Source organism: Vigna umbellata, chromosome 1 (genome assembly GCF_029865625.1).
Source record: "Vigna umbellata cultivar VRB3 chromosome 1, Vumbellata_1.0, whole genome shotgun sequence".
In the NCBI taxonomy this organism is placed as follows: domain Eukaryota; kingdom Viridiplantae; phylum Streptophyta; class Magnoliopsida; order Fabales; family Fabaceae; genus Vigna; species Vigna umbellata.
Genome location: NC_142165.1, coordinates 17,234,146 through 17,305,655, shown reverse-complemented (window position 1 = coordinate 17,305,655; position 71,510 = coordinate 17,234,146). Strand labels below are relative to the sequence as shown.

General features: G+C 31.8%; 7 protein-coding genes across 9 annotated transcripts in view; 4 read left to right on the top strand and 3 right to left on the bottom strand.

The window, feature by feature from the left end:
- The window catches only part of LOC124844620 (uncharacterized), a 7,276-nt gene extending 1,660 nt beyond the window's left edge, over positions 1–5,616 (bottom strand). Inside the window, exons 1-9 of one of the 2 annotated variants that reach the window (XM_088098464.1) lie at positions 5,461–5,616; positions 5,021–5,344; positions 3,896–4,014; positions 3,273–3,807; positions 3,087–3,174; positions 670–732; positions 389–552; positions 205–280; positions 1–14 (exon numbers count right to left, since the gene is read on the bottom strand). The exon at positions 1–14 is cut by the window's left edge and continues 46 nt beyond it. In XM_088098464.1, coding sequence (XP_087954590.1) covers positions 1–14; positions 205–280; positions 389–552; positions 670–732; positions 3,087–3,174; positions 3,273–3,807; positions 3,896–4,014; positions 5,021–5,344; positions 5,461–5,498 — 1,421 coding nt within the window. In that variant the 5' untranslated portion in view covers positions 5,499–5,616. Of the gene's footprint in view, positions 15–204; positions 281–388; positions 553–669; positions 733–3,086; positions 3,175–3,272; positions 3,808–3,895; positions 4,015–5,020; positions 5,345–5,456 lie in introns of both variants that reach the window. The other variant, XM_088098461.1, reaches the window with a different exon arrangement.
- An 8,066-nt stretch (positions 5,617–13,682) lies between these two features.
- LOC124820320 (protein OSB1, mitochondrial-like) lies at positions 13,683–16,833 on the top strand. 2 transcript variants are annotated; one of them, XM_047291991.2, is made up of 4 exons: positions 13,683–14,128; positions 14,247–14,385; positions 15,427–15,496; positions 16,091–16,833. In XM_047291991.2, the coding sequence occupies exons 1-4, from the start codon at positions 13,815–13,817 to the stop codon at positions 16,348–16,350; spliced, it is 783 nt and encodes a 260-aa protein (XP_047147947.2). In that variant the 5' UTR covers positions 13,683–13,814; the 3' UTR covers positions 16,351–16,833. The 2 variants fall into 2 exon arrangements, with proteins under 2 accessions (XP_047147947.2, XP_047147945.2); XM_047291989.2 differs by having other exon boundaries at positions 15,427–15,502.
- A 7,006-nt stretch (positions 16,834–23,839) lies between these two features.
- On the top strand, positions 23,840–27,470 carry LOC124826096 (putative disease resistance protein At4g33300). Its single transcript, XM_047298853.2, has 5 exons — positions 23,840–24,639; positions 25,168–25,559; positions 25,798–26,153; positions 26,242–26,447; positions 26,543–27,470. The coding sequence occupies exons 1-5, from the start codon at positions 23,964–23,966 to the stop codon at positions 27,367–27,369; spliced, it is 2,457 nt and encodes an 818-aa protein (XP_047154809.2). The 5' UTR covers positions 23,840–23,963; the 3' UTR covers positions 27,370–27,470.
- Positions 27,471–29,834: 2,364 nt separating this feature from the next.
- Positions 29,835–33,276, top strand: LOC124826097 (putative disease resistance protein At4g33300). The gene is made up of 5 exons (XM_047298854.2): positions 29,835–30,578; positions 31,098–31,492; positions 31,626–31,981; positions 32,099–32,310; positions 32,396–33,276. Exons 1-5 carry the CDS (start codon positions 29,879–29,881, stop codon positions 33,205–33,207), a joined length of 2,475 nt encoding a protein of 824 aa, XP_047154810.2. The 5' UTR covers positions 29,835–29,878; the 3' UTR covers positions 33,208–33,276.
- Positions 33,277–35,754: 2,478 nt separating this feature from the next.
- LOC148204831 (nucleobase-ascorbate transporter 3-like) lies at positions 35,755–46,188 on the bottom strand. The gene is made up of 14 exons (XM_088098437.1): positions 45,881–46,188; positions 45,393–45,490; positions 45,124–45,300; positions 39,111–39,211; positions 38,914–38,989; positions 38,751–38,810; positions 38,487–38,671; positions 38,295–38,391; positions 37,995–38,081; positions 37,828–37,886; positions 37,229–37,320; positions 37,062–37,139; positions 36,806–36,966; positions 35,755–36,261 (listed from the first exon to the last, which is right to left on the bottom strand). Exons 1-14 carry the CDS (start codon positions 46,029–46,031, stop codon positions 36,043–36,045), a joined length of 1,641 nt encoding a protein of 546 aa, XP_087954563.1. The 5' UTR covers positions 46,032–46,188; the 3' UTR covers positions 35,755–36,042.
- Positions 46,189–52,818: 6,630 nt separating this feature from the next.
- Positions 52,819–55,391, bottom strand: LOC124824373 (signal peptidase I). Its single transcript, XM_047296802.2, has 3 exons — positions 55,144–55,391; positions 54,759–55,070; positions 52,819–53,760 (listed from the first exon to the last, which is right to left on the bottom strand). Exons 1-3 carry the CDS (start codon positions 55,237–55,239, stop codon positions 53,011–53,013), a joined length of 1,158 nt encoding a protein of 385 aa, XP_047152758.1. The 5' UTR covers positions 55,240–55,391; the 3' UTR covers positions 52,819–53,010.
- Positions 55,392–59,175: 3,784 nt separating this feature from the next.
- On the top strand, positions 59,176–63,096 carry LOC124824372 (B3 domain-containing protein Os01g0723500-like). The gene is made up of 7 exons (XM_047296801.2): positions 59,176–59,336; positions 59,426–59,677; positions 60,186–60,729; positions 60,972–61,147; positions 61,577–62,069; positions 62,341–62,510; positions 62,673–63,096. The coding sequence occupies exons 2-7, from the start codon at positions 59,591–59,593 to the stop codon at positions 62,985–62,987; spliced, it is 1,785 nt and encodes a 594-aa protein (XP_047152757.1). The 5' UTR covers positions 59,176–59,336; positions 59,426–59,590; the 3' UTR covers positions 62,988–63,096.
- The last annotated feature ends 8,414 nt before the right edge of the window (positions 63,097–71,510 follow it).

Sequence of the window (71,510 nt, the reverse complement as noted above, 5' to 3'; positions counted from 1 at the left end):
GAATTCCCCGTCAGCTGGAAAAAGCAGATTGGTCAGATTGCAAATCACCAGAAACAAAAGCGGAAGACCCAAGCTTCAATAATAATGCAAACCATAAAAGACAAATAACATGAATGAGGTGATTATAACCAGATCAGTAGAACAGCTATACCAAAGCAAAAGTATATGTATATCTAATTAAAAGTATAGAATTTAGTAACTTACAATTTTCGCTAGCCCAAAATCTGCAAGTTTCACAATGCCGGATTCATTGACCAGCAAGTTTGCACCTTTAATATCTCTAAAGAACCATAGCAATCATTTAAAAAAAAAAAACTTCAATTTGCAAGGCCTGTCAGATTTAATTAGCACAACAGAATGGTTTTTTTCATCAAACAATCCTTGTTACCTGTGGATGGTTTTGTTACTGTGTAAGTAAGCTAAACCAGAGAGAATATGCCTGGTAAAATTGCGAACTACAGATTCTGTCATAGCTCCACAATGCTCACGCATAAATTTACTGATTGATCCCGGATGGACATATTCCATATATATGTACAAATGATTGCCAACCTGAAAGTACAAATGCCTCAAAAGTCAAAACGTGAATCTAATTTACTATCGCAAATACAATTACTTAGCATAGATTATACTTGAAACAAGAAGTTAACAAATCAACAATTAACTCACTATTTCACTTCCGTAATACCGCACAATGTTGGGGTGGTTTAGTTGATGAAGAATTTTGATTTCCTGTAGCAATAAACTTTTAATGATTGCAGTCTATGTACCATCCATTTGAAGAATGTGTGCAAAAGTATAATATAATCACAATAGAAAAGGAAATATTAAGATCTAGAGAAGCATAACTATATTATCATCCTAGTCTTGAACTCTAGGCTTCTCTTTACCCTACTTCTCTTTTCTGTACAGAAAACATTGTTGGCTTACTTATACTAGTTATCAGAACAATGCATTGAAAAACACAATGTAGTAAAAGAAGAAACCAAGTCAAGTAGACAGGAGGGAAAGATGGAAACAAGTCAGAGCCGTTTCCAATATTACATACGATTAAGGATGAAAATAATATTCTTTCGATGTTCCACTATATGTAAGACCCTCAAAAATCGAGTAATTGATATAGTAAAGTGTTTTAAATAATGATACTCCATTATTTTAATTCAAAAATATCAAAAGTATAAATAAAATTTTCTATTAAGGAGTTTCATTATCTAAAAAGCTCTATCTCTCTAAAACTCTTTTCTTTAAGATTCCTTTGCATTTTCTCTAAAAATTCTAATTCCCTACTCATCTATCTGAAGATCCGAGACCACTTGAAGTATCCTTAAGGCAAGATCTTCAATTCTAACCGATCAATTTCAACTTATGAGCAAGTTAATTTCTACCTTTTCTTTAAATTAGGATTTTTTCCATGTTGGCATTTTCTCCATTAATCTAAGGTCTGAGTCTTCTCTAAGACTCTTTGTTGATAAGTGGTACCGAGGGTATACCCTGATCAAATTGTTGTGGTTTGTTAGAGCAAATAGAGATTTGGGAGTTGTGGGAGAGGTTCTAGAGTCGTTAGTATCTTTCGAACGTCAAATAGGTAAGGGAAGCTAGTATTATTAATTTTAACTAGTAGACAAGTCTAAAATGATGTTTGCATGATGTCATGGTAGTTGATTTGTGAAATTTAATTGAATTGTGAAATTTGGTATGTTGAGTTGCTTCTGAAAGCGGTTTGTTGAACTAAAATTCATGAATGTTTGTGTGTAGTTGGTTTTCTAATGTTAGAATTGATTCTTGATGAATTTGAGAATGTTTGACTGGTTATTATGACTTGTAAATTGTTGTAGAACCTTGATGTGATAAAAAGATAGAAAAATGGTGAGTGTTTGGTCAAAAATGGAGGTTTTAACAAGTCAAGTTCTAAATGAATGATTTCGGGGAAAATATGAAACTTTGAGAACTGTTTTTGGGTCAATCAGGACTTAGTTGACTTCTTACTTTGCAAAAATCTGGTTTCTATAGATTGAAAAATGTTATATGAGTTGTTGGGTAGTTGGTTTGGTTGAATGAACTCAATTCATGTTCAAATGAGCAAATTTGTATTCAATCTGAGTTATAAACGTGTTTTCTAATCAATTTCAGTGCTAAGAATACCAATTTGATTATTTTAATAGGTTTAAAGTGCATTTAAGTCAATTTTTAGAGTTATTGTCATATGATACAGCGTTGAGCGGCCTTGTAGGGCGTTGAACGCTATAAAACCCGAGAGCTACTGAGTTCCAGGTCGCTGAGCGCCACTCTGGACGCTGAGCGCCATGAAGTCAGAGAGATCTCTAACTTGTGGGTGTTGAATGCTACTTTTCCATTGCAGGTCTAGACCTCTTTTCCTTTTAATTAAGTGGGCAAGATACCCTCTCGTTGGGTGCGAAAGTTAGGCGCCAGAACCTAGTGCTAGGAACTAGCATTCTTATAGTTTGTTAATTCATTTAAAAGCTTTATGATGGATGTTTTGTTTGAATTGGTTTAAAGTGCACAGATTTTGATATCTATTAATGCTTTTTGGATGGTATAATTATGTTTATAAGAATGAAAGATATGTGTTGTGAGAAGAATCTCAAGGAGAGATTCTATGTTTGAGTAAAAATATGAGAGGGTTATTAGTCTCAAGGAAAAATATGTATATAGAGACGTTTTGTTCAGTAGCCTTACTCTTATGAGAGTTAGTAGATAGGAGCATTTGTACATATGTTTTATTGATATAGTTATTACTTTAGATAACCGTGACAATATATGTTTTTCTTATCTATCTGTTATGTTTAATTAGAACATATAATGTTTTATTTAGTAGATTATTTTATTAAATGGGATGTTACACTATACATTCCAACTTTTCCTGAACAGATGAATTTTTCTTGTGTAACATTTACATTAGAAATTAACTTCTAGTTGTAGGTGTTTAACTTCAAGAGAAACTGCAGAGCAATAGTTAAGATCAATAGTTGACTCTAATAAATTCTTACCACAAGATGAAAACTAATTTCTTGTACCCATGTTTTTCGACAGATTACTATTCATATATATATAACTAAGGAAAGAACCTGGTCCAGTTGTTTCATGCACTCAGCAGATGTAGGATCATCAGGAATTAAATTAACCTCCTTCATTGCACACGAGGCTCCATTTTCCCTGTTAGATAAAGTAGTAATGCACATGAGTAACTGTACAAAAAGGTAGATGATGTAAACTAGTAAATATTGGAAAAACAGTAAGAATTAAATAGTTACAGGTTGGTTGCATGAAAAACACTTCCAAAGGTTCCTCGTCCGATAAGTTTTCCTTTCTGCCATTGACCTTTGACTGAAGGCATAGTTTCAGTAGCGTGATGGATGGAACTTGATTGATGCAGCACAGATAATTGTGCAGGAGATGAAGCTCTAGGAGGAAGAGGCAAGGGATGTGCATCAACATGGTTATTTTCAGGGCACACCTTGGACAAAAATTTATGGTTCTGAGATCCCTCCTCAATTTTAGGATTGAAGTAACGAGTGAGGCCTAGAGGACAATGAATAAGGGAATGGTCTGGACTATGTACACTTTTAGCTGATAACATTTTCAATTTGTCATTAACTTCTGAAGAGAAGTTGAAGGTAGAATCAAAGAAGTCTATGTTATTTGATCTATATGGACTAGTATCAGGACTAGTGACCACACTTGTTGGAGCACTCTTGGGCTTGGCAACAACACCCAAATTCAAGTGGGGATTAACTTCAGAGTCATTACCATGAGATGCTGCTCTTCGATTTTTCAGTGAACTATGGCCTGTATTTACAACAGCAACATAGGAAGACATAGCATGTTCAATATTCAACTCTTGAGGCATAGAACAACAATGGAGAAAAAACAATACCTGTCAAGAAACTTGCTGCAGGAATATGCTCTCTCAGATTGTATTTTGCATTTGCAGGAGTAGAATCCAAATGGAGTGTAGGTTTTTCACGTGTCACTGCATCATGAGCCAACGCCTTCCTGATAAATCATTGCAACAAATCAACATGTGGCATAAACATAAAGAACAGTTGCAGACTCTATTAAAGGTTAATTACTGAAGCAGATCCCAATTGTTACTTATATATACAATACTAGTAATACATTCTCCTTGCTCATAGCAAAGCAAGTTCTAGAGATCAACTTCCATATAAAAACCAGTATTAAAAACCAAAGGGTCACCAACTCCTCAGAAAACATTAATGTAATTTGACAGCATACACATTCTTACATTGCCTTAAAACATTATTTCACAATAACTTTTCCTTGATTAATCACTCCACCCATTTTCACAGCATTTCTTATCAAAGACTCAATTAATCTACAGACTGATTATTATATAAGCAATAAAATTGGTATACAGATGGTACCCTGGCAGTAAAAAGGAAACAGTTTTTCAAACTCTAGCCGATTGTGGGATCCATTAGGATAGGAAAAATAAAAGTAAAAGGAATTACGAACATTCTTTTCCTTTTGCTTATGATATTAATATACGAAAGTTCTCACAATACACATACTTAATTGAAACTGTTTTTTTTCTTTATCACATAAAACTACCTATGAAGTTTACAGTTTTTTTCTCTCTTTATCTCTAGGCAAAGATTGGCACATGCTATGCAGGAATCATTCTTCTAACCAACAAAAATACACTGGTTTGATTTCTGTCCTTCTTATAAGGTATGCATGTTTTATTAAAGTGAAATGTCTACCAACTTTGTAACTAATCTATCTTATCCTTTTATCTCCAGGAATATATTAGCACGAGCCACGCAAGAATCATATAACCTACAAAACATAAACTAATTTTATTTCTTTATGTCTTTTTTTCCCAAGTAATATTCAATTTTGCACTTCTTTTCAACCATATTATATAGTGTGAATATCTTCTGAATTTACTGTTGCAGGCTTTTGAATTCAAAGCCGTTACTGCACTTGCATGCTTGTTTTCAATTTTGTACATTGAATTAGAGTACAAAGCAAAGTTTACCCGGAAGAAGAAAAATTAGGATGTTCTACGGAAGCAGAGAGGGTAGGATGTACGGAACCGGAGCTGACTGACTTGGCTCGACGGGTCAACGGCGCTTCAGGGAGAGGAAGCGGTTGTGGCAGACTAGAGAGGGAGCGGAGTTCAGAAGCGCAGTGGTAGCGGGGCTCCGGCGAGGCAGAAAAAGAGTCGGTGGAGTGGAAGAAGGAGAAGCCAATGTCATGGTCGCTAAGGTGGCGGAGCTTCCTCTGCCTGGTCAACCGCCGCGGTGGAGTGCAGTCGTCGGGTCCGGCATCGTTGGGGTGGGCTCCGGTGGAAAGAGATTTTCTGGAAAGAGGCATCGGAGAGAGTGGTGATTGTTGGTGAAAAAGGGTTGTGTATTTAACATTTGTGGTTGCAACGGAACTATAACATTGCGAAGCAAAACTATGGAAACAACCTACGCTGTTTTGTGTGGACTTTGGTTGCTAATAATTTCCATGTTCCAACGAGGATTGTCTTGTGTCTGGAATAATACATACTGCACTGTCCTCGCCTTGACTTTCTGTTGACGATGGTTTTTCTCTTCTTGGACGGAGATACAAACTCTAACAGTAACTACCTTCTACACTGTCTAATTACCAGAAACATACTAATAAATTTTTACACTGGTTTTACACTTATTATATTTATTTTATAAGATATTACTAATACGAAAAAAATATAAACTTTTATATTTGTAAAATGAATTAAAATAATGTAAAATAAGTATAATAATTTTCTGTGTGAAAGTATCCGTTCTCTTTGATACAGAGAGAATTGTTCACCTAGAGTGAAAATTTATATAATATTAACATGTTTTAAATATAAATATATTGTAGATCGTATCGGTAATATATATTTTAGCACTCAAAATAATATATTTAATAGTGTTATTAGTATAATAAAAATAATACATAATTTAATATAATTACAAGTAATTGTCTTTCATTATTTTAAAATCTTAGTTTCATTAATAGTTAAATATAAAAACATAAAGAATTAAAATAAGACTGGGTCAATTAAGTAAAATGATTTTGTTTTCTTATTTTCCGTCATAGTTAACGATATTTTTAAATGTGATGATTATGAGCATTAACAATTAAATGTTAAAGTTGATTTAAATTAATAAGAAATAAAATTCATTTTTAAGTATTAAAAGAAATATTATGAACAATTGATTTTGTATTAAGAAAAGAAAAATTAAATACTAATAAACGTAATTATTAAAAAGTAAATTTGTTAAGATTAAACCACTATAAGAAAATTATTATGAGAAAGTACGTAACAATTAAATTTTCTTTCTATACTCTTAAAAATAATTATTATACAAAGTATTCTTAAGATAAAATATAATATATTATAAATTAATATTCCAGTATTGAGTGAGACAAGAAAAATATTTTTTTAAGAATAAATATAAATATGAAAAATGAAAATAAAAAAATTATCCTTTTTATAGTAAAAAAAATTATGCGAAGGTGAGATTTTTTATTCTTTATAATAATTAATTTTATATTTCATTATTTATGAACCATGTTTTATATAAAAAAGTTATTTAATTTAATTCTAGTAAATTTTTAATACATATACAAATTTTTAAAATTTAAGGATCACAACATTTTCAATTTCATAATTTTTTTTATATATTGTATATACAATTTGACATGTGGAATATTATTTTAAAATATTTTTTTGAAACATACAAAATATTAAAATTCTTAAATTAAAATAATTATCTTTATTTATTTTTAAAATTTTGAAATCAAAATATATAATAAAAACAAATTTCAATTTTTACAAGTGATAGAAACAACAAGAACAAAATATATTTGTTTATGTGGGAGAGAAAATAGAAGTGACGTATTTCCTGTGCTGTGGAAAAGGCAACCGACATCTTGACACGGAATTGTGGAAAACGCCTCTCCAAATCAAATACAAGTAAAACGTTTATTACTTTAAAATATATGATATATATATATATATATATATATATATATATATATATATATATATCAATTCAAATTCAATTTTAATATATGTACTCTTAACATGTAAAAAAATATAAATATTCCCTAATTAGACGTGTTATATGTCTTAAATAAAAACTGATAGATGAAAAATAGGTCAAGAAATTTACTAAATATCAGTTGCTACATTTTTTTTAGCAAAAATATCTATAACTATGCTTGTTTGAGAAACTAAATAAATTAGGAAGATTTGATGAATATTTACAAAAACAAAAAACAAAAAAACAGAGGATAGAATGATCATCATTACTTACTTACGTATTTTAAATAAAGTTCTGTGTTGAACCATATAAATAATAATTTGTGATTTACAATAATTTTGATTTTGGTTCTCTTATATTTTTAAAAACTTTATTTTAGTTCTTAAAATTGTTTTAATTATTAAATGTTAAATTTGTTGGACAAAAGTAACTTTTTTAAAGTTATTTTATTTCTTAAAGTGAGAACTAGAATAATACCTTACAAAAGTTGAGGAAGTATCATAATCTTTTTGTACTTGAGGAATTAAAAAATTATTTACTATAAATTTTAAGAATTAAAATGCAATTTAATAATAAGCATAGAAGTAAAACAAACATCAAAGATTAATTACTTATGTGAAAAACCGTTGAGAGAAGTTATAGCTTTTTCACTGATGGATTATAAACACAATATAAGTTAGTTTTTGAAGGAGTATTGAATAAGGTTCAAAATTATTTTTGAAAATTTTTCCTAATTTGATAGTTTGGAAATTGTTTTAAAAAGATCATATATAGTTTTAAGACAATATTCACAATCAACCAACGTATAAAAAACAGTCCAAATGGAAACTAATATAATAAATTAAATAATTAATAAAACAGTTAAATTATATTGATAACAAAATTACCAAATGGTAATAGTTAAAGTTTTTATTCCAACGGACTAAATGGAAAATAGAACATAACAATATAATATAACATTCTCAACTCATTCTCAAAGGTTCTGCATGAAAAAAATGAAAAGATGAGGTAAGGTAATAAAATTAAGAAGGAATAAGAAGATTAATCAACAGAGAGAGAAAAAGAGCAGAGAAAAGGTTCATACAATAAATCTTGTCTCTCAATAATCAAAATTCCTTAAAAGCACATTCTCCTTGCGTGGTTTCTAGCTTCTCCTCGTGTCTTTCTTTTACGAATCCTCTCCACTTCTCCAATCCTTTCAACCGAATTTTTCGTGCAATCTAATTTCTCCATTCTACTTGTTGCAATACATTTCCCTTTAACAACAACATTGTTCTCAAGGTTGAATTGAGGATAAGCTTGTTGAAAAACATCAAGATCTTCTCAAGTAGCTTCATTAGGTTCAGTAAATTGCCATTGCACAATACTTATTGCATTTTAGTGGAATTACGTCTCAACTCTTTTATCCAACACTTTTATTGGACTTGTGACAGGTCCAAACTTAATAGTGGTCAAGGGTAAAGGTAAGTGTTGTTTGGACTGGTTTCCCACAAACTTTTTGAGCAAGGAAATGTGAAAAATAGGATGAATTCAAGTTGTATCAAGGAGCCTTACCTTGTAAGCAATTGTACATATCTTTTCCACTACTTTAAATGGTCCAAAGAACCTCATGTTTAGTTTTTAATTCGTTCTAAGAGTCACATAATGTTGTTTGTATGGCTACAATTTCACTAATGTCAATCACCAATTTGCAGTTAAAATTCTATATTTTTCTTACCTGCTTGTAGTTTCATATAGTTATGAGCTCTCATCAAGTTGCTCTTGAGTTTTTGCAACACTTTGTCTCTATTGGTTAAGGACTCTTGAATAGTAGGAGGATCTTTTTAGAATTGACTTCATAAGGAATAATCGAGGGAGGTTCCCTACCAAATATAGCTTTAAAGGGACTCATTTCTATGTTGTGATGATAGGAAGAGTTGTACCAGTACTGTGCCCAAGGAAGCCTAGAGTACCAAAGCTTTGGGCTTTCGAAAACATAACACCTCAAATACACCTCTAATGTCGTGTTAAGTAACTCAAATTGTCTATCACTTTGGAGATGATATGTTGAGCTCATCGCCAAAGTTGTGCTTTGAGCTTTGAATACATGTTGCCAAAATGAACTGATAAAGACTCTATCTCTATCAAATACAATGGTTCTGGAAAACCATTGACCTTAAACATTGGAGCTAGTTATATGGCCAACTTAAGGAACTTAGCAATCCTTGGCTGTAAGAAATTATTTGAGTTGTATCCGTCCACTAATAATGTGACTAGGAAGGTATTGATATGAGCAATAAAATGAACAATGCCAACTCCTAAGCCTCCTTTCATAAATTTAAGGACATGTGATGATTACCTTTTAATCTTTCTTCATTGTTTGTATGAGTGATAGAGTGCACATTTTCAGTATGATTATCAAGATCAAAATCCTCTTTTTCCGTTTGTAACATCAACAATTATTTGTTGGGACATCGATGATTATAGGTGATTTTTTCATCACAAAAATAGCATAATTTTTTTTTCTCTCCTGAATTTCATCTCAGCAAGTGTAATTTTTTTTTTCATTTAAATTTCTGATTGGAGGAGTGGTAGGTGTGGGTAGAAGCGGTGGTAAGGACTGTTTAGGTGTAATTTTTGCTAAATTAAGATTAGTACTGATAGATGAAAGTGGAGAGTATTTGTGATTATAATTGGTAGAACGTTGGTGAATAACAGGAGTATACTTTTCTTCATACAACTTGGCTAAGGAAATTGCTCTAGTAGGTCAGTAGGACATTGAGCCACAACATCCCTTCTGACACCATGATTTAAGCCACTTAAAAAGCAATTCAACACAACTGCATCACTAAGACCTTCAAATCTATTTGCTAGCACCATGAATTTCAAGTAATATTCTAAAACAGTACCTGACTAATACAATTTGAAAAGTTCTGCCATGGGAGAATCAAAAGGAAATAGTCTAAAATGGCTCTCCAAAGTTCGAGTCAGATCTGACCAAGTCTGAACTACTGACACGCATTGCAACATTTGGAACCCAGAATCACGTCTTTCTCAAAATGGATTGAAGCTATATCTACTCTCTCTTGGTCAGGAGTATAGTGATAATTGAAAAACTTCTTAGCCTTAAAGATCCATTATAAAATAAGAGTTGTGCCATCAAAGTGAGGGAATTCAAGGGAGATATCGCGTACCGGCAACACACTACACAATGTCACTATCAACGGTGAACTATTTGAGTTCGAATCATCATTGTGTCAAGTCTTTCCTTGATTCAACAAATTTAACGATTTTTGCATTTGGTTAATTCAATCACTGTTTGTTGTTTGGAATTGGATGATCATATCCCAATTATTCGATTGTTTCTCGATCCAATTCAAAATTTCAGTGAGTAAGGTTTGCATATCTTTCATACAAGTGTTCTTAGCCATTGATGACAATGAAAACACCAATGAAACAATAAAATTATATTGATAACAAAATTACCACAAATGAAAATAATCTGAGTGTTTTTTACAACGGATTGAAAAAAATAAATATAATATAACACTCCTAGGTGAATCTCGAAGGTTCTACCTAGATGAGATAAGGTAACAAAATTTCACAAGGAATAAAATGATTAGTCAACAAAGAGAGAAAGAGAAGAGAGAAAAGGTTCATACCAAAAACTTCATCTCTCAATTATAAAAATCCTTTAAAAGCTCATTCTTCTTGTGTGGTCTCGTGCTTCTCTTTGTATCCTTCTTTTGCGGATCCTCTTCCACTTATCCAATTCTTTCAACCGAATTTCCGATACAATCTGATTTCTCCATTCTATTTGTCACAATTAAACATTTAAATTTATATTATTTTTTTATATTATATTATGTAAGTTTTTTTAATTGTAAAAAACTTCATTAATTAAATAATATATTATAAATACTTTATGTCACTTATTAATTACAGGTACAAAATCGTATAGTTATCTTTTATTTTTTAATGTGATAAAGAATATAATTTTTTTACTAAGTCATTTTTGTCCTTTTTTTTTTAGTATGTTATTACTAGTGACAATGAAAGAAGTCATTTTGAAATGCATATAAAACTCTTATAATGTCTAGACTAACACTTGTTGGAAAACTTTCTCACACGTGTTTTATAAGTTGTAAAAAGAAGACAACCCAACATGGTTTTATAATTTTGTGATGAATATACTTGCAATATATATATATATATATATATATATATATATGGGTTTGCTAACGCGCGTACGCCTGTTTTTCAGTTGGTACATTTTAGCAATGTGTACCGGGTTTTAGTAGACAAAAATATCCTTATATACCATGGATTTTAAGTTCTAAGGTTAAGGGTATTTTAATAATTTTCATTCTCAAAACTAAAAAAAAAAAAAAGAAACCCCCAAACCCTTACTCACCTCTCTCATTCCTGTAAACCCTTTCTCTTTCATCTTTCTCACTCCAATCTTTTCTCTGTCATCCCTACTGTAGTCCCAATTGAAAAAAATCAGAAACACCCTACTGTAGCCCCAATTGAAAGTTAAACAATTTTACCAAAAAAATAATTTTATAATGAGTTTTGATCTTATAATTTTTGTCTTATCTAATTTTATCCAATTTTCACAAGCATAAAGGAATTGGTAATTGACCTGGAAAAAATCAGAAATACTTGTTGTTAAACAATTTCTTACAAAAAATGACTTTATAATAAGTTTTTATTTTATAATTTTTGTCTTATCTAATTTGATCTAATTTTCACAAGCATACTGACATCCGAAAGAATTGGTAATTGGCCTGGAGGGTTTTTTTAGAGATGATGATTCAACAGATGATGAAATTAGAGAAATTAGTGAAAATGGTGAAATTGAAGAGATCTTGAATGAACCTTTACAAATTGTTTAAAGGCAAGTGTTTCTGATTTTTTCAATTGGGGCTACAGTAGGGATGACAGAGAAAAGACTGGAGTGAGAGAGATGAAAGAGAAATGATTGAGAGGAATGAGAGAGGTGAGTAAGGGTTTGGGGGGTTTCTTTTTTTTTTTTAAGTTTTGAGAATGAAAATTATTAAAATACCCTTAACCTTAAAACTTAGAATCCATGATATATAAGGGTATTTTTGTCTACTAAAATCCGGTACACATTGCTAAAATGTACCAACTGAAAAACAGGCGTACGCGCGTTAGCAAACCCCTATATATATATATATAAAGGGGTTTGCTAACTTTGCGTATGTTCTTTTTTCAATTCGTATATTTTAGCAATGTTTACCCGATTTTAGTTGACAAAAATACCTTCATATATTATGAATTTTAAGCTTAAGTTCAAGGATATTTGAATAATTTTCATTCTCAAAACTAAAAAAAACAAGAAACCTCCAAACCCTTACTCACCTCCCTCATTCCTCTTAACCACTTCTCTTTCATCTCTCTCACTCTAACATTTTCTCCTTTATCCCTACTTAGTCTCAACTGAAAAAAATCAGAAACACTTGCGGTTAAATAATTTGTTTTTGTAAAAAGTTAAGTCATTGACATATTTGCCTTCAGGCAAATGTTCATTTAAGATCTCTTCAATTTCATCATCTTCACTAACCTCTCTAATTTCATCATCTGTAGATGTTGAATCATCATTTCTAAAAAAATTCCCTTCAAGCCAATTACCAATTCCTTCGGATGTCATTATGCTTGTAAAAATTAGATAAAATTAGATAAGACAAAAATTATAAAATGAAAACTCATTATAAAATCATTTTTTTGGTAAGAAATTGTTTAACCGCGAGTGTTTCTGGGCCAATTAACAATTTCTTCGGATGTCATTATGCTTGTGAAAATTAGATAAGAAAAAATTATAAAATGAAAACTTATTATAAAATCATTTTTTGTAAGGAATTGTTTAAAATGTACCAATTGAAAACCCGGTACACATTGTTAAAATGTACCAATTGAAAAAAGTTTAACAAACTTCACGCCACACGTGTGTGTATATATATATATATATATATATATACACATATATTTTATATTTCAAAAGAAAATTATATATTTATATACAAATTTTGTGACGTCCAAAATATTTGTTAAATATCCGCCATGATGTTTTTTTTAAATGTAATTTAGTTATAAAAAAGTAAAAGTCAACCTATTCACAACTGTTGTGGTGAGTTAGATTAGGCTAATCTTATAATCCTCTAAATTGAGTAAGAAAAAAATAATTATTTGGATAGGAATAAATATGACACCTAAAGAGTTTACTCATTTTATCCTAAAATTGGTTACATGATTTTGAAGAATTGGATAAATATTTTAACTTGTTATTACAAATTTTTACTAACTGTAAGTGTGATGGAAAAAGACTTAAGTCTTATATTTTTGTTTAAAAAATTTATTTTATGATTATTTAAAAGGTTGAAATTATTAAAAAAATATAGTTTATTTTGTTAAATTTTAGAATTTGGGGGATGGATTCCTAACCAGTCATACACACCTAAAGACCATCTTTTCTAACATTTTCAAATATTGAAGCATACTAAACAATTTCAACAGATTTTGTTGACACTACAGGGGCAAAGCTAGGATTTCAAAACTCATGGAGGTGCATGGAGAAATTTTGAGAGGTGCAAAATGTAAAAGCCTCCCAACAAGTTCAGCCACCCAACCCCCAAAAAACCCAAAGGGTAAGGAAATGTGTAAAAACCGTGTCCTACCCTCCAAAAAACCGCAACGCAAAATTCGCCGGCGAAATTTATTACCGGCGGGAAACCTGGTCGCCGGAATTGGCACGCTTCATCGGAGCCTATGAAACCAAATCCGTTCATATTCACGAAACCTTATTCAATTCCATCGATATTTTCACGATATTTTCCCTTCTCCACTCACAATCGCCATTCCTTCGACGACTCCGTTGCAGGATGCAGCGCCGTTTATCGTCACGCGCTCCAATTCCAGCGCCCCGCCACTATTCGGTGGAGCCCGCGCCTGGAGAACACCGCCAGCTTCATCGGCTCTGTCACGCGCGAGCCGGCGCGTGTTAACTCAAAAACCGGTAACTTCGGAATTCACACTGTGCTCAAGGTTCGAATATCCAACCAAGCAAATAGCTCCTTTATAAGGTGCGTTCTATTTTTCTGAAATTAAAATGATTACAATTCAATGAAATTTGCAGTGTTTATTGCTTTGGTCGGAAGATTGTGACAGAAACTACATTGTGCTGTGCCTTTTGTTTACCAGGGTGCTTCTGATGATGTGGAACAGTGTGGCAGAACTTGCTTTGGAACACTTAAAACCAGATGATTTTATTTATGCTTCAGGTTCTTTGGGGTCTTACACTAAACCTGATGCTGGTGGAATCCCTCGGTTGAAGTATAAGGTTATTTATACAATTATTCATTCACAGATGTCTGATAACTTAGGGATACTTACTTTAGATGTTAGAGCAAACTAAATTGATACCCGATTTGATGTTGTCGTTTAACGTTTATAGTAATCAATGTATTTCTTGGATGATCAGTGAAGTCTATTTCAATCAAATAGAGGGGTTAGTGTAGGAATACAAGCAGGAGGTGTATAGGAGGCAATTTGATGAAATTTCAGGGTGTTGATGTAATTTCCTTTAAAAGTTGTATCTAGGAATAATTTTAATTTGATGGATAGAGTAAAAATCTTTGCGAAATACTATAGGAAAACAATGCACTGGAGTGATGATTAAAATTTTGAAATGTTGTTACTTGGTCATTTTCTGTTTGTTGGAACCAATAGTAGTCCATCGTGCAAGTTTATCCCTGGATTTTCTGTTTGAGGGACTATTTCATCATAACTTCACTCATTTTACATATTCGCATGAATCTGGTTTGAACTTTATGGTACGAAGTTTTCTTTGCGTGCCTGTGTGAAACCAGATGATGAGTATTGCTTTATTTGGATTGTACTCACAGTTTAGCTGCTATGATCATTTAGTAAGTCTCTGCGATAAATATCTCATTTAGTGTGCGGGTGGATTAGTTTATTTTGTGTTAGGAATAGGCTGTACTTAATGTCTTTTGAAGAGACATTTTGAAAGTGAAAAAAACGAAAAAAGAAAGCAATCTTCTCTTGTAATTTAAGCAAACCTTAAGATGCTATTAGGTGGCTAATACCCTTTCACTCAATAGATTTTCTATCCCCTGTCAATATCGGTTATATGGATATTACGTGCAAAGAACTCCTCCTTTTCCTATTACTTCAACGTCTTGAGAATTGCTCTTAAGATTTAATGTTCATGTTTCTAAATTCCTATCCTTGAAAATGTATTAGTGGTGTTCGTATGCTCAAATTGCTCACTTATCATTACACTTTTTTTTTTCTTAACTTGCATAACATAATTTGATATGTTTCCCTCTTATGTGTGTAAATTTTGCATTTAATTCTACAGCTATATGTGAAGGAGTTCAAGTTTGTTACTCAAAGGTCTGGTTATCAAGGCCACGAGAAGTTGGAATCAGGTAAAGGTATGTTTTGTTGATTGCTTAAGTTCATACAAATGCCAAAAACTGTTGTTTTTCTTTGATTTTTTCATCTTGTTTGGAAGTATCAAAACATATTTCCCAACTAGGTCAGTAATTGATATCAAAGAATCAAGACAAATTCTTATTTACAAATAAAGTTTCTAGCATTGGCAATATTTATTTTCTATTGATAGAACAATTTTTACTTTAGCCAAAAAAACGCAGATTTGGATGCTGGTATTAATTTTGTTAATCTAGTGAGTACAGAGGAAAAGGAATCTGTGGGAAATCTTATGCATTTTTATGCATATTAAGTAATCACTTTTTTTCTGGGAAGTATTATTACTAGACAGGCGTTGTTGTGCACTTCAAGACAGAGAAATCTGGTGGGCTATATTTTGGGATAAACTAATATTCTGTTATCGTTTTTACACCCCTTTTTAAATTTTTGCTTGAACAGGCTTCTCGGTGGTTCTTGATTGAGTTGGTTGTACAATTTTTGTGGTTGCTTCATTGGTCTTAAACTGATTTATTTTTAATTTTTAATGCATTTTCCTGGTCTTATTCTTCTTATCATAAACAAAAATATAGCAAACGTTGGCATGCAAAATAATCAAAATCGGCTTCACCTCTGGCAAGTGTTTTTTTCCAATCCAAATGAGTGGTGGGATCAAAGAAAGCGCAAGTTAAATTCAAAACAGCCTGATTTTAAGCACAAGGATACTGGTGAAGTTCTGTGGTTAAGTCCATATGATCCTCCATGGGTTAGAAGACAACTCCAATTGCTAGACTCAGAAATGGCAGGAGGTCGTCATCATTCTCGTGTCTCAAACTGGGTTTACGATGATTAGTCTATATGGCTAAAAGACGATGTGTGTCGGTAATGGAAATTATACACTATAGCTTTGTACATACTCTTAGCATATGGAACGAAATGTACAGCAAAGTGATAGTGGCACCATTTATTAAGAGAATGGAAATCACTATGATAATGTTAGTGACCATATTCTACGGGCAAACCATCTCAGCTGTGAGAAAGCTTGGCCCTGTTGATAATTACTCAGAAGCCTGAAAGAATGAAAGAGGTAAAGTTAATGACTCGAATTCGTGGTCTAACCTGAAAAGGTTGTGGTTTGACCAATTTGGTGAAGAAATATTTTAAAATATTTCTTTAGTATTTGGTTTTAGTTGAGTTATCGGGCCCGAGACAAGAGCCCACTACTGATCCTGGTCGGGCGTGCGAGGCTCGATCCCTATGATTTGGACCTTTATGTTTTGGGTTAGGATTTTATAAACACTAATATAATACTGCTATAACAATTTTTGTTTTTTCATCTCTCTGTGAATTATTTCTTGTTAAATTTTTGTTCATTCTTTCTTTTACCTGTTCCACATTATTTCTATAAAAAATAAATCATGATAATTTATTATTAGATATGATTAGGTAAACCCGTAGTATACCACATTTGTGTGTACACATGCATCAATGATAAGGTTACGAGGTTTGAAATCTTCGGAACTCCTTGTTAAATAGGTTGAGAACTTAAGATGATGTTTGTCAATTCTCAGATGGTGGAAGCTTCACGTACTGTTGAACTCCTCTAAATTTAAGACTTCAAGTTTCATAAGAAAAATTTATATAAGCATGTTGATATGATACAAAGAGGTCTTAAACATTTAAGAACTAGATTATTTATAAATTTTTAAACTCTTGACTTGAGTGTTAAGAATAAAAAGAACAATTTTTTTAATATATATCATTATGCTAAATTTTAGAGGGAATTGAATTGCAAATAAAATATAAGTGTAAGCTGTTGATTAAAATTTGTGAGAATTGTTTTAAAGTGACACAAAATGGATGAATCCGTTTAAAGTAGAATAAAACTTCATCAGAGTTTTTATATAAATTAGAGATTTATTTATCCTGAAATCCTATTATTAGGTTCCTTTGCGATTGCTTTGCACTGGGAAGTAATTGCAACCGTTCTTTATATTCACTTTATTTTTCTTTGCTTTCTGAATTGAAGACTTTAGAGGTGAAAGTGTGTCTTGGTGGGTGGTCATCAGTTGGTCACATATAGTTAGCATATTTGTCTTTTTGGTGGTTGTTCTACTTCTGTCTTAATTGCTTGTTATGGAAATTTTGAAAAGCTTCATTAAGGCGATTCCATAACAGGGTGTGAAAACTGAAAAGTGTTTTTCTTTACAAGTTTTCTGAATGTTGAGTGCAATTGTAACCTTTAAGTTTTAACATTATGAACTTTTGGACGTGGTCATGTTCAATCCTTAATTGACTTTAGTATTGTACTGGATGATGTTGCTTCAATTGGGAACCAAATGCAAACCTACCTCCCCCAAGACAAAGTCGTTATATACCACTTTTTCTCATGTATTATGTTCTATGCACGACCCAAGTTTATACACCTAAGGGTCTTTCAAGGGCATGTTTAATGCAATCACGACTTGCCCCATGGGAAAATTTGACAAGTTAATGCTGCTTTGGGGTAGTGGAAAACATAACATGGCGTTTACTTTTCTGATGTTGATTACTTGAAATACTACTATGGAAATCCAAATGGGTGTCATGAAATGAATGCATTTTGGTTCAAAGTTCGGATTTTTATTTGAAATATCCTAATTTCAATGTGATGTTGAGCCAACTATATCGATCAATGTTAGGGGGATTTCCACTTTCATATGTGGCACTCAAAAAAATGCTGCAACTTAGTTTTGACAGCTACATAACCTAAGGAAGAAAGTCATGTTTTGGATATAATTGTGGAATAAGTAAAATAGAACATGATGAGGTAAATTAACATTCTCAACCTGCTATTTAGGTATGTTATGATGAAATGGAATTGTTACTAAAATATAAAATGAAATTAAAAAAAAAGGTTCCACTCCGATCACCTATGTTAGGTATGTTATGATGAAGTGGAATTGTTACTAAAATATAAAATGAAATTAAAAAAAAAAAAAGCTCCACTCCGATCACCTATGTTAGGGCAGAAAATTTGCTTTACTACTTTATTAAAATAAAAATAAAAATTACGTCATAAATACATGTTTTTAATTTGTGTAAGTACACCTTAATTATGTTAGCATTAGGTTTATCTTTCATAATTTTGAAAGGAAACATCTTAATAAAATATATGACTGTTAAGCATTAATTTATCTTATAAAAACATGTTAGAAGTTTTACGTTTACTGAAAATAAGTTCATTTTACGATCTAGAAATGGCTTTAAACTTGATCTTCCAATAAAACTAAAGACAATAAGGGCTTGAAGAAAAGTTAAAAGTAAACAAAAGTATAAATAAAAGTTTTTAAACCCAGTAGTGTTTGGATTAGAAAATGGATATGAGAAAGAATGAATAGATAGATTTGAGGAGATGGAGAACGTGGTGTAGTATGAATTAAGGGGTTTGAAAGGATAGATGAAGAAATTAAAAAAAAAAAAAGTTTTTAAATGATGTGATGAGTGTGGTAGATGAAAAAATATATTTTAATTGATAAAAATAAATAATTATCAATTTGTCTCTATGTAAAAATTTGATATAAATTAAATTTAAATACTAAAAATTATAATAAAATAAAATTGAAATTGTTAATGATAAAAAGAATTACAAAAATAAAAAGAAAATTTATAAAAGAAACTTGTAAGAAAAAATTATAATATATTTTCTTAAATAATTATTTGTATATTATTATTTAAATAATTTTTAACCAAAAATATGTTAAATTTAACATAATAAATAAAAATTATTCATATTTATAATAAATTGAAATAAGTTTTGATTAGTTGCAATTGTCAAATATTTGCCACACATTATTTTATATGTTCCCTTTATCCGAATAAATTATATAATTTCTAATTAATTACTTGATGCGAGTTACATTCTATGCTGTAATATTTATATTTAGATTAGCTTAACCCGAGAGATATAATTTAGTACACTCGTCAAAGTGCTAATAAACAAAAAACACTTCACACGGTCCTAATTAAAGATACCAATTTGATTCAGTAGCGAATTAAATAATCTATATCTAATAAAGTACACATCATATCAAATAAATAAAGAAATAATATAAGAAATATCCCACTAGAAATAAAGAAACTCATAAAACCAATTATTAATGACCATTAAAGACTAAGCTTTGATGTATTTTTTTTGTCTCCATTAAAAAATAAATTTTGTTTATATTTATTTTTTTACAAAACTAAATTAAATATTAAATATGTATTTGGTGTGCATAAAAAGAGAGGTGCACCAAGGAAACACAAATAAAACTCTCATCTTGCAGTTAGGTATGTGATAATTGGACATATAAATTCCATGGACCTATAAAGTAAAAGACAAATATAGAATATAGAAAATATCAACACAAAGATTTAGGTCTGCCATTGGAATTTTATCTTTAAGAAATCATGGAAACACTAATAATAGGTTAAAAGTTTATCATGGAATTTAGTGTTTAGGCATTTTCCATGATTTAGGGTTGGTGAAGGGCATATTGGTCATTGCAGTAGTCAACTCGTCTTTTATATATTTATGACTTGTCCTCCAACAATTATGTCTTCCAATAGTTAGTGATCATCTTTTCATTTTACATTTTCTATCTAATTTTTAGTATACACTCATTTTTGCACTATCAAGAAATTTATTTTTGCACTCTCACTTGTCACAATCATGCTCGTTTCAATTCAACTCAATGTTTATGTGGTTGTTATGCAAAAATATAAATAGAATGAGATGAGTCATTCATAATATTTTTTTCTACTAAAAGTTTATTTTTTCGACAGATATTTTTTAAATAAACATAACATTTAATTAGGTTAAGAAATAAACTTTAAACTTAATTTAATTCTCATATAATTAAATTTTAAAGTCAGTATTATAAATTAACTTTACTTTTAATCGAGATTAAGGATGGCAAAAAAATCCACGCAAATAAAATCCGCGACGGATAGTCGATATCTGCGGATATCCGCAACCCGCGGGTAGCGGATATTTTAATACCCGCTTATAAACGGGTCGAGTGCGGATATTATACTATCCGTACCCGCGGATACCCGCTACCCGCAAAAATTAAAAATAAAAATTTAATTTATATTTTATTAAATTAAATTTAATTAAAATTAACATTAATTTATATTTTAGAAGATTAAATTTAATTAAAATTGAATTTATATTTATATTTAATTTAATTTATATTATATTTTATATATTTTTTGTAATTCTATTTAAATTTTATTTTAATAATTTATTAAAATATATTTTTTTAAAATATTTGCGGGTATTCGCGGGTTTTAAAATACCTGCGGATATTTTTTAAGCGGGTAGCGGGTCGGGTAGCGGGTGAATTTTTTTTTGTCGGGTCGGGTTGCGGGTAGCACTGTCCGTGCCCAACCCGACCCGTTACTATCCCTAATCGAGATATATGTTTTTATTTTTTAATTTTTAATAAAAATTAAAATTAGTATATTTTTAAAATTTTGATTGAATTTAATATTTTAATTTTAAAAATATGTGAATTTAATTTTTTTAACCAAATTTTCTGTTAAGTTTATTAATTTAACTAATTTTTTAAAGTTTATTTGATGTTTTTAATTAGATAAACATAATATTTAATTAAATCTATTTCGGCTTTTTTTTTCTTTATTAAAAAATTATCCTTTGTTTCTTCTATTGAACCAATATTTTTTAAGATTAAAGTGGGTATTTATTTATTCTCTTTGGGAAAAAGTTAAGCCATCTTCTAGAATGATGCATTGCGTCCACTCTTCATCCAAAAGTACTTATATAAAAAAAGCTCCTTTTCTGCTCAGAAAAATGAAAATCAAAATAATCAAAAGAAAGAAAAAGTAAAGTTATTTAAGCTGCTTTTATTTTCTTAAAGTGAGTCAGTCATCTCCATTGAAAACTGAAGCAGTGAAGTTAGAAAAAATATTGAAAAGTGCATCATCACTGAATTTTCAAATCCCTGATCCCTCCCTTTCCCATTTCATAAAAAAAAGGTAAATTTGATGTAATATAGATTAAATAAGTATACTAATTTAAAAAAAGAAAGATTTAATACCTATTTTGGTTCCTCGTGAGGTTTGTTCAAAGTTGGTCCTAACTTTTTTTAGACGTTCACAATTATCTCATATTTTGTAAAAAACGGTTCGAGTTGATCCTTTTTGCTTACGGCCTTAAAAAACTAACGTAACTTAGCCAGACTGTTCAATTTTTCATTACGTGGCAACTGTGTGGCTTGATTGACGTGGCAACGTTACAAGATTACCCAACCCAATATCGGAGTTTGGCACACCGGAAGCTCTGCTCTATGCTCTCAACTTATGGAACTGACGAGCAAAGCATGTGGATGCCTCCTCGTGATCGATGACCGGTATCGTTTGATCGGAACTTTCATCGATGGTGATCTTTGTCGCACTCTCCGAGCCAGCGGGGAAGCCATTTTCAAACTCACTTGACAACATAATTGATGTTTACACATTTTTCCCCTATTTTGGGCTTTTAATCTGAGAAGAAATAAATTAAGTGGAAGTTGTAAATTGTTGATTCGCTTCTGTCCGAGGGTCTTTGCCATGAGTAAGGGCTTTCTCATATCTTTGCCACAACCACCAATGCTTCACTAAGGGTTTTGAGATATGTTCTTGATAGTTATCAATAATCAAACCCTAATAGATTTTATAGTAATTGAATTGTGGATGAATAAGATGGTGTGGATCGTATATAATAGTCCTTCGTTTTTCCTTTAATGGGTATCTCTCTATTCCTCCATATCTGAATCAATTCATATTTTTTTCCCCTTTTGATTGTTCAAATCCACTTTTCCTTTTCGTAAAGCTTTCCAAATGTGGGCAGTAATTTGCTTTTTCCAGTTTGTTTTTCTTTCTTGGAACATAGAAATTGACATAAGAGAGTGAGCACACAGAGTAGGAAGAATGAGAGTGTCACCGACGGCAACGCCAAACACAGTATCGATGACGTCTTCGGTTGCACCGCAACGGTACGGGGGTGTTGGCATTGCTCCTTGGTTTTTGGGTGAAGAAGTAAACCCTAGTTATTTTGAAATACTAGGTGTCACATCAATTAGGCACACAGTTGCCACGTAATGAAAGATTGTACAGGCTAGCTAAGTTTCGTTAGTTTTTTAACGCCGTAAACAAAAAGATCAACTCGAACCATTTTTTACAAAATATGGGATAATTGTGAACCTCTAAAAAAAGGTAGGACAACTTTGAACAAACCTGACAAACTGAGAGACCAAAATAGGTATTAAACCAAAAAGAAATTAGGCTGGGTTACCATTTTTTCTGTTTTTACTTGATTTCTTATTTATATACTTTTTATTAATTTACCAAAAATTACTTTTGGGTAAATATTTGTGCTTTTAATAAAAAAAAGTTCATGTTTTTAAACCAAATTTGTTCATGGTTAGATTAGGGTAGATTAGATTCGTTATCTAGTTAATATATTTTTTTTTGTTACCTTTTTTGTAGCCTCTGTTGATTTTGCATTTATGTTATTTAAGATTTCTTTTATTATGAATATTTCAGATTAAAGTATTATATTATAAAAATAACTTTAAATGTATAAGAAATGTTTTGCAGTTTACCAAATTGGAGTTAGATGTTATATTTACTTTAATTTATTATTTTTTTAATGTCCATTTTTTGAGCTATTGAGGATTTGATCAAAATAGTGAAAGTAGTCTAACTCACAGTAACACTTTTTGTGGAAAAATATAGTTTAGATGAGTCTGTCTAGTCATTTATTAGGTCGGGACGCAAATTTGCAAGTTTAGTGGAAATATCTAATTGTTTTATTGATCATATACTAGTTTGGATAAATGTCTCACAATTTCAAGTATAAGTCATTGAGATAGATCGATCATGGCTAGTCATGTATAAGTCCAGCTGGCTACCAATTAAATAGATCAACTATAAAATTGGATTGAGTTTTAAAACTTATTAACTCAAGAGTAAAATATAATTATTCATTTTTTACCATAATTAGAACAGAAATTGATCTTTTTGTAAATATTTTTTAATGTTGAGTTAACTTTAATATCATAATGTTTTTGTAAATATTTTTTAAACGGTTTGAAAAAAAAATTCACTTATCTAAATAGTATTTGGATTTAGACGACACCAAATTTTTCTTAATTTTTTTTATAACTAAGGTTGGATATAAAGTGTTTAATGTATTAAACCTAACTTGAAGAGCGTCCGAGTCTAACCATGGACAGAATAACTGTTTATTGTAGTTTACTTATCTTAGTAAACGAGCTTAAAAAAACAAGTGTTGGACAGCGACTTAATAGAAAGAAGTTAGTTTACGAAAGAAGAGCGAAATAACGGAAAAGAAGAGAAAGAGTAACGAATGTTTCAGGAAACAGAGGAAAACAGAGCATAAGAGTGTGACACTCAGAGTGCGGGGGCTCATACCATACCATGGCCCTCAACGACTTCTTCGCCGGCGAGATCGCAACGGAGCTTCTCAAAATGCTCATCAGCATCTCCCGGAAGTCGCTCCTCTGTCGCGCCAGCGCCGACCAACTCATCACCTACATCCACGAGCTCCTCCCCACCATCGAGGAGATAAAGTACTCCGGCGTCGAGCTCCCCGCCCTGCGCCAGTCCCAGCTCCACCGTCTCTCGGAGATTCTCCGGTCCGGCGTGGAGCTCTCCCACAAGGTCCTGGCCTCCAGCCGTTGGAACGTTTACCGCAACCTCCACCTCGCCAAGAAGATGGACAAGCTCGAGAAGACCGTTTCGAAGTTCCTCCTCGGCCCCATGCAGGCCCACATCATGGCCGACGTCCACCACACGCGCTTCGAGATGGCGGAGCGCTTCGACCGCGTTGACAACTCCGTCCGCCGCCTCGAGCAGTACTTCGGGAACATTAAGATTGGTGTCGGCGGCGGCGGCTGGGTTGAGGAGGCTGTCAGGAGCGTGGATGAGAATGTTGTTGAAGGAAGCTCCGCCGTGGGGTTGGAATTCGGGAAGATTAAGGTAAGGGAGATGATTATCGGGAGGGAGGATCTCTGGGTTGTCGGGATTTCTGGGATTGGCGGCTCCGGGAAGACCACTCTCGCTAGAGAGGTCTGCAAAGATGACCAAGTTAGACGTGAGTTCCTCTCGTGAAGTAAAGTTCCTTAATTTAAACTCGTCAAAGTTATTTATGATCAAAATCAAACTTTTTCCTTCGCAATTCGTGCAATAAAAAAGATAACATATATGACCAGGAAACTGTTTATCGCGGTTCAACTTGTACGATACTGTTCCATGCATAGGTTAGTCGGTGTGGAGTTTTTCTTCGCATGAATCAAATGTTGCATATTGTTTAGGCTTTAACCAGTTATTTCAAGTTTGAGTCATGTATTTATATCTGTTGCTTACTGTGATTCTATGTTGCGTTAAGTGGGATTGTTTTCTTTAATCGATAGCTTTGGTCTCTGGAAATAGTGTTAAGAAGATGAAATTTTAGTTCTGATGAAAAGTTAATGAAAAAGAAAACTTGCATACAAGTTCCGTGTATATGATTGGTTTGAGAATCGAAATGGGAGTTAGTGCGAGGAAATTGAGTTTGTGAAGTGATGGGTTTTTGCTTACTAATTTTGGTTATTCAGGAAAGCGTTTGACAATTTTTTTGCAGGTTATTTCAGGGAGAGGATTTTGTTCCTGACTGTGTCGCAGTCTCCAAACGTGGAGCAACTAAGAACGAAGATTTGGGGGTACATTATGGGAAATGAGAGATTGGATTCGAACTATGTGGTTCCACAGTGGGTGCCACAGTTTGAGTGCAAAAGTGAAGCAGCTCGAACTCTGATTGTTTTGGATGATTTGTGGACATTCTCTGTGATGGAGCAGCTTGTGTGCAGAATACCTGGTTGCAAGTATCTTGTGGTGTCCAGAACTAAATTCCAAATGGTGTTGAATTATGAAGTGGAATTGCTGAGTGAAGAAGATGCCTTGTCTTTGTTCTGTCACCATGCTTTTGGACAGAAATCAATCCCTTTAGGTGCTAATGAGAATTTGGCGAAGCAGGTAATGTGTGGTTTGTAACTGTAAACTCTGCCACTGCATGGCATGTTTGGAATCCCATTAGATACATAATCATGTTAAATACCATCTAAAAGATCTTAGGAGAATGTACACATGTTTATTTCTATGTTCAGAAATTATTTGAGTTCCAAAACTGGTTCTAACATGAAGCACTGAACAAGTAGAATGCTATGCATGGACTTTACTCATTTTTTTTATTCTTGTGTCTAATGGCAAATAGGTTGTCACTGAGTGTGGAAGGCTTCCTTTGGCTCTTAAGGTGATTGGAGCTTCTTTGCGAGATCAACCTGAGATGTTTTGGTTAAGTGTTAAAAACAGGTTATCTCAAGGTCAAAGCATTGGAGAATCCCACGAAATCAATCTGATTGAAAGAATGGAAATCAGTATCAATTACCTTCCAGAAAAAGTCAAGGAATGCTTTTTGGACCTATGTTCATTTCCTGAGGATAAAAAGATCCCTTTGGATGTACTCATCAACATGTGGGTGGAAATCCATGATATTCCTGAAACAGAAGCTTATGCCATTGTTGTTGAACTCTCCAACAAAAATCTTCTCACCTTAATGAAAGAACCTCGGTATGCAACATCAAAAATGCTCTTAAAACTTGGTTTTCTTGTTTTACCTGTTTCACTCTAACACCCTTTTGATGTTTTAATCTACCAGTGCCGGAGGCATGTATAGCAGTTGCTTTGAGATATCAGTTACTCAACATGATATACTGAGAAACCTAGCCATTAATCTGAGCAACCGTGCTAGCATTAATGAACGCCGGCGATTAGTAATGCCAAAAAGAGAAAATGCAATTCCTAAAGAGTGGTTGAGATACAAGCACAAGCCATTTGAGGCTCAGATTGTTTCAATTCATACAGGTATATCCCAATTACCCTCTGAAAAATGGCTTTCTTATCTTCTCTTTCCTTGCTTCTGTTGTTCTTTTTTGTGATGAATTTCACATTTTTTGCAGGTGAAATGAAAGATGTGAACTGGTGTAATATGGAATTTCCAAAGACAGAAGTTTTGATCATTAATTTCACATCCACCGAGTACTTCTTACCTCTCTTCATCAACACAATGCCAAATTTGAGAGCACTGATAATAATAAACTACAGTGCAACATATGCTTGCCTTCACAACATTTCAGTTTTCAAGAACTTACCCAACTTGAGGAGCCTCTGGCTTGAAAAAGTTTCCACCCCAGAATTATCAGGCACTGTGTTGGAAAACTTGGGAAAACTATTTATTGTCCTCTGCAAGATTAACAACAGATTGGTTGAAAAAGAGGTAGATATAGCCAAAGTCTTCCCAAATCTCTTTGACCTCACTCTTGATCATTGTGATGATCTAACCCAGTTGCCCTCAAGCATCTGTGGAATGAAATCACTTCAAAACTTGAGTCTCACCAACTGCCACAATCTGACTCAATTACCTCTTGAACTGGGGAAACTAAAATCTCTAGAGATTCTTCGTTTATATGCTTGTCCTGATCTGAAAACACTGCCTAATAGCATATGTGAGATGATGAGATTGAAGTATATTGATATTTCTCAATGTGTGAACCTGACATGCTTCCCTGAAGAAATTGGTAGACTGGTGAGCTTGGAGAAGATTGACATGAGGGAATGTTCCATGATCAGAAATGTACCAAAGTCTGCATTGTCATTGCAGTCTCTGCGACTTGTAATTTGTGACGAAGAGCTATCTGGGATTTGGAAAGAGGTTGAGAAGGCCAAGCCTAATGTACACATTCAAGTATCAGAGCAGCACTTTGACTTGGACTGGCTTAAAGAATGACTCATTTCTGTGTATGTTCTTGTCATCTTTTACTTTCCAATATGGTGTGAATACTTGTATATAACTTCTATTTTAAATGGAAATTATCTTTCAATTAAAAATCTAAGTTCCATATTAAATAAAAATAAGAAAATTGAAAAAACTTATAAACATTATCTTATACCAAGAAAAGTGACTTTAGTTATTATATATAAAAATTTAAATTATATTTTTAATTTCTAAACTTGAAATAAAAAAAATTTGTTTATATTTCAAATTTTATATATTTTGATTTCTAAATTTTAAAAATAATAGATATAATTACTTTTATATAACGACATTAATTTTATTAGACATGTTAAACAACAATTGAGATCACCTTTGAGCTGTAATATTTCAAATGGTATAAATTGCTCAAAAGTATGTTTGATATATAAAAAAATTTAGGGTTAAATATGTTTTTAGTCCTTAAACTATTGGCCGTTTCTGGTTTTCGTCCCTCTTCCAAAGTAAGGTACTTTTTAGAAAAACGTTCGTTTTAGTCTTCAAAATTTTGTTTTTAGTCGTCGTTTTAGTCCTCAAAACGTTCGTTTTTTCGACTAAAACGAACGTTTTTTAAAGATTGAGGACTAAATTGTACCTTACTTTGGAAGAGGGACGAAAACCAGAAACGGTCAATAGTTTAGGGACTAAAAACATATTTAACCCAAAAATTTAATGTAATTGGACTAAAAATACTGTAAATTGATAATTTTCAATCTATCCAAATATGTTTTATTTTTATTTTTTAAATATAAAAATATCTTTTGGAAACCAAAACTAATCAAGCATAGTATTTCTTACAAATAGTTATATTTTAAATAATAAATAAAATATATTTTTAGTTTCTTTAATTTTGTATAAGTTTAGTTTTTGATATTAAACTTATTTTGAAACCGAACAATATTATTTATACTTAAATTAATAAGTGACTTTTAAATTTAATTTAATTTTATAAAATTGATTTATAATAAAATTAAGATATATTCAAATCCATTATTCTGATATCAAAATAAATTTTAAATCCAGCTCAATACCATAAAATCAATTTAGAAAATAAATTTGTAGTCATCAGTTGGTTTCCCGTACATACGTATAAAGAAACAGAAGAATTTTCTCTTGTCGAAAAAATATCTATGATGCCGGAAAAATGGTACGAATTTATATTATCATATAAAGTAATTGAAATTTATATTGATAAAAACAAAAAAGGGCATCTGAAGTGAGAACTTTCGTGGAAATGCACAAAGTGCGATTGTAATTTATCTATGTGACTTTAATCGCTCATCTTTTTCTACAGCACTTTTTTTTTTTATTTCTAAATTTAAAAACATTTGAAGTTTTAAAATTGAAGATAAAATTTTATATTATTAGAAACTAATGCATTTTATCCTAAATCTGTTTCCAGATTTGACTAAACATTTTGATACTGAAAGTCTCTATCAATGTCATTAATGATTGCTAATACCAACCAATGGGGTGCATCAAATAGGTCAAAATTACACATTTGAGTCCCAATCTCATTGTTGAAAATGAAATAAACATTATCATCTTTTGAATTTTAAGACTTACTTTAATTTAGTTTAATCAGAGCTAACATCCCTTTTCTAAAAATTTATTTCTCAAGATAAAAAAGAGACACAGATTACATAATATATCATATACTAAGGAAATCGACATCGACAAAGACTCATGAATATTCTAATGAGTAATATAGTCTGATTAAAAAGAGAGATTAAAAAAATAGAAGAAGCAAATGATATTACGTAATTACTTACATATCATTGTCTGTTATTTAAAGGCTAATGCATTTTTAAAGATTTTCTTTTACTCATTTTAATAACATTACTAAGATTCATTGACATCAATTTAGTGCTGCGGATTTTGGATGAGCAGTAACTCCTACAAATAAAATAATTGGGATGTAAAATAATATATTTAATGTAAAAATTTCAATTTTATTAGTTTTTTAAAATTTGGTAATGATTGAAGTAATTATTATCTCTGTTTACTAAAATAAAAATTAATATTTATTAATAATAATTATTTATTTAATCGACTATTTAATTTTAAAAGAATTATCACAATTTTTTAACTAATTTTGATGGTTACCAGTAAATAAATATGAAACCAAAATAAAAACATTAAAGATAGTTGAAAAAAATTATTAAACCTAAAAATACCAAGTGTTTCTAGAATACTTGAAGCTGTGAAGTATGACAAAGTACGAGAGTTAACTAACAGTTTGCGGTGTTAGTTAAACGTATGTTCCCAGATCCAACGGTTGGAAATGAATGTTGTTGCGCCATACAAAAGTTGATCACGTCACGTGTGCCCGAACGCTATTGGTGTACTGAGAATTGAGAAACGATGATTGGCAACTCAAGGACAATATCGTCATTTCGCAAGAGCCACCATTGGCTGACTCCTTTAATACCAAGGAAGAAGAAGAAGGAAGAAAAAGGAAGAGAAGAAGAGCACCACCACCACCATGGCCCTTACGGACCTATTCACCGGAGAGATAGCCTCCGATCTCTGGAAAATGCTCATCACAATTTCCCGAAAGGCCCTGCGCTGCAAGTCCAGCGCGGAGCAACTCATCACCTACGTGCGCGAGATTCTTCCCACCATCGAGGAAATCAAGTACTCCGGGGTGGAGCTTCCGGCGCCGAGGCAGTCTCAGCTGGACCGCCTGTCGGAGATTCTGCGTTCCGGCGTGGAGCTTTCGCACCAGGCGCTGTCCTCCAGCCGCTGGAACGTGTACCGGAACTTCCAGCTGGCGAAGAAGATGGAGAAGCTGGAGAAGCACGTGACGAGGTTCCTGCAGGTGCCCATGCAGGCGCACATACTGGCCGACGTGCATCACGTGCGGTTCGAGATGGCGGAGCGGTTCGACCGGGTGGAGGCGTCGAACCGGCGGATGGAGCGGTTTCTGGAGGAGATGAAGATCGGAGTGAACGGCGGTGGGTGGGTGGAGGAGGCTGTGAAGAGCATGCAGGAAGATGAGACGTGGGTGGAAGGTTGTAACGGGAATAACGGTTTCGGTGTTGGGTTGGATTTCGGGAAGAAGAAGGTTATGGAGATGGTTTTCTCTAATAACGATGCTGATTGGATTGTCGGGATTTGTGGGATTGGTGGCTCCGGGAAAACCACCCTTGCCAGAGAGCTCTGCAGAGACGACCAAGTCCGATGTAAGTCCATCATTCCACCTTCACCCATCATAAAAAAAAAGATTAATAATAATTTCTTTCCTTCTTGGTAATGTGAATGCAGCTGACGAAACACTAAATCAGTTGTTTCAGTTAAAAAGTGATTTGCTTGAATCAACTGACACAGACTTTTTTTCAGTTTAACAATCAGTTCTCGCGAATCAATTGATACAAAATTGTTTGAGTTTAATGGGTGGTCTTGAATTTAAAGTTTTCAGTATGGGGGAGCCTTTAGTCTTGTTCAAAAGAATTGGGTTGTGAACAGAACTTTTGAAAACCTCGGGGGAGATTATGTTTACTAGATAGGATGAGGGATGATGTTAGTTTCATGTTTTATGCTAACTGTGCTTGTTGCAGTTGTGGTTTTTTGACTGATGGTAATTTACAATCTTATTCTTGTACGTGTGTGCGACAAGATTGCAGTTTTATAACTTGAAATGGATGAATGCATTTGTTGTTTGTTTAAAAGTGTTTCGAGAGTGTGACAGTTGCTTTTTGCAGGTTATTTCAAGGACAGGATTTTGTTTTTGACCGTGTCACAGTCTCCGAATGTGGAGCAGCTGAGAGCGAGGATCTGGGGACACATCATGGGCAACCAAGGCTTGAATGGAAATTACGAGGTTCCGCAATGGATGCCACAGTTTGAGTGCAAAGGGGAAGCTCAAGCTCTTGTTGTTCTTGATGATGTGTGGTCTTTCTCCGTGCTGGAGCAGCTTGTGTGGAAAATCCCTGGCTGCAAATTCCTTGTGGTGTCTCGATTCAGGTTCCCAACGTTCTTTAGTGCCACTTATCACGTGGAATTGCTGGGTGAAGAGGATGCCCTCTCTTTGTTTTGCCACCATGCTTTTGGACAGAAGGCAATTCCTATGGGTGCTAATGTGAGTTTGGTGAAGCAGGTAATGATTGGAACTGAAGTTGTGTTCTTTGTCCCTGACTATTGATTAATAGCTCAAACCAAAATCCTGTGATTTATGACGTGCCTTTACCTTCTCTCTTGTTCTGTCTTTGTATCCATCCAATGGAGAACAGGTTGTGGCTGAGTGTGGAAAACTTCCACTGGCTCTGAAGGTGATTGGAGCTTCTTTGCGAGACCAGAATGAAATGTTTTGGCTGAGTGTTAAGAGTAATCTGTCTCAAGGTCACAGCATTGGTGAGTCCTATGAGATCAATCTGATTGATAGAATGGCAATTAGTACAAACTACCTGCCAGAAAAGATCAAGGAGTGCTTCTTGGACCTGTGCTCTTTCCCTGAGGATAGAAAGATCCCTCTCGAAATTCTAATCAATATGTGGGTTGAAATCCATGACATTCGTGAGGCGGAAGCATATGCCATTGCGGTTGAGCTTTCGAATAAGAACCTTCTAACCTTAGTGAAAGAAGCACGGTACGCAAATTGCAGACTTAGAAATGCATTTCAACTTGTCTAATGTGTTCATTTTTTTCATTTATCTCTTATCAGAATCATTATTCTAACACCCTTTTGATCATTTTAATCATTCAGTGCCGGGGGCATGTACAGTAGCTGCTTTGAGATTTCTGTGACTCAGCATGACACACTGAGAGACCTTGCTCTTATATTGAGCAAGCGCGGGAGCATTCATGAACACAGAAGGTTGGTCATGGCACAACGAGAAGAAAATGGACTACTCCCAAGAGAATGGTCAAGATACCAGGACCGACCCTTTGAAGCTCAGATTGTTTCAATCAACACAGGTATGTACAAATATCAATAACTCTTAATTACTATAAATTTTCTGTCTGGTTGTGTGATTTATCTGTGATGAACTTCACATTGCAGGGGAAATGACAGAAATGGATTGGTTTGAGCTGGATTTTCCCAAGGCTGAAGTGTTGATCATCAATTTCACGTCCAGTGATTACTTTTTACCTCCCTTCATCAGTAAGATGCCAAATTTGAGGGCACTGATAATAGTAAACTACAGTACCTCATATGCTCGCCTTCACAATGTTTCAGTTCTTAGGAATTTGACCAACTTGAGGAGTCTCTGGCTAGAAAAGGTTTCCACCCCTCAGTTGTCAGGCACTGTCTTGAAAAACTTGAGCAAACTATTCGTAGTCCTCTGCCAGATTAACAACAGTTTGGATGGAAAACAGTTCCCTAACCTCTCTGAGCTGACACTTGATCACTGTAATGATCTAACATACTTGCCCTCAAGCATTTGTGGAATAAAGTCACTCAGAAACATGAGCCTCACAGACTGCCACAATTTGTCTGAACTACCTGTTGAATTTGGCAATCTAAAATCTCTAGAGATCCTCCGTTTATATGCTTGTCCTGATCTAGAAACACTTCCTCCTAGCATGTGTGAAATGAAGAAATTGAAGTACATTGACATTTCTCAGTGTACTAACCTCACCTGCTTCCCTAAAGAGATTGGTAGATTAGTAAGTTTAGAGAAGATTGACATGAGGGAATGCCCCATGATTAGGTATTTACCAAAGTCTGCAGTGTCATTACACTCTCTGCAGCTTGTAATTTGTGACGAGGAGGTGTATGGTACATGGAGAAATGTTGCTGAGATGGCCAAGTCAAAGGTTCACATTCAAGTACCAGAACAACACTTTGATCTGGACTGGCTTCAAGAATGAAGCATCACTCCCCCCAATTCATTGTATATACTTGTTCATAGTAAAAGGAAATTTTCTCTTTTTCCACAAGTTATGGCATGCACAATCTTTTTACTTGTCTGAAGTACACCATAACATGATAACCACTGTTATTTCAGATTCCTTAGATTCCTGTACTTAGTTAGATAACATAACAGACAGAAAGTTTCAATTTTTAAAAGAATCTTTTCAAAAAACCACATTCCCAATGTTGATTGTTTGAGATGAGTTAAACAAGAAAACAAAAATAAAAAAATATACACACATATACTATGGGCGGCTAGAAAAAAAAGAAAATGGACAAGTTAGATTTCCAAAAGGAAGTGCTTTTCCCATATTGAAATGGAAAGTTGAACCCTAATGTTGGAATTTTGAGGCCACCATCATTGTCTGTGTACATATACATTGTACATGTGCGACCAGTTCCCATCACATGGCTCCACCCAAAGGCCATGTTCTGCATTCAGCTGAGAAAACGCGTAAAGAGAAACATAAAGACAAAAACTGAAAGCAACCTTTGGATTTTGATTCACCACACTCCCAAATTTGCTGTCATGTGTCTACCTTGAAGCTTCCTTCTTATCTTTCTTCTCTTTCACTGTTGCCGTTTTGGTCAATGTCTTTCTTTCATTATTTATCCTCACACATTGTTCAATCCGTATATAGTGCAAGTCAAGCCTCCCAAGTCAACATCATCATCATCATCATCAAAACTTATAAAATTATTTTTGGCATCACCTTTTGACTTTCAAAAATAGCCGTGTATGAGTCTCAAGCAATTTTTACCATAGAATATGAAGCATAAGAGACAATGTATAGTTAACATTTTTAGAAATAATACTCACATACATAAATTTTTTATATTTATTTTTTTATATTCATCTGATATCATCTTCTTTTACTTTTTTTTCTCTAAAAATTTATTTTTTATGATTATTTTATTTTTGTAATAAGTGTATGAATATAAATATGTCACCTTTTTTTTCTCTACCATTGTTTTTTTATATAAATTTTAATTTATTAACTTTGTCTATAGAATGATAACAATTGCTTGTACTTCAAAATAAGATAAGTTATATATATATATATATATATATATATATATATATATATATATATATATATATATATATATATATAAAATATTCGTGAAATACTTACTGGGTATTTAAAAATAAGTGGCCAAAGTTTATTTGAGAAGTTACAGTGAGAAATATCTTTATAAGATTTTCCAAATAATTTTATTTTCTTAGGGTAGCATTACGTCATGCTTTTGCCTAATACATGATGCAACTATGAGAAATATATCTGTTGATAAACAGCGACAAAATTGACATGAAAAATGCAATCACACCACTCAATTTGTTGATTTTTCTTTCATCCTATTGTAGGGTGATAAACTAATTATCGAGGACTGAATTTAAATTAATAGCAATTATCTTAGTTAGGTCATTTTCTTGGAGTAAGACTTAGTCAATTTGGACCATCAATCGGATTTAAAACTTAAACATTTAAATAAAACATATAGAACATGTGTTTTAATAATTCTATCTTTATATTTTTAATTTAAAATTATAATATATATTATCACATTAATTAAAATGAATTGGGTGTTTCTTATGGGTTTCAAAATATAAGCGTTTCTTACGAGCAAGCAGAGAAAAAATGTTTTGCTATAATCTAATTGTTAGTGGAGATATTTTATCCTCTAAACATAATAGTATGAAGAGAAACATATTTTATAATGAATATAAAGTCCAAAATTGTTTTCAAGTTTTGAATAAAATAAGGAAAATAGACACCAAACCATCAGTGTAAGATAAAAATAAAAAGTGTTTTCTGATGAGGAAATTGAAAATCGAAGGCTTAAAATTCTAGGAAAGTCAATTTTCTTCAAAATTTTATTCCCTATGTGTGTCAAACGAAGAGATGAGACAATGCATGAGCTCACAATTCAATGGTCATGTATATAAACAGATAAAAGACTTGGACTTAAGAAAAACTACAATAATAATACTGTGAGTGACACAATTGAATACTCTATTCCAAATATTTGATTGGAGCCTCGGCATCATCCAACTTGGTGATGAACAAAATCTACCATCTCAAACTGAACTTTTGCACTAAAGAAACTACTGTATAAAGAATTGGAATAATTTGCACTCTCCTGCAGTAAAAAAATTGCTCATATTACATTTTTCTCACCTGCTACTGAAATACACATTCTTTTCACTTCAAAGATGAATATCTTAGAATTAAATCTATTGTAGTGTAAGTCAAACTATTAGAGATTTTTCCTCACAACAGTTCTCAACAGTGATTGCAGTAAGTTTTCTGTATCAGCTATCAACTTTGAAAACTCAGAACAAAACACCTATATGAAACCTTAAAAGCAACAATAGAAGTATTTAGCACTTCATCATACCTCATGAAATACTGAAACCAATAAGAAAATGTTTCAAAAATAGCTATTGATTATTCTAGGACTTTAGGAAAGAGCATAGTATCATAGGGGAAACACATCAACAATTATTCAGTACTGTTAAGTTCATTTGCATTATAAAGGACTATACTGCATCTCATTTATCTCCTAAAAAAATCAAGAGTAATTTGAATAAGAGGAGAAAAGTAATTTCAGCGTCTTTCTGGAGTAGTTTATCCAAAGAATTACTATTCCAATCCATTTATACAAGGTAAAATTTGGCTTCTGACCACTTGAGGAAAAATTAGTTTAACCATATTTTACAAGGTCGTTGTACATGAAATTTTGAGAATTAAGCTCACAGAAGGGGTTAAGTAGAAGCATATATGAGTACTTTAGAGAAATCTGGTGGGCATATACTCATTTATCCTGAGAGGTAGACGGTAGAACTCATCATTTCTAACATCTCCCTTCCTATTCTGAAAAGGACCCCACCATGGAAGTCCTCTGTCCACAGCTTTAGATTTGCCTTCAAGTGTGTTGTCAATAAGGGTCCCAATAATTATAGCCACAGTTGGGGAAGAAGAGAATATGGTGTTCAAAATGTCATTAAACTGTTGTAACATAATACAAGGTATGATCAATAATCAGATGAATGCATTTCCAAAAGGTAGGACATCAAGCAAATAAACAGTTGAACAACAATCTAACTTTAGAAGGAAAACCACTTAAATATAAAACAAGTCTGATGGAAATTCCATGTCCTTGAGTACATATCAGTTGGACATTTTAGTCCTTGAGATTTTAAAAAACACTTAAAGTTGAAAAAGGTTAATGTTAATCTCCTTTTTCACTTTATTTTTCAGTCCTTTTTGCATGGAAAAACGACTGAGTGAATGATATTGAGTAGCCATATTCGTGTTAAACATTGGAGACAGGAAAATTGCACCTAGATACTGCATAATTCATAGACTTTACTGATCTAACAAAATAGTGTTGTCGGAAGAAATTATTTCCTAAAACATAGCATCTAATTGTTCCACTTCCTTAATCTAAACATGTTACACATACTTATAACCTTAACTATGGATTAAGGAAAGCTGATATGCATAATGATCACATTGAATGTAGAAATGAGATATTTTAAGAGTCACTTACCCATCCACCATCTGTTTTAACTGGACCATGACCATCTGGTGCAGTGTTAGTGACAAAATATTGTTGAACTGATATTGCTAGAAACAAGGTTATGCCCAGAACATAGATATTTCTTATGGAGTTGGTATTTGCAAACTGTATAAAAGAAATTCCAACAGAAGCTGCAAAAAGAAGAAAAAAACAACAATAAAATGAAAGGCCTGCATCTACTAGTAAAAATTATTGTAATTTATGTAAGGGTAGCAGCAGCACCTACCCACAATACCAAACAAAACACAGTATATAGCAGCAAATATCGGTAGGGGAATCGAAGCAAAAAAAGCTCCAAATTTCCCTGAAAAGGAAAGTAAAAGGATTAGACCAGAAATGTAAAACTGAAAGAAAAGTCTAGTAGCCACATGAGTTTCAGGTGGAATACAGTACCAAAAATAGAAAAGAAGATCATGAAACCACATGATATCTGCACAACTCTGCGACTCCCTATATGTGTTAGACCAAGTAGGCCCACATTTTCACTGCAATTGCCAAAGGGATTTGTTAGACTATTACTCATACAATTCTTGATCTCAAATTTCTACTAATATTCATCTATTGTACTTTGTTTTTCTTATTTTTTATAATATTAGAGGTATTCTGCAAATGATTGGTGTTGACTGGGGTGTAACCTAGTTAGGGTTGCAGTCAACACACTGATGCTTTTGCATACATAATTTGATTGAAAAAATAACCTTGAAGTAATTTAACTACCAACAGGTTAAGCAGCTTAGTTTTCTAGTGAAATCATTGATGAAGGATTTAAAATTGGTTCAACCGATACCTCAAGTTCTAAATAATTAAAATTTTATAAAGCTGAGCTGCAATCCATCTAATTTTCATGAATGGATATAATATAATAGCTATTACCCATAGAACCAATAAGGGAAAAATGAAATAAAAAAAGACTTCACAAGAAAGGAACCAAAACTTTAAGATAAACATTGTCATTGTGGGCATGTGGAGTTCTTAAGAAACTGCTTTCTTACACAGATACAGTAGTACCAACAACGGAACCAAATATGCCTTCAATCAGCATGCCAATGCCCTGCCATTTGGAAGAGTGAGAAACAATATAAAAGATTTTGCATGCTTATCAAGATTTTGCAGCAATATAAAAGCACAACTAAATTAATTGTTCAGAAGTAAGAATCACCTGAAACCCAATGCTTCGGCTAAGCACATGTGCAGGAGGTGGTGTTGCACCAGAAAGCCTGGCTGCAGCAAAGAAAGCACCAGTTGACTGCATTCAAAATTTCATCAAGGAAAAAACTCCACATTAGATTATCAATTTGAAAAAGACAATGGGTAGAAAATAATGGCATATATACAAAAAACAAAAATAATAATAATTTTCCAGAGCGCAAAGCTGTCAAATGCTTAAAAAATGAGAGTTAACATGCAAATTATTAGAGCTACGTGTAGAATTCAAAATATTAAGGAATAGTTGATAGACCTCAGCAGAAGAGACAAGTGCAGCCCCCATCATCCCAAAGACATGACTGGCTCTGAATATGGGGGTACCCCACTGGAATGGATATGGAACTTTAATCCTGGAATAAGAAAGCAATTTAACTGTTATTATAAAGTTCCAGAAACAGCAATCAAACTCATATAAACTGTTGAACTGATTATTTTGTGAACATACCATGGAGCAGAAGACATAAGGTATGAGCGATCTGTGCGACAACTCACTTGGGTCTGTGTTTTAGCAGTATTATACGCACCTGCGACAGTAAGGATAGCAGCAAATGCCCAGATGACAGCAATGCAGAGAAGTAAAGCAAACCTCTCAAGTACATGATGTGCAGCATGATGAAGACGCTTCAAATACTGCCAGAGAAAAAAAAAAGTGAATATTATTTTCGGAGAAAAAACTCAATTAAGAAATTGTTTCAGATAAGATATAAACCTGTTGTGTTATTACAAGTAGAATGAGCATAGGTAAGCCAATCTGCACACAATTTGCAAGCTGCACAAAAGAGGAAAGATGAGTTCACAAATTCTTCGTATTTATGTCATCTACAATAATAAATAACCCATTTATTCAGGGAAGAGAAATTAGGAATATTTACCAATGGAAAGCCCCTGGAGAACAGACCAAGACCCACCACACATACCACAGGTACAATGCTTATGGGACTAAACAACCTGTTCAGAAAAGAAGACTCACCAACAGATTAATTATTTACAATTAAATCTAACTAAAGATGTTACTTTAAACATTGACCATGAACTTAAAATAAAAAGGGAAAACAAGTCAAGAGTTTACCTTGTCAAATTTCCCCATGTCTTACTAAACCCAAGGAAGATATTGACAAAAGAAGAAACAATGAGCGACCCTTGAATTGTTCTGATAGTGTAGACGAACCTCTACAAGTCCCAGTGTAATAATTCATTAGCAGTTTGATTCACCATTTTCACGATAGAGAAAACAATTCAGTCAACAAATAACAAGACAAAGTATACTGTTAGCCACATGGCCAACCTAAGATGACTACAAAGAAGCTCAACAACTTGCAAGATCTAGTGAGATCAACTATGGTAATGTTCCATTATGCCTCTAGATAATATATTGTTATAACTGTCAGCAATGCACATTTCATAAATATGCATTACTGTTAAGTGTTCAGGTAGGGAATGATTGGCACTTGTACACGTGTATAAAAAAACCATTTTATGGAATGAAGGGAAAGATTTAGCCATCATAAACCTAACAATTGGCCTAACCTGCCATGGCAAACCACAATACCCACAAGTCCGCCACTGATCACCTAGAAGATGTTGCTCCGTCTCCCACGTAAACAATCTACTCTCACCAATAACCACCAGGAACTTGCCCTCAAGGTTGAGACTAGAGCTGTCAAATTTTTTCAAAGCCCTGAGGCCAACCCTGGCCTTTTCTATACTGAGACCCATTTTGTTTGACCCACATTTGAGGAGGCTTTTCCAAAGCTCCTAGCCCCCAAAGCCCCAGAAATTGGGTTGGGATTAAATTAGGGCCGGGTTAGCCTCCTAGCCCCCAAAACCCAAGTTTTCTATGTTGACCTGCGAAGAGCTCTACAACAATGGCAACACACAGTGGAGTCTACGGCGGCAGCGCATGCAAGTACAGGCAGCAACACACAGTGGAGTCAACGGCAGCACTTGACAGCAATGCACGGTGGTATAGGCGGCAGCGATAGCAACGATCAAGTGGTTGAAAAGAAGAATTGTGAACAAGGTTAGCTTTTCTTTCAAATACTTCTCGTGCTTTCTGTTTCACCGTAATGTTCTGAGAACAGTCCAATCTTGATCAGGTTATTGTTTGGTTTCTCATATCATTAATGCGTTTTCATGCTGATTTTGGGTGTAGTGAATGTCTGGTTCATGTATCATAAAAGTCAAATTCGCCCACCCTCTCATTTCAGAGCTTCCTTATTTGTTTTTTCTTTCACCAATTTTTTAATGCATTTGGTTCAAATCCACATTCTGTTGCATTTCTTGTTGTGGCAACCTGGTCTCCCAGACAAGACAATACCCACGAACCATCGCATACTGTGACGCCTTTCACCTTCTTGGTACTTCACATGTTGCACACCCATATGTTACTTTTTTATTTTTATTTATCTACTTCTTTCAAAGTTTGAGTCTTTTTGTATTTTGGCTTCAGTTTTTCTTCTCTTGTCTCAGGTATTCTCCTCTACTTTCAAAGGGTTGTTTCTGAATTTGGTTTTGCTTTAGTGTAAGAGCTGCTGGGATTTGAACTTGTATTCATACTTCTTACTTGGAATGAGATAATTGTAGTGTAGATGTCTCAGTCTATACTAGTCCATTATCAGTCAATTTCAGCTGAATATATCTGCACACATGTGTATTGATCGCCTTTCTATGTCAAGCATAGTTGTATGAATCTCTTAGGTGCTAATAGACATTAATCCTTTATTTTAATGCAATTTATCAATGAAAAGTAGAGATTCTTCTCTCAATTTTATGCATGGTTTTGTTGTTATCAGGGAGAGAAAAGTACACTGCCTAGTTCATGAGAGATATTTGAGAGTTCTAGTGCTTTTTCATTTTTGGGATGTATCTTTCATAGAGTTTCAAGCATGAAGTTGTTGTCATCCTGTGGTTTTGCTACTATTTGCTACATGTTGCTGGGCAGAATAACATCACTAGTAATGTTGAAGGTATGTGCTTTTTTTTTTGTATTCTCTGATTGTTTTGCTTCTATTAGGAATGCACTGATGTTTTTTGACTAGTTGGATCATTCATGACATTATGTAAGAGTCTCTATAACTAAATTATTTAGTATAGAGTCTTATTCTTGTCTTCTCTATTCCTTTACATAAAAATTGGAATTTAAACACAGGGTAGCTGGACTTGTGCACTAATCATTCTTTAATCTCAAAGGACCCTTGCATGAGGGGGTGTGCAAGGGATGTACTATTAAAACCATTTATTTTCACCTAACAACTTAAGATTTTGAGATACTTGTTTCGTGATAACTTCTGTTTGATATATTGCTTGGATTTGTTTCTCTATTGAACATCACATTCACTCTAGCTCTCACTTTTCTCAACCGTGAGTATTTCCTCCACTGTTTTTATTTTCATGCAGAAATGTTGCTATGGCTCACTTATGCTATGTTAATGATTGAGCAGCACTTGAGAAGGCACAGGCTATCATCTTGAAAGAATCTCATGGAAATAAGCATAAAGACAAAGCTCTACAGGATATTGGATTACCACTTAAACTCCCAGGAAATGGTCCAAATAGAAACACAGAGACAGGTGATTTATTTTGTGTATGACCTGCATGTACACAAGCATACTTATGCTTCCCCTTTATAATTCACATCAATTCTTTCAGATTTTGAAAAGCCTTTCAATTTTTGTGCACCAGTGAGGCCAAAGGAAGTTGTTGAGTCCAGCCACAGGAGGAAAAGAGGAATGATTCTTCCATTTGAGCCACATTCTCTTACCTTTGATGGAATCACTTACTCAGTAGACATGCCACAAGTTGATTTCCATGAAAACTCCTTAGATAAGCACATTATCCTATCATAAGTCTGCTTCTATATGCTGATGTTTAGTTTTAATTTCTATATGGTGGCAGAATATTTTTGTGTGGTGGAGATGATACTATTGGGCATGTCCTGTGGCTTGGACCTTATATGGATAGGTAGCATCACAGTTTTTGGATGTAACAACTACAGTTGAGGTAAACAAGACAGTGAAAGAGTTTCTGAGAAGATACTTTATCTATAGAGATGATTTTGTTGGAGTTGCTGCAGGTGTAGTTGTTCGGTTTGCAGTGCTATTTGCTACCATGTTTGCTCTTTCTATAAAGGTTTTCAATTTTGAAAGGCGATAGAATAGAATATATGCCTTCAAGTGAATGCTAATAGTGTAAAATATATAAAAGAAAGAGAAAAAATATATGATGTTAATGGTAGTTTTGAATTAGGTGATGACCCCTTTGAAAGCAATGAATTAAAGGTGGCTTATCACCCTTCTCAGTTTGGACTTCGGAGCTACTGTAAGTTGGCATTTAATCAACTGTTTGTCCAACCAGGTTCAATGTCTCTGATTCATCTAGAGAGAACATTGACCCATGGGTTTATATTTTTTTCATCTAGAGATAGGTATATTAACATTTCAGTTGTATTTAAATGAGTTTATATTTTTTTCATGCTAAAAAGAAAAGCACGTGGGCTGGCCCTGACCCAAAGGGGTTTGGGGTTATTTAACCCTGTGGGCTTTTTTAATAAAGGGTTGTTTTAGCCCTGTGGGCTTTTTTGGCCCCAACCCACATGGGCTAGGGTCAAATCTTATCAAATGGAGCTAACTTGACAACTCTGGTTGAGACCATTCGGGATCATCTCTCAAGTTTCACTACCACTATACCATCCAATACAACACTAACACCACCCCCGTGCATCATGCTTATATTAAACTTGAGGTTCCACAGTTTGACAACCATGATGGTCAAAATCTTGCAAGTCATCAACTATCAAGGAACCTTGGAGGAGGTGCAGCTCATCATTGCCTCTTTCCATATGGAGGTTCCTGCTTTAAGCTGGTACTGATGGTGTACCAGAACAGGTTTATTACAGCATGGGTGGGACTTCCAGGCTCTATAAACTCAATTAGTCACGTCCTACTACAATGATCCCAAAGGCACTTTGTTTAAGCTTGTCCAAAATGAATCTTTAATCACTACCTTACCAAGTTTGAGTGCCTTTCCAATTGGTCTTGCACCAACATTCCTATTGACCTGCTTTGTATGTCGAGAGGTGCAAGCTCACCAATACCTCATTTCACTTTCTCGAGCCATAACTTTGCAAACTTCAAGAGACCAAGCTCAATGACTGTTGTCACAATTCCTTGGTGCCCATGCCAATATCCACCATCGCCTCCCCCAATTGAAACCCCATCTTAGAAGATCACCCCGCCTAACATGAGGAGGGTCTTTGATATTACTGGGATGAGAAGTTTATAAAGGACACTTCCTACCTCTAATCAATTATACAAAGGATGACCCATTCATTCCCAATTCTATTCTCATATCCATCTCTCACAAACTGGAGTTTGAAGATGTGACAACTCACCCATTCCTCCTATCTCTGCCTTCATGCCCTTTTTAGAAAACCAGGTTCCGACACACTTGCATCCATGACTAATTTCACAATTCTTGTGTCATTGTCCAGATTGACAATGGCAGCACACATTATATTGTGCAATCTTGTGTTGCCAAACACCTTGGTCTTCCCACAGTTTCTACATCCTCTCTCTATGTTATGGTTGGGAGGTGTCCCATCTTCTGTTTTTCGCACATGGGCCACAAGGTGATATTTCGTGTTGATGTTCCTATTGGACCTGACAACATTACAGAGATGTTGGGCTCAACATACAAGTTGGGTCTTCCTCCTGAATATGTGACCTGAGTGGAGTGGGATGAAATTCATACACTATTACCTTGAGGACAAAGTCTTTCCCCCAATGGGGGAAATTGTTAGCCACTTGTGTGATCACCTATACTGCACCATCATGATCTAGAGAAAATATCCAAAGGCCGGATATCATCCCTTTATATATCTTAGTCCCATTCATTTATATATTTGTACAAACATGTGGATATATTGCCATTTGGTCGGTTATTGGACAAGTGGGATCACTGTCCACAATCCATCTTAAGTCAATAGTTTCATAGTCACATAGTCAAGCCGAGAGTCACTGAGACTCATCCAGTAAGTTATAGAAACATATTTGGTGCTAATTTCGGGAAAATGGTCTGTTGTTGGGAAAAGATGTTTTGTTGTAAGTGATATTAGGGATTCCATAATTGGGTTCAATAAAAAGACAGAAAGATCAGTTTATCAGTATTCTGAATTTTCCTATAAATATGAGCGCAACTATAAAATGATCTTCCCAAATGTCTTGGGTATCCCATCTACAGGCTTCACCATGAATTCACCTATAAATATGAGCGCAACTAAGGCCAAAGTCACTTAACTTTGAACCAGAACAGTCACTTTTCAGACATGCTTCTAGATGATATATAGCTATAGCTGTCTGCAGTGCTTATTCCTGAATGTTTATTATTGTTAAATAGATTTTCTTTTTGTTACCAAAGTGATATTTTCTTTTTGTTACCAAAGTGATATTTTCTTTTTGTTACCAAAGTGATATTTTCTTTTTGTTACCAAAGTGATATTTTCTTTTTGCTACCAAAGTGATATTTTCTGTTTGCTACCAAAGTGATATTTTCTTTTTGTTACCAAAGTGATATTTTCTTTTTGTTACCAAAAAGTGATATTTTCTTTTTGTTACCAAAGTGACGTGTACTGGTATATAAAGAAACCATTTTATGGAATGCAAAATAGATAGAATTATCGGTTTGAACTATCAGTAACCTAGCACATAGACCACCAAAACTGCAGTGCAAAAATGTTCAGTTAAGAGAAAAGCTACAAAATTCCAGAAAAAACATTTGAAGAAAGTCAAACATGATGCTTGAAACAAAGAGAAGACATTGGCAAACAAATAAAAAGAAGAAACAAATATTACTCACTACTTAGAAAAATCAATAAAGAGAAAGCTTTTCTTGGAAACCAAGGTGGAGGTGGTAACAATAAAAAGCCACACATTCAATATAAAGTTTTCGCTTTTGTTAGCATTCATTTTCTTTCAAATAAAGGTAAGTTCCATATTCTTGAATACCCCAGAACATTTGCATTCAACATAAGTATATCATTAAAAGTTGGAAGTTAAAAGCTATTAGCAACATAATCATATGCAAACCTCATGCTCAGAAGGAAATGTTCTGTCTGTGTAATCATTTATTATGGACAACACTGGGAGTAGAAAAGCAAATGATCCACCCATCACAGTTGGAAGCCTTGATCCAAACCAAGTCTGAAGCAGTGTGTTCAACCCAGACATAAATAATAATGACTGAATAACACGGGCCTTGTCACCCTGTCCAAAAATAACAAGGTTTCATATAGTTATAACATAAGTTATATAACAGAAACAAGAACTATAATCTTCATATTATAAATTTCACTTACATGGTTCCCACCCATTGCAGGAACCAGCGTGGTTGCAATCAGAACAGTTGTTCCAAGCATCACAATGTAGTGCTGAAAACCCAGTAGAAGCGCCTCCGCTGCCAATTTTTTTTTATGCAATAAAAAAGGTAGAAACTTTAAGAGACATGCACCAATATCATGATTGAATCCCAAAATTAAATTAACAGACTTTTCACTTAAAAGATTCTCAAAACTGACAAGAGGAATAAACAAAGAACCTTTTTTTCTTAAGAGAATAAAATCAGAGTGGAATAAAGGTAACAAAAAAGCAGTCTGCAGACATACCAAGTTACATAGAATTGTTTTATTTATGATAGAGACACAAAACTGAGTAAAAAAAAGGAAACTTTTGCAAGAAGAGATTCCTATTTCCTAACTTCTGTTGACATCAAGCATATTTTCTTTTCCATCTTGTAACACAAAAAATGAATCGAAAAGGGTGGGGGGAAAAAGTGAAAGATACTAACGCCAAGAAGGATTTGAGTGGATGCAATAGTGAAGTTGCAAGAGTTGTTCAGCTGGATTCCACACTGGACCTCTAGAAAGTGCAAGATTCGGCGGTGGACCAGCTGGAGGCGCCTGAACTGGTGGCGGTGCATGGTGGTGCTCCTCACCCATTTTTTTTTTTTCAAAGAAAAGAGAGAGTCTTTGGAGAATATTTCGGTTTCAGTCTGTGGGTAATGAAAAGAAAAGCTGGGAAATGAAAGAGTAGCCTTTTTTTATGCTGAATGAAAGGGGTGTCTTTGAAACAAAGGAAAGAAAGTAAAATGTATTGAAGGTAGAGTCTTTTTCTGATTTCGAAAAAAGGAGTTATAAGCTTATTAGAATAATTAAGTAAAGAGTTGTTTTTTCCAGAAAAGTACAAGGAAATAGGGAGGAAGAAGTTAATAGGTTGCGTTTTATTGTTGTCGTGTTCTGATGAAAGTATTTTTCTCTTCTTCTTTTCTTCTTCGGTTTGAGATTATTAATGAAAGTATGGGTCGAATGAACACGTGGATTGCAGTGTTTTTTTACAGTCTTCGAGGATGTTCAAACCTCTTCACATTACACGCACTTTGCATTGAAACACTTCTCCAAAATTACCATTTGCCATTTTTGTCAACACACTTCAAATTTTCAATTCAAATACACAGCATCTTCTTTTTCTTCGTCTTCGGATACAATGTCATTATCTGTAGTAAATATGAAACTGTTACTAAACTCGTTCATCTGATGCTGCATAAACTGCTATGGTCCACATCTTTTTGCTCTTTTGACAATTTCACAAACCAGTCAACAACAAAAACAGATAAACATCAAAAAAAATGTGGTGAGTGATAAAAACTACTGTTACACTTTCAAGTATGCAGGTTTTAGTTGTTTGTAACAGTTGTGTGATTAATCTTTCGCTCTATTATTGAATCTATTCAATTATTAATTGAAATTATTTCACATCCTTCATTCATTAACTAGGATAGATGAAAAGATTATTACTGTTGAAGATTTTAAAATGAGTACTACATAAACATTTAATGTTATTAGAAGTTACAACATTAAAAAAACCAAAACAAAACAAAACAGACTAGGTCATGAACATTGATATTGTACCTGTTGGCAATAATGAATTGTTTTCAGAAGTGTGTAACTAAAGAGGTTTTTTATTTTAATAATATATTAGTTATTTCATTTAGAAAATATATTATATTATTTATCATTCATGAAATTATCAAGTATAATATGTGTTTATTAAATGTATGACTTTCTATTTATTAAATGATTGTTAAAATAAAAAGATGTTACATAAAAATATTAAGTTTAGTAATATTATTAAATATACTTTTCTAATTTGGCAATAAATTTATGACTGTTCATACTTAAATATATATTGAAATATTAATTATTTATTAAAATGTATATTTTAAAATATTATGTAATTTAATCCATATATTGAATATCAATAAAAACTGTTATTTTTATTTGAAATAGTATATAAAAACATTTAAAATAGTATATATATTAATTATTCATGTACAGTTACAGAGTTTAACAAAATAAATAAATGAACTAAACTGCTCACTGCAGACTATAATTGAGTGTCATCTTTTATTCTCCTGCTTTGTCTAAAGAATAAAATGGACACTATAGAGAACAATAATTGAGTGTCATATTTTAATATAAAAACAAATTTACCTCATTTACTTGGAAATCAAAGTAGAAATATAGTGTGGCAATGCATTATGAAAAAAATCGTTTAATATTTTTATTAAATAATATCATCTAAAATATATGGATTGAATAAAATACCATATCATATCATATATATTATGATAATTATAAAATATTAAACAAAATTGATATTTTTTAATATTTCATTAGCATGCATCAAAATAAACAGAATATTTTTTTTGTGCTGCTTAAAATACATTTCTAAAACATCATAATATGGGTTATTTGATTATCCATTTATTAAAATTGACATCAAATTATATATATTTTTATTCCAATTAATACTTTATATAAAGTTATTGTGTTATAGTTAATATAATTTATAATAGTGTACATTGATCTTTTTTAGTGAAAATTTATACACAAAGGCAAATGTTTATAACATTATAATTCCTAATTGATTGAAAAAAAACATTTAAAAAAAGTACTCACACAATTAACAAAATATAATATTATTAAATGCTTTCAAAATATTATACAAATTTATTTGTCATCACCAAAAAAGTTATATAAAATATGTCATCCTGATATTTTTTTTCTTTATAAGTTATATATTTGTTGCATTGTAAATTGTTTCTGTAATTTAGTGATGGTGAAAGGTGAAAATAATATTCACTTGTAGGTCAAAATATAATACAACTGTTTACTTTATTAAAATACTAGATGTTTTAAAGTACTTCTATAAATAATTAGAATCTTCATAATTAATCATAAGTCATCATAGTTAATTACTTTTTAATCAAATAAAATTAATAATTAATTTAAAAATAAGAATAAATAAAAGTAGAACTAAAAAAATTATTCATCCAAATTATATTTCTACTTTAATTTCCATTTTTACTCATCTCCATTTTTGTAAGCCATGAAACCTTTGAGTCAATTAAAGACTACCTACACAAGTAATAATTCATATATACTCTGATATTCAACTTTCAATGATTAATGTTACCCCTCTAAAGCAACCTCACCCAAGTAATAATGATTATAATATTTATGTAAATATCTCATTTTTATTTTTACAATATACTCTTAAACCAAAACTTTTATTTCTGGTAAGTATTTCTAGAAAAGTTTTTCATACTATAATTTCTTCCTAAATTTTAATTTACCAAACTTATAAATATTATATCCAAAATATTTTTTTTTCAATAAATAATTTGATTTCAATATATTTTGATTATCAATTGATTAGACTATTTAATCATTTCTAATTATGCATTAGTTTTCAAAGTAAGAATAAGCGCAGTTGATGCTAATATGAGTTTTGTCCTATTAATCCACTAATTGGACTCTTAATCAAGACTACAATTAATATATAACCAACTAAATTACACCACTAATTAATACAATACAAATAATTAAAAGCACTTTTTTCAAAAGATTTGATCTCAAAAGTTGTTCACATCTAAATAAAAAAAGCAGCTATCAAGTAAAGCATCATATGATGTAAGAATTCACAAAACATCATTTCTGCAACTTTAATCATTCTCATATCTTATCTCTTTTTCTTTTGTGAAATATTTTCTCTTATAATCTTCTCACACATGTACAATCTGAGATCTTGAATTTCTCGATAATGAAGTACTTTGTCCATATTCATGATTGAGTGTCGCTTCAAAATAATCTAAATTATATAATTAGATTCACTTGTTTAAAAAAATAATAACTTGGATTTTATTTGAATACAGTGATAAGAAAGCTGATAAATTATAAATAATAGTTAGAATTTCGCACTTTAATCTTTAAACATTAAGATAAGGTGTAACAATTGGTCACATATCCTCTCAACAGTTAAGGTTTATTTTTTATTATCCCAGAAATGCTTCTCAAATATTGAAATAATTAGAAGATACACAACTCCTTTTGCATGTTAATCATATGTAATGTTATTAGAATTTTCATTCTTTCTTTTATATATATTGTGATTCCTTTTCTTTAATATCTATTTAATTTAATATTTTAAAATTTTGTAGGCAATATAATCATTAAAATAAATAAATATTTTTCTTGTATTTTATGTTTATCAAGTAGTATTTTATTTTTATCAAGTAATATCTTCCTTTTATTTTGTAGTGATGGATGGACAATGCATTTTCTTTACAAAAGTATTTTATTCATTATAACTTATTTGATTTGTGTTTGACTATCTAATGTTTTAAAAGGTGTAATACATCCTCTATCCTTGGGAGAAAATTCATCCCTTTCGAAATCAAATTTTTTTATATTTGACCAAATTTTGACCCATTAATTTTCAAACTGTGTAAAATAAAGATAGTAACATCAAAATTAATTATAATTAATACACACCAAATTCTCATAAAATATATATACATTGATAAATTATTAAAAATATATACATTGATAAATTATTAAAAAATATTCATCTAATAAAGAATGTGTAATTAGGCAATTCAACATAAAACTATTGTTATTAATCTCATTTTAATTTTTAAATAAAAAAATGGGATAGTTGAAATTGAAGGTAAGAACAAGTTTACTAGCGCAATATTTGTTTCGATTACATTATCTTTCTAATATTACAATTTATTTTAACAACAAATTTTTTTTGCCAGAACATTATTATTGAATATTATTAACCATGGAGAATGTTAATAAAATGATAGAGTTATTTCAATTTAATTAACAAACTCAAATTCAAATCATTAACAAATACCCTCTGAACTATGATAATTATTACTGTTAAATTTTTCATTATAATATAATGTGAAAAATCTAAATTTGACATTGATTAAATAAAAAATCTAAAAAAACATACAAGTGAGAAAATAATTGTTACTTCAGAAGTAACTGTGAAATTAATTTAGATTACAAAATGAGTAGCCAAAAATGTGAATATTGAGACATAATATTAGGTGTAATATAAGGTAGAATATAGTTCAAAATCATTGGTTTTGAAGTCCTTTTTACCACTCAGAGTTGTGCAATTTACAGAAAATCCTTTATAAGAGTTAAAACGAGAAGAGAAGAACATGCAAATGCAATGGTAATTTGATGAGGAGAAGGATTTAAAATATGGAAGATGATGTAGGAGCCATGTGATCATTGGAAATGCTTCATACATACCCAATTATCTGTGTTACTCTCTTCAATTTTTTATTATTTTGAGATTTGCAATGTCAGTGCCATAATACATAGGCACCGACCTTAATCATACAATGTTCTATATCTCCTTTCTTTATTACTTATTTCTGATCTGAATCCAGAGTTTGAGTTCAGCCAAACACTACACAAATTTTGCAGCATATGCCTCATAAGTTCAGGTTTGGTAATAATCTACTCAAATTACAAAACAGTATGATTTAGATACAATTTCAAAGATTCTTTAATAGAACATTTTCAAGATGGAAGAGAATTTTGTATTGTATGAAGACTCCTATTAAGAAAGAGATTATGAATAATTTAAAAGAAATTGTTGAGTAAAAAAATGAGACCTATTCAAGGCACACTGTATTTTTTATTTTTTATTTTATTCAGACCAGTTTGATAAATGGCCCCAATGCGACAGCTTTGTAATTTTTTGAGTTTTTTTTTTTGTCTTTAATTAGCTGGTTTCAGTCGTACCTCATTAATTAGCTGCTTTGTAAGTATGGGATTCAAGTTTTGGTGGTACATGCAGTTATGTACTAGCCCATACTCATAATTCTACTTACATGCATGGACATTATTATTATGTCTGGAAAGTAATATATATATATATATATATATATATATATATATATATATATATATATATATATATATATATATATATTAATAAAAATATCCCAAAAAATGTTTGTTATATGAAGTCTTGCAAGTAAAATAACAATTTAAAACATTTTCATGCATAATTCTCCGTTTTCAAACAATCAAGTAATTTAGAATACTTTGCCCAATTAGTTTAAAATTTTGTATGAAAATATATACATAAAACCCAGATTCATATTTATTTTAACTAGTATTTCTCAAGCTTCAAATGGTACTTAACAACATATTTGTGAACACCTTCTGCTCAGTCCAAGCCTCTGTAACAAAACACCACTAAGAACTCAGCATCAAGGGGTTTGTTTGAATTCCATGTTCCATCTATCTAAGTCGTCCCTTTTGTTTACTCAAGGTAGTTAAGTATTAAAAAGAAAAAAAAACTTGTTACAGTTTTTATTTTGGTCAATGTTTGCACTTTTAAGTCCTTTGAATCATTTTTTGGACTAGGCAGAGATCCAATATAGGGTGGGCTAAAACCAATCTATAACACATTTGACATTTTAGTCCCTAATCCTTTGAATGACCATTTTTATCCCATCTGCCTGAAGAATCCTAGGAATTACTGATAAAATTTCACACCATCACTAGATTATATCTAGATCACTCTGCTATTTTCATGACAATTACAGGGGTTATAGAGCTTCAATCATGTTTTGTTGCTTTCTGAGAGTGTTCTAACCTTTTGGTCTACTGGTACTGTCATAGTTATTAGATCCTATATATTATCCAGTTTTACGTCAGCTGACTCTCACAAATGACTCAAAATGTTAATAGAAATGTTGGATTTCCATTATGGTATATTCCGTTGGTGTTTTGGAGCTTTGTTAATACAGAGTCCAGCAGGGATGAAATCACTACTAAGCATAGCAATTCCTTAGATAATGTCACTAAATTACCAAACAATGATCAACAAGATCAGTACAGGAGGGTGAGTGGCAAGTACCAAGTTGAATGGAGGTCAACTTGAATGGTATGGATTGTATAGTATGCCCAAATCTGGGTACTAAAATTCAGAAATTGAGCTGACATATAGAAAGTAATCATGCTGAAATTGAAGGTGAATTGTAGCAACTTCTCGTGCCATTGAATTTGGATATATTTTGAGGTTTTTATGCAGTGTTCATTGTGTTCGAGCCAACAGGGAAATATACTATAAAGTTCTTAGTCAGATGTAAAGACCCGGGAAGAAGAAAAAAGCCCAAGACCAAAATCCATGGTGATAGATTTAAATACAGTATGCAACTATACAAAACTTTCCTAAAAATTTCAGCATGTCAACAGTGACATATGACACTAAGGATAACTTAGTTCTTGCAGATTATATTTATAATCATGCATAAAGCACATTAGAAGCGCAGCCACTTAGAATAACAGCAGTGTTACACACCATCTTAGTCCAGACTGCTCCATCAGAGGTACCAATTAAAGAATTAAGTTCATATAACGGAAGACTGTATAAATTGTGTAAAATCACTTCTTTCTCCTATCCTATGTTGGTATTTACAGGACCAATCATGAGTAATATTTTACAAGAATTGGTGAACTCTTGCATATAACAAGATCAGCCGAAGAATCTACAAACATGATCTAGAAACTCGTTAAAAAAGATATCATAACTTTGTTTCTCTTACCATTTTACATCCAGTGTAAGAGGTTCTGGAGGAAGAAAAACGGGTCTCAACTTTGTATATGACATATTCGACATCAAATTGGCCCATGAAACCGAAACAGATTCAATAAAAGGTTTTACCTTCTTGATTGAAAGAGGCTTGAGCCTGTTTTCCTCAACTCTGGCCACTATCTCAAACAAAAACCGTTCAAAACTAGGCTTTGTTCTCCAATCAGGAATCGTACGATTATGAGTGACATTGTTCCTTATGTCTCTTTCTAATTCTATGGGGAACTTTACAACAGCTGATGCTTTAATATTTGCTTTGAGAAGGCCAAAAAGCTGACCTTGAAGTATCTTACGACCAAGAAGACTCCTCAAAACTTTCTCCAACATACTTAATTTCAAACTTAAGGAATCAATTGGACATGCTCGCTTTTTAAACATACGACCAAGGTAACATTTTTCTGGAAGCAGTTCAATAACATCCTCTGAAATCAATGTAGTTGCTAAGTGTGCATAAGGATTTCGAGCTCTATAAGCAACCAAAGATGCAGACCCTGATATACGAATAGGAATCAGAGCCATGCAAGTTGAATGCAGAAAGGGCCAAATGTCACCCTTCCCTCCACTACACACGGCACTTCCATTCATTGGCAGATCGATATCAGAAGAGTAAAAAAGAGAGATTTCTTGAGCTCCTTTAACTTCTACTGTAATACCCTCACCAACAAGGATTTGTTTCAAACCAGTGTAGGAAACATTCATCTGCCAGACAGAAACAGAACTCAGGTTTTATTGAAATATCAAGACCATTCGATATCCATAGGAATTAACTAGAACAATCATAGATTGCACAGAAAAAAAATCAACAATAGCAGGACAATCATCAAAAATACCAACTAAACTAAGTGCAGAACATTGAAAAAAATAGTAAAATATCTTCAACTTCTGAGACATGACTGGCTACAACAAACGAAAGATTTTATGTTAGGCTGTCAGCAATAAGAAAATCCGAAGTTATATAAGACTCAATCTTTATTCTGTAGTGGTGATTGAAGTGAATCTTGACCATATGTCCATACTTAGATGGTTCAAGATTGTTATAACTAATTTTAATATTAATCGTCTATTTTAACTATACGGCTGATATTTACTCTTCTCGATACTTTTCTTTTGTATTATGACTGTCGTTGGCTCACTCACATACTCCCCTCAAAGCCTAGACATAAACATGTATACGAGTTAACAGTGTATATGCATTGACTAGTAAGGAGTTTCTATAATATCATTCAATCACAAGTTTATTGACCTTTTTTAGACCAGGGACCGAACCCAAGGGCACATCCCACAAAATAAAAGTCAAGAGACTAGTGCATGCGAGAAAGTAGAGTATCAATTAATATACAGCTATGCTACCTACGTATTGCTATGCGTAGCTAAGAATCAAACTACTGCTATATGCTTAAAGGACCAAGCTACCAGCTTCCTGGGTCACACCATGTGAGTTGGTATGTTTATTGACTTAAACAATATCTACTTAAAAGTCATGTCAGTGGTAATTTCTAATGGTTTGAAACTATAGCATAAAAATTAAAACTCCTCGCTACATGTTCATGCGTAAGTTTTTTTTTTTTTGTTCATGGATAAGAGTTTCAGCAATCAAAGTAAAACAACTACAAGTTCCAAATGAAAAAAATGAAAGAAAAACTTTAGGGCGTAGCATACTGAGATCTGAACTGAATAAGAAAAAAAAACATACTTACGGGAAGGGATAACGAAAGGTGATGAAGGGCATCAACACGTAATGAAAAGGGACCTTCTAATTTGAGTATGGGAAGGAGTGGGAAGGAACTGAGACGATGAACAAGAGAGGGTAAATCGGGAAAGGGTGTTCTGAACTTGTTCCAGGTGGCAACTTGGTCGGCGAATTTGAGGGTGAAGTTACCAGTGCCCAATCCGATTCGGAACTCGTAGCTCTGGGAAGTTCCGAATCTGACCTTTGCAACATCCAAATTGGCCACTCTCACGTCGTTCGAATCCCACTTCTGTTTCGCCGACACCGCCCTCAGAACATCCTTGGTTTCCACGAATCGTGAAAGTGAATAAACGAATTCAGAATTTAAAAAAAATTATTGAAAAAGTGGGTACCTGGAGAATGAAGGTGAGGTTGGAAGAAGATGCAAAGGCTGTGAATTGAAAGAGAAATACGATGAAGAAGGAAAGAGGAAAACGAGCTGTGATCATCCTCGATGCGACACGTTAGTACCTCCGACGAAAGCAGAGGTGATCGGAACTGCAGCGTTTCTCTCAGATTCACCAAAACAATAATCTTTTCTGCAGACGATAAAGATAGAATTGAATTTGCGAGACTAAGTATCTGGTTTTTCTAAAATTTCCATGGATGATTCTTTATTTTTAATTAAATATGTTTGTAGTTTCGAAATTCGACCAAAAATTCATCTACTTGGAAATTTTGCGTGTAACTTAAAGTATATTTAACTATTTTTTAAATTTTATTTATATTCTATCAATTTACTAATATAGTTTAATTTCACCTTTTACTTGAGTTTCTATTTTGAGTTAACTATTCTTTATTTTCATTCAATCTTGTATAGATGATTTTTTCTTGTTATTCTTCCTGAAATTAATCCTTCTACCTTTATTTTTGAATAATTTACAGATTTAAAAATTGTTGCTTACTTGATGTGAAACTCGTTACTATTTACACTTGCAACAACATTTTTAGTTTAATTAGCAAGCATCTGTTTCGTTTGATAAGTCATCCATTTTATTTAGCTTCATTGTATATATTTTTTTTAAAGATGAAAATATTTGTTATTCAGATATCTTAAATCATAACTGAAAAACAATGTCGAGATTAGATGTCTATTAATGTTTACTTTGAAATCTATGTGGTCCAAAATTCAAATTTTATTCTCGTATGTAGTTAGTGTGATTTAAGAAATTGTGAAACTCTTTTTTAGTCTAAATTTATTTATTTTTTTCATATGATTCTAATTGTGTAGTTTATATAAACTCAATATAAAAGAAACCCTTTAGGGAAAGATGAATCGTAGAGACAAACTTTTGTTTTTTATAATTCTTTTACGTAAAAGTTTTAAATGATTACTAAAATAAAATTAATTGTAACATCTCATTTAAATTATCAACACTATTAAGGAAATATTACAAAATCAATAAAATTAGAAGGTTAGCTTAAAAGATATATAAAATACTCTTATCCAAAATAACAATAATTCAAATTCATAAACATACTTTTAGTAAAACTATTTACTTATTTGTAGAAAATTTTTAAATTTTTTGTTAAACTGTCTTTTTGTTCCCTAAAAATAGAATAAAACTTAATCCTCACTAATATAATATATAAGTAACTAAGATATCAATCCAAAGATTTAGTATTTATTAAATTTTAGAATGTAAAATAAAAACATTTTATTGTTTATTAATACTAAAGGTGGGTGGAGAAAAGAAAAATTAAATGGAATATAAAGAAAAAAAACTAATTGATAATCATGATTGTATCTATTTAAATAAATGGTTAATATCTAATATAGATTGATGCAAAGAAGTAAGAATAAGAAGAACCTAGATTAATAATCATATTATTCAAATATATTCTAATCAATACCAAATGCATGCTATTAATTAAATGTGAAAAGGAAGCAAACTATTAAACTTGAATATGGAAAACTGGAAAATAAAAGAAATAAAGGTGCTGGAAAATAAATTCAAGTGCAGGAAACAATTAACAAGCAAAATTATAAAACTGGATCAAGAACACTAAAAGGAAACATTAGAATTCATTTAAAATTTGAGAACAAATGTACATGTTACCAGAATCACCAAGAATGCTCATTGCTTGTCACCCAGTGTGATTCTCCACGAATTCCAGTGAAGTAAACAATTTATCTAACTTATACGAAAGCTAAGAGAAACCTAAAGCTAAGAACTAAAAATATGAATCGCAACTTTAACCTATATGTAGTGCTGGTCAGTCACCACACTCTATCCTACGTACCTCTACACTATGTTACAAAGCTTCGTTTATACCGGAGAAAGCAAAAAGGAAAAGTAAAAAAAAAAAAAAAAAAAAAAAGTATAATACCTATTTTGGTCCCAATTTTGATTGGGAATGTTCGCAATGGTCCCAATTTTGCTGTTTAATGTAATCCTAAAGAATGTAATTTGTATTCAATTTGGTCTCTTTTGCAAACGCCATTTAAATCGTTAACGGTCAGATATCCAGATGTGCAATTACAGAGTGAAATATCATGTATTGGCTTACGTGGAGTCCTGTGTGGCGTTGTGAGTTGGAAGGCAGAAAGAGATTGAGCAGTGAGGGAGAAGAAGGGAACCGAACGACTGAAAACCGAATGGTGGAGGCGATGGAGGTGTTTGCCGCGACGGATTTCTGGTTCTTGTGGTTTGCAGGTTTGGGGTTGGCAAGGATGATGGAGGTGTGTGCCGCGACGGCGCGTTAAAGAAGGGAGAGTGGTAGTAGTAGCGGTGACCATGGAGATTCCGCTGTTGGCTATGAATGTTGTACGAAACTCGCGATTTAGGTTGGTGCTAGAGGAGGAAGACTCGTTATTTGCTGCATGTTTGATGGCGTCGCATCGCAGATGGAGATGTGGTGGTTACATGTTCTCGCGTTGAGTGATGCGATTGTTACGGCGACGACGGCCTGAAATGAGCTTTGCTACGCAGTGGTGGTGGCGGCCTAAGGTTTTGGAAGCGCGAGGAAGATGATGCGCGAAGATGGTGATCTGGCGAGCTGAGACCCTGATCAGAAATACATTTTCAACAATTAGGACTTAGGTGGTGGAGAAGATGATGGAGGTGCGAAGATGATGGTTGGTTGTGACCGTGGCGCCGGCGGTTAGGGTTAGGTGGTGGCTAGGGTTTCTGTGTAGGAGAAATTAGGGCTTATGGAGATAGGAGATGATGATGACGTGTTAAGCGTGATGTGTCATTTAACTATCAAATTGAATAGATAACTTAAAAAACAAAATCACTATTTTCTTTAACATTCTATTTTATTTTGAATAACATTTAAAAAAATACACACTTTAAACATAGGATATTTTAATAATTTTTGTTTTTAATTGAAAATAAAAAATAAAATAAAAATTAAAAATTATTTAACTAATCTTAATCTTAAATCTTAAAATTTAGAATTCATAATATATAAAAATATTTTTCTCAATTAAAATTTGTATACTTTAAGAAATTACACAAGTTAACAAATTTATTTATACATATATATATATATATATATATATATATATATATATATATTATGCATATTTTACAAAATTAAATATGAATCTTAATTAATATAAACATTTTTTATTAAAATTAGAACAAATATAAATAATGACTATAAATAGAAATCTAATTATTTGACTTGTGTCAAAATCCATTTAATACCAAAAGAGAATTAAAAGTCAAGTGAAATTCTTGGTTGACTTAATTTTCTTGTCTCCTATATGTCCAAAATATCTAGCTAACCACTTTCATTTAAATCTTTCAATCCATAAAAATACTAAACTATATTTATTTTGACTTTGACCTGAACCAACGTGATATTACACAAAAAATAATATAATATATGTAAAAATCAAGGTGAATATATTATTTCAATTTAGTTCATCACATAAAAAAAATTATTATAACATTTAAAGGATAAAGCGAAGAAGAAAATTATAGAAAGAGAAATACGAGATAAAATATGTATTGAATCACAGATAGATGAATAAAAAAATATTATAATACGAATGATTTCATGAATAATAAATATAACCTTTTACTACAAACTAAATTTGATAAAATAATTAAAAGCTTCACACAGGAACTTGTTTATAATTTTATTATGTTATAATTACGGATTATTTTATAATCTGTATTCTAAATTTTACTTGTTAGCTCTATAATAAAAAGTATTCACTTTAATTTTTATACTTCTACAATTGATCTCTATAAATTTAATAGATAAAGTGATTAAAAATGGTGTATCTATAAAAACAATTAAAAAATATATGTTTTAAAAAACGAGTAATTAACCTTTTATTATTTCATGGCTCTATTGAGAATTCAGGTCTCACGCGCTGGTGCTGGGGACGCGCTGGTGCTGGGGAGCACAGAGACGGCGTCGTTTCCATGGACTAAATTTGCACGCGCCCACATTACAATGCTAAACTAAATTTGATGCAGAAGCATACAATGAGACTCAAATGAAAACGAACACAAAAAGAGAAATTAAGAATATCAATTTCACACCAAGCTTGCTCCGTAGATCACAACTTCTACTCCACCCAAAGGTACCTTCTTTTCACTCCCTCTCTTCCTTTTCTTTTTTATTATTATTGTTTTTCAATCTCGTTAATGGTTCACATTTCTCTCCCTTCAGATGTGCGATTTGGCTATGATCAAGTCCAAGTGATTATCCAGAGATCGAAATAAAAGTAAAATCAAGCGCTTTGGGGTTGTTAATGTTGAAAAGTGCCAAGGCGTTACTCAAAATTCGTTGTCAGAATCAAAATCGAGAGAGAAACAGAAGAATAGGGTTTGATTGATGGGGTGTGACTGTGGGGGGAAGTTAAATTTGAGAAAGCCTCATTTTTATGAGGTTTATTCCTCTGCCTTCAGCTCTCACAGACTGGTAACTGTCCAATTTTTCTCTCTATCTCTCTCACTCTCTGCTGTTCTCGCAGACCTAGCTTCATTTTCCCAAAGTATATATTTAACTACCCTTATGAATGAAACCAGAAAATTCAATCTTAAACTTAGGTTTTACAACTTATGGTGCTCCTTTCGCTTTTTCGCACAATGTGTTATGACTAAGCATCATTATGCTACTGCAACAATAACAGGGTAAAGTGTGTTTAAATGGGAAAATATATGCTTTTTCTTTAAAGAAAATTCTGTGTTACTTAAAAGTTTTTAACTTTTTTTTTTGTCTGAAAGGCACTATTTGTTATCAAGTTAACTAGAAAACGACAACAGTAATATTGTTTTTTACACACTTAGTTGGATTATCCTATTCATGTTCTAGTGTTGCCTAGTCCTAAAGAGGGCTTGAGAAATGTTTGATGTCGCTATCCAATAATGTTTATCATAAATTTCTTGTTGGAATCTTTATGTTTAAAAGTAAGTTATCTTTTATGCAGAAAATTCCAGATGGATTTTTGTGTCGCATGGAGGGAAGGACGTACGGGTCATTTTCATTGACTGGTCCCAGTGGAAACGTATGGACAGTGCACTTACTTAAGCAGGACAATGATCTATTCTTCCATCATGGATGGTCGTCATTTGTGGTGGATCATCGTCTAGAATGTGGTGACCTTTTGGTTTTCAGATACGAAGGTCATTTGCATTTCACCGTCCAAGTATTTGATAAGGATGGATGTGAGAAAGAGGCAGCATTTATGTCTGAATGTAGTCAAAGTTCGAGTGACTTTGAGGAAATTGTTGGACAGAAAAGAGATGTGAAGGAGAGTTCTTCTTTGGATATTGCATTTGATGGTGTTGCTAAGAAAAGGAGAGGTTGTAAATATGAGAACCGGGAACATGAACCAGGGTTTGTTGGTAAAGAACTATTGCGATATGAGGTAGTAAGACCGATTAGAATGTTCAGAGAAACTGAAGAAACTTCGAAAGCTTGTTTGGCTAATGATAGCCTTGTGCCTTTTCACATGGACCATCGAAATGAAGGTACAGTTGCTTTGATCAAATTCTGGTTCTCACACAAAATGATCTATTAAAATTTTTCTAATAATAAGTCTATACGTGTCTAGAAAAACTTATTTTGCATTAAAATCATTAATTATATGCCACAGTATACTTTTCTTTAGTACTTGTTCCTTTAAGTATGATATGTGAAAATACTATCTAAAATACAGTTTATTGACAAAGTCATGAACTCATGATTGCTCGAATTGTTCAATGTAACGCAGAGGCTGCCATCCTGTACAGAAATGGAAAGGAAGATGGTCATTATTTTCTTGGTGGAGTTTCATTATCAAATGTATCAGCACAAGATGAGAAAAAAGTTGCTCAGTCTTTTACTTCCAAATTTCCGTATTTTGTTAGAATCATGAAAAGCTTCAATGTCAGTGGTTCATATACTCTGGTGAGTTGTTAGTTTCCAAACAATGTTGTTTTATGACTCTACACTAAGTGCTAAGTTACTTTCTTAGTGTTTCATTGGCTTGAGAAATTGAATTGATATATATTATCTTTTTCCTTGAAAGTCCTTCATCCTTCATAAACATAGGATGAAAAGCATTTCAGATGTACACTATTAAAAGATGCCCTGATTGAAACTTTCATCCATACAAGTCCGAATTAGTGAAAGTCAACCTTGGTAGATTGGAACTATTATTTTCCTTGCACTTAAATGCATCTTGGAGTGATTTTCCCACACCCAGAATTATCTATAGTACTTAGAGGTTTTTTCTTATTCGCTGTGCCTGCCATTAACCTTGAAATTTTGCTTCTCCCTGAATGTGCACGGGGATCAATTTCTTGCGGATGCTGATTTACAAATTTTGTAATGCAGAATATCCCATATCAGTTTTCCATGGCGCACCTTCCCAATTGCAAGATAAAGATTATTCTTCATAATTTGAAAGGAGAACATTGGACTGTCAATTCTGTGCCAACAACTAGAGTGCATACTAGTCACACACTTTGTGGAGGATGGATGGCTTTCGTTCGTGGTAATAACATTAAGATTGGAGATATCTGTATTTTTGAGCTTGTGAACGAGTGTGAATTACGTGTTCACATTGCTGGGGTTGGAAAAGATGGTCTAGAAGACGACCAGGTTGGAAGAGTGAATGCAGGGCATGCTGGAACTACCAGATATATGCCAATGAATGCTAAAGTAAACTCAAAGTCCATAAGAAAAGTTGATCTATCAGATAAAAAATGGCCCAAGATTGGTCAAGAAACTGTTTTATCCATTGACCTTAAGAAATCTGGTAGAGCTTCAAATACTTCTAAGAAGATGGGCCTTTGCCCTCAGTCCAAAGCTGCCCATAAAAAGTTGGGTAAGTTTTTTCATTGTTTGCCCAATTTGTGATCCACTAACATTCCAATTACATGTCAGTTTTATATCTTATTTTGTAACAAATTTCTATGAAATTTTTTCATTTTCAGAAAAAAAAGGAAACCAGCATAACTCAATTCCTTGAGAATTGAAACTGTTTCACTTTGCTACTGAAAGGAAAAACAAAATGAATAAATATTGAATACTTTCCTTCTTTTAAGGTTTCTAACTTCCAAATTATGACTTATGTTTTGAACTCTAAACAATGACAGCTACTCCGAGGAGACATCGGGTTGAAGATGAGCTAAGCTCACAGGCTAAATCTGGTTTGAGAATGTTGTTTGCACTGGATGAACAAAGAGTAGCTCAAGCTTTTAGTTCCCCTTTTCCCAGTTTTGTTAAAATCATGAAAATGTTCAATGTCAGTGGCTCATACACTTTGGTGAGTTATGCACAACCATTTAGTATCCATATTTACATTTTATTATCTCTCTCTCTCTCTCTCTCTCTCTATATATATATATATATATATATATATATATATATATATATATATATATATATAATATGAATGTTAAGTTATTTAATGTCTGTTACATTGTAGAAAATTCCATACCAGTTCTCAGCTGCACATCTCCCAACTTACAAAACTGAAGTTATACTTCGTAATTCAAGAGGTGAATGTTGGACTGTGAACTCTGTACCAGATGCAAAAGGCCGAACAGTTCACACCTTTTGTGGGGGTTGGATGGCCTTTGTTCGTGACAATGACATAAATTTTGGTGACACATGCATTTTTGAACTGGTTACTCAATGTGAGATGCAGGTGTACATATCTGGGGTCGGAAAGGAAGGGCCTGACCATCAAAATGCCCACTTAAAACTTGACAGATTATCTATCCTTCCATCTACCTGCTAACCTTCTTTTCTGTTTCTGAGAATCAATCTCCACTGAGGATGTTTGTTTTCTGAGTCTCAGATCTTTTGTTTTATGTACATATTTCAGTAATTTCATCCTCTTTGATCTATATTATATATGTGTATACATATATATGTGTGTGTTACATGTCATGATCCTAGAATATAACCAGTTTATTAATTAGTCAAGTCGACTTAAGCTAGGTGTGGATAGTTAAACCAGTTACACTGAATATCTTTATTATAAACTTTATCTCGTTTAGGCTTTCAGTTTCCTTACCTGACTTTTAATGAAAAGAAATATTAACTTATATTATTTTATAAATATATTTCTAGAATTTCCCCCCATATTTTAGCACTTTAACTTTTTCCCACAGATTTTACAGTCTTGTTTTTTAATTTTCGTATTTTACCAATCCATTGAATATTCAACTATATATAATAAAAGGATATTTTAAATTTTGAAATCAAGAACTGAAGCTGGTTCGGTATTTGAATCTTATTTTTAGGAGTTAAAATGTGATACATTCTTACGCGTCTAAGTAGTCCAGATAAAATCGATATCTAAATAGCAAAATTATAAGATCTTATAATTTTACATATAGTATTTAAAAGTTAAATTTTAAAGACGGCTAGGATCGTCCAATAAAATTATAAATACACTTAATTTTTTTTTCTGTTTAACCTAATTAAAAATTAATATGATTAAAAATAATATAATTAACAAATTTTCTTGTTGCCAGCATAGATGACCGAGGTAGTCTCGTCCTCTACTGCTATTTAGGTCGATGTTTGTTTGTCTTGGAAATACTTAAAAAAATATAATGAAAATACTTAAAAAAACTTAGTGGCAAAATTCACTATAGTGTAATTGTATAATATTTTTTTGTTTATTTAAAATGTGAAGGTTTGTTTATATATATATATATATATATATATATATATATATATATATATATATATATATATATATATATATATTATACTCAATTTTTAACATGTTATTTTTTTTGTATTTACGTTGATATTAATTAAAATTGTTAAGATTTAAAATATATCTAAACATGCCTAATGCCGGTTATATTTTCCTTTTTATTATAACTCATAACTTACACATTCTTTTTTACATTCTATGTTTTTTATTGGCATTTTATTTTTTTTTTAAATTTAAGTTAAGTTATAATGCAAAGTGTATTTATTAATAAACGTCTGATTCATATAATTAGTTTTATTCAATTATTCGATCTCTAATAGTATGGAACATATAGTTTGTTTAATTTTAATAACTATCAATTAACACAAATCTTAAATTTATATGCACTATTTAATTTGGCATTTAATATTTTGGAGAATTAAATTAATTATTCAGTTTCTATGAGGATTAATTCGTTTATTCTATGACATTAAGTCAATAAATGCACAACAATTCTAACTGGTAAATTAATTAGCAATTATAAAATCAGTTAATTATTTTTGTATATGAATATTTAAATCATTCGTAATGTTAATAAAAAAATGTTTGATGCCAGCAAATAGATCAGAGAAGACACAAAACACATAATAATATGTATTTGTTGATTTGCTTAAAGAAACCAAAGTTTTCTATAAACAATAAACAACATTTTATTTTCTTTTTTTTATTCTATTTAAATTTTAAAAATAATTTCTCCCTCAGTTTCTCTTCACCATGATTGAAGTCTCATTTCCTACAAGTAGTCTTTCAATGTATGATTACCAGTAGCTCTGGGTTTGCCATGTCACTGAATCTTGACCTTTTCTTTTTTGTAATTATATTTTTTGTATAATTAACCTTTTCATTGATATTTTAATTTAAAGAAAGTTAAAAAGGTAAATGTATAATACCATTATGTATTTTAAAACTTGAATAAAAGCATTTAATGGATTAATCTTTGTAAACTATTTCATCTCATTTTTAAATGAAAATTCATCCTTAAAAATTTAAAAGTCATCTCCAACCCAATATTTAAAAGATATAACTTTTTTTTCACATTTATTTGGATAAATAGATATATCATTACATGTCCTCCTACTTCTCTCTTTACTATATCAATAATTAATTAAATAATTAAAAAATAAATAAAAACCATAATAAATAAAACATGATATTATAAGATAATTAATATACATTTTTTTTCAGCATGAAATATCAAATAGTTATAGTATATAATTATTACATATGATACCAAGTAACAATAAAATAATTACACATAACAGTAAAAATATCAATGTCTTACAAATAAACTACAAAAAATTGAGTATCAAATAAAAGTTAATATAAATTTTTTACATTCCCAACTAAATTAATTGAAAATATTTTACTAATTTAAAACGGAAACTAATCTTAGGCCGGAGAAAAGGGAAATAAAACTATCAATATGTATGAAAACGTAATTAGATGGATATGTACACACTTTTCATCATCATCCTTAATTTAAAAAATTAAATATTATTCATACTTAATTAATGTAAAAATTTTCCATCCGATTGCAAAGTTATAAATTATATCATTATATTTATTATTGTTATGAGTAGAAATTACAATAATTCATGTAGTGTGAAAATAATAATAATAATAATAATAATAATAATAATAATAATGAACACCATTTTAGTTTGTTTGTGAAATTGTACATTACGATAGCTTATTAAATGATAATTTGAGCTTTTTTACAATTTTATCAAAAACAACTTTAAGAAAAAAAGAAGATGTTTTCACAAATTAAAGATAAAACTGAGTTATTTTTATTTTTAAAATTATGAACTTTATCTTCTTCTGTAATCAATAATATTGATGGTGGATAAGACTTCGTAATTCGTTACTGACAAAATTCTTCACAACCATAATTGCTGGTTGAATTAACACACCCCAATACCAAATTACACATCTTTTTACGAAACTCATTTTTACGATAAAACAACATTTACTCATATAAAAAATTATTTTTATTAACTAAAAAATTTCATTTATTCAAAAGATTATTTAAAAATAACTTTTTTGCATTTGGAAGGGGTGTTTTACACTTCAACATGTTTATGCAGAAAAGAAAAATTAGGGTTTTGAAGATTGCATGAATAATAATAATGTGTTGAATTGTAGCATCAATCGCTTACTTGTTCGATGCACTGTGCTGTCTGTGATTTCTTCAGATACAGCTTTTTGAAAATCGGACCTATGTTTAGCTTCTGCCATTTCAATTCCAAGACAAAACTAGTAAGTTCTAGAAATTATGACAACAAAAATAATCCAAATTTAACCATCAATGTTTATTAAAATAATTTTAACATGAAAGTAGTAATTAACCTAATCCAAGAAACTAACAGTAATTTATTTTTAATTTTTGTCATTTTTGAAAGATCCTTAACTTAAGTTCTATCTATATTACTTAAGTTAAGTTCTAAATAACATTGGTTGAAAAATATTTCGTTTAGCATCAACTAAAAATAATTTTAGTTCAAATTAACTGAAAATAATTATGTTTAACACTAGTTAAGAAACACTATTCATTGTATTAAGAGACAATTAATTTAACTAATACCGATTGAAAATTAACACAACATAAAAGGTATTTCATATTAAATTCTCTAAATTCAGTTTTAAAATATTATACTTCTGGATATATTTGTCTTTAAGGATATAAATATTGTTTTTGGCCCCGTTAAATATATATAAATATTTGAATGGTATTGAAATTACAATTTGTATTTTTATATTATAAAAAATTTATTGTTAGTTAATCAATTTAATGAGATTACTTTAACCTCTATTAGTATCAAGTTGAATGGTTTTAAACACGAGGTAAAACTTATCCATTAGCTTAAAATGTGTGCTTATGTTATAATTTTTAAAAAAATACACTATTTACTTCCTTAAAATTTTAGAAACCAAATAATACCAAATCCATGTCCTAAACTCTTAGTATATTTTTTCCTGAGAACAGAAAAAAAAAATGCATTGTTTGACTTACTAATTTATATTGCTGTAATAAGTAGAAGCATGTTCTCTCAGTTACTAATAATGTTGGTTGTAAAGTCGTCCTGCACACCCTCTTTTTCGTTTTCATTTTCACTTCTTTGTCTTTCTTTCTAAAAATTAATCTGTTCTTTATTCTAATCTTTTTTTAAGAATTTAGTCACATATTACAATAGCTAAGGAGTTTATGATTCTTTCTAATGATGAAAATTCCAAACAAAATAACCACATCGATACCCAGAAAATCCATAATTTTACGGTATTAAAAGTATTAATCAACTTCACATTTTGAACAATAATGTTTTTCACAATAATTTCTTAACTTTCTCATATTTAAGTTAACATATAACTACAACATTTATACCTCCTCACCGTTCTTTCCCTACAACAAAGTTTCACCACTTAAGATTGTTATAACTACATAACAAAAAGTTCAATTAGACTTCAATAACGGTTTTGATACCATATTGTAAGGTGAATTTTAAGTCTAATTCAACTCCACAAAATCTGCTTGTAAGGTGAAACTAGTATCCCACTTATATATTATAATTTGACCTTATCTCTAGTCGATGTGAAACTTCTAACAGATTGGTTGTACAAAAATTGAAGAAACTTGACCTTACCTTAAGATGAAATCGGAATATATGATAAAAACCTTCACATTAACCACCTCCATGACTTTGGATATTAAAAAAAACAAGGAATCTTGAAGAAAACAAAGAACGAGGTCAAATATTGTTTGAGGGAGAAGGAATAAGAATGAGCGAACCTAGCTCACGGGAATTGAAAATGAAAGGGTTTTCAAAAACTATTTTTGAAATAAACTTCATGCTTTAACTTTTTATTATATGTAAACTAACAAGAAAAAAATATAATAGTGTGATAATAATATATAATTTTAATTTTGTTTAATTTATATCGAGGTTCTTACAAATTATGCAATATAAAAATATTATTGAAGATGATAAAACTTGTATGAAAGTGTAATGACATATTTAGGATAATATGTGAATTATTGTTTGATTTGTATATTACGTATTGACATTATAATATAAATTTTCTTATTTCATTGATTATTTAAGTCACATAGATTACGATATTAGATGATGACGTTGAAGGAAAGTTCTTGCATATTGTGACGTGTATATATGTGACTTTAGTTGTAATGAGTTTATCTCAATCCTTTATCTTAAAGTTGCTTGTAGATCAAAATATTTGATATTAGATAAGATGTTAAACATACTTAGTGTGAGTATTCTGAAAGACATTGGTTGTTATTTCGTTTATTAAATATTTTTTATGTATAGAATCATTTGTAATCTATGTGAATGATATATATATATATATATATTATGTGTATATATATGTATGTATAATTACTAGAAGAACATTTGGACGAGAATAAAGTTACATTTTTTTATTTTAGGTTGTATTATTTATTAATATAAGTCTTTTTATTACTTTACAGTATAGATAGTAGATAGTTTAAATTTTTAGGAATCTTAAAGTAGTTTGGGTTATCTAACAAGTAACAAAAGCTAGTTACTTTGATTTTAACTGGTTTAAATTTTTAGGAACCTTAAAGTAGTTTGGGTTATCTAACAAGTAACAAAAGCTAGTTACTTTGATTTTAACTGGTAGACAAGTTTTAATTATTGGTTGTAGGCTTATATGATAGTGTAATTGTGAAATTTCATTGTTTGATGCAATTTGACTTGTTGAATTGAGATTAGGAAATTGAATTGTCTTTAAAGATGATATGATTTAAATTATACTATGATGAATGATTGAAAGTGTATTAGAAGTAAATTGTCTAGTTGAAATTATATATTATTTGAAATTTGGTGTTTTGACATTTGTGGTTAATTTTAGGCTGGATGGTAGAGGCTTGTGAGGCATAAATTTTCAAAAGTCGTGTTATGCAGAATTATGTAGACTCATTGGACAAATATATTCTTAGTGAGCGAAACCAAAGTTATGAGATTCACTGACTTGGTTTTCGTAAGGCAAAAATATGGTCACTAGGCAAACTCAAAGTCAGAGAGCCACTAACTTAGTATTCATCGAGCGAGAAAACTCTCGTTGAGCGAGACTAAAACCAGAGACTCACTAACTTGACAAAGGATGACCGAGACCATTCTTGTCAGACGAATTTCATGATATTTTAAGCATGTGCCATTAAGTGATGATCTTGCTAGATGAGTTATCTAGTCGTTGAGTGAATTGATACTTGATGAGCGAATATATACTCTTGGTGGACGAGATTAACATAGTCCAACACTTAATTTATATGCGTGTTTTACTAGTTTGTGATGGTTAAAGGTTGTTTTATGAATGTTAATGTGATATCTGGTTTGTAATGTTATTTGAGAATGATTGTAATCAATCAAAGCAGGAGTTGGTTGTGGTGTTTTTCAGTGTGTGTTTTGACATATGAGATTTCATAAAGTAGATATCCTAATATATACTACCAATCATTCAACTCATACAGAGATGAATGAGGTGGAGGAGAAAATGACAGGAGGTCTTCACTCTAGACTATTAGTTTTAGGTGTGAAAGATTAACTTTGTGAGTAGTAGGATGATAATCCCTGCATTTATGACTCTATTTACTACAAGTGCATATTTACAATGAAGCATTGTGTCAAAACATATATCCAGATAAATTGAGTACAGAGTCAATTGCTTATACTTTTATTTGAATTATAGAATGTTATTATGGATGAACTAATAAGTGATATGTTAAGTTTTTATGATAATTTCTTTTGAAACTAGCTTACCCTATTTTTTTTTGTCTATAATGTTTTTTTTTCAATGATATGAACAGATAATGAGTTAGGTATTAATATATCTTTGGTGGAAACGAAAAATATCGTCGAATGGTTTTTAGTATTTTAGTTAAATGCTTCGTTAGTAATTATTATCTATAAAAAAAACTTATTTAATTTACCTGTTACTTTGTACATATATTACGTTAATATATTTATTATATCGAATAACTATATTAATATTTTGTATGATTTTTATTTATTTTCCGTGCTAATAATTATAGTATTTCTATTCATAGACTAATTGTATTATATGTTTATATAAATATTAATATATTTATGTCGATGTCGTGATTTTATATGGTGTTTTCGTGATTATGTTGTGATCATTTAACACAGAAACAAATATATTGAAAAATAATAATAATAAATATTAAAGATATATATATATATATATATATATATATATATATATATATATATATATATATATATATATATATATATATAAAAGTTTGCTAATATGTGTAAGTTCTTTTTTCCATTTTAGCGATGTGTACTGGGTTTTAGTACTGGGTATTTAAATAATTTTTATTTTCAAAACCTAAAAGAAAAAAAAGAAATGCTTAAATCTTTATTCATATCCTCATTTCTCTCAACACTTTATCTTTCATCTCTTTTACTCTAACATTTTCTTTGTCATCCATAGTGTAGCTCCAACTGAAAAATTTAGAAACATTCGCCTAACTCTAATCTACTTTTCTTACTTATCAAATTTGTTTCTCTCTCATCTCCATACTTTCTCTCACCCACACACACCAAACCCGACGACATTGCAATTTATTATTTGCTTTTTTCGTTCATTTGTTTTCCATTTTAATAACAAAATAATTGATAATGTTGATTATTGTGTTTTGAGAATGAAAATTATTCAAATAGCCTTGACCTAATAACTTAAAATCATAATATATCAAAATAGTTTTGTCTATTAAAACCCGGTATACATTACTAAAATGTACCATCTAAAAAAAGAGTTTATGGGTGTTAACAAACCCCCTTCACCACACACATGCGCACGCGCACACTCATAAGATATTAAATTATAGTTATATTTAATTTTTTGTTAATTATAACACACTTATATTAAATGATAATTTGATAAGAAATTATAAAAAGCTTAAACATCAATTTTGATGTATTTAAACTATAGTGATTTGAATTTAAATAACAAATATTTTTCTATACGTGGCTAACTAAATTTGTTTATACTTTAAACTTTTCTTTCAAATGAGGCTAGCTCTCTCTCTATATATATATTATAATTATAGTAGATGTGATTAAAATACTACAAAGGAATCTCCTTTTAAATATTATTATTTGGAATAAAAAGTCAATCAATTTAATTTCTTAATTAATAACTCTTAGGGTGTGTTCGCATGAACGAAATTTACTGTTCATGTGAATCACAGAGCGAGGAATTGAAATTTATCTGTGTTCGTATGAGAGGATTAATGAGGATAAGCGAAAATGGATTTGCGAGATGGATGCAGTTTTGGTTACCCGAGGAAGTGAGAAGATTTGCTCTGATTTAATACACAAATACTCATATGCCCTGTACGGATATGAAGACACACAAACGTGGAAGCAGCGAAGAAGTGATAACCGGTTACAGCAGAGTGTAACTGGTTACAGAGTGTAACACAGAAGAGTGGCGTAACCGGTTACAGAAGAGTGTAACCGGTTATAGAAAAATGAAGTTTTGGTG

Coding starts and splice junctions, on each gene's coding strand:
- LOC124824373 (XM_047296802.2), bottom strand. CDS start 55,239: ATGATCACAGCTCGTTTTCCTCTTTCCTTCTTCATCGTATTTCTCTTT. Junction 55,071..55,143: donor ACCTCACCTTCATTCTCCAG/GTACCCACTTTT, acceptor GTGGAAACCAAG/GATGTTCTGAGGGCGGTGTC. Junction 53,761..54,758: donor ACCTTTCGTTATCCCTTCCC/GTAAGTATGTTT, acceptor TCTGTCTGGCAG/ATGAATGTTTCCTACACTGG.
- LOC124824372 (XM_047296801.2), top strand. CDS start 59,591: ATGGGGTGTGACTGTGGGGGGAAGTTAAATTTGAGAAAGCCTCATTTT. Junction 60,730..60,971: donor CATGGACCATCGAAATGAAG/GTACAGTTGCTT, acceptor AATGTAACGCAG/AGGCTGCCATCCTGTACAGA. Junction 61,148..61,576: donor TCAGTGGTTCATATACTCTG/GTGAGTTGTTAG, acceptor TTTGTAATGCAG/AATATCCCATATCAGTTTTC.
- LOC124820320 (XM_047291989.2), top strand. CDS start 13,815: ATGAAACCAAATCCGTTCATATTCACGAAACCTTATTCAATTCCATCG. Junction 14,129..14,246: donor GCAAATAGCTCCTTTATAAG/GTGCGTTCTATT, acceptor TTTGTTTACCAG/GGTGCTTCTGATGATGTGGA. Junction 14,386..15,426: donor TCCCTCGGTTGAAGTATAAG/GTTATTTATACA, acceptor TTAATTCTACAG/CTATATGTGAAGGAGTTCAA.
- LOC124826097 (XM_047298854.2), top strand. CDS start 29,879: ATGGCCCTTACGGACCTATTCACCGGAGAGATAGCCTCCGATCTCTGG. Junction 30,579..31,097: donor CAGAGACGACCAAGTCCGAT/GTAAGTCCATCA, acceptor TGCTTTTTGCAG/GTTATTTCAAGGACAGGATT. Junction 31,493..31,625: donor ATGTGAGTTTGGTGAAGCAG/GTAATGATTGGA, acceptor AATGGAGAACAG/GTTGTGGCTGAGTGTGGAAA.
- LOC148204831 (XM_088098437.1), bottom strand. CDS start 46,031: ATGGGTGAGGAGCACCACCATGCACCGCCACCAGTTCAGGCGCCTCCA. Junction 38,990..39,110: donor ACATGGGGAAATTTGACAAG/GTAAACTCTTGA, acceptor TTTTCTGAACAG/GTTGTTTAGTCCCATAAGCA. Junction 38,392..38,486: donor CTTATGTCTTCTGCTCCATG/GTATGTTCACAA, acceptor TTCTTATTCCAG/GATTAAAGTTCCATATCCAT.
- LOC124826096 (XM_047298853.2), top strand. CDS start 23,964: ATGGCCCTCAACGACTTCTTCGCCGGCGAGATCGCAACGGAGCTTCTC. Junction 24,640..25,167: donor CAAAGATGACCAAGTTAGAC/GTGAGTTCCTCT, acceptor ATTTTTTTGCAG/GTTATTTCAGGGAGAGGATT. Junction 25,560..25,797: donor ATGAGAATTTGGCGAAGCAG/GTAATGTGTGGT, acceptor AATGGCAAATAG/GTTGTCACTGAGTGTGGAAG.